The sequence below is a fragment of the Myotis myotis genome, unplaced genomic scaffold (assembly GCF_014108235.1).
Source record: "Myotis myotis isolate mMyoMyo1 unplaced genomic scaffold, mMyoMyo1.p scaffold_m19_p_10, whole genome shotgun sequence".
In the NCBI taxonomy this organism is placed as follows: domain Eukaryota; kingdom Metazoa; phylum Chordata; class Mammalia; order Chiroptera; family Vespertilionidae; genus Myotis; species Myotis myotis.
The window spans coordinates 74626230-74698091 of NW_023416314.1; the positions used below are offsets into that span (position 1 = coordinate 74626230).

The 71862-nt window shown below is 46.4% G+C and overlaps 1 protein-coding gene across 5 annotated transcripts; it reads right to left on the bottom strand.

Annotated features, from left to right (window-relative positions):
* Window positions 1–10333: 10333 nt before the first annotated feature.
* Window positions 10334–52576, bottom strand: EHF (ETS homologous factor). 5 transcript variants are annotated; one of them, XM_036326251.1, is made up of 10 exons: window positions 52424–52571; window positions 50528–50757; window positions 30873–30972; window positions 26604–26849; window positions 24083–24145; window positions 21397–21465; window positions 21211–21279; window positions 16166–16228; window positions 14750–14945; window positions 10334–14647 (listed from the first exon to the last, which is right to left on the bottom strand). In XM_036326251.1, the coding sequence occupies exons 3-10, from the start codon at window positions 30967–30969 to the stop codon at window positions 14548–14550; spliced, it is 903 nt and encodes a 300-aa protein (XP_036182144.1). In that variant the 5' UTR covers window positions 30970–30972; window positions 50528–50757; window positions 52424–52571; the 3' UTR covers window positions 10334–14547. The 5 variants fall into 5 exon arrangements, with proteins under 5 accessions (XP_036182144.1, XP_036182143.1, XP_036182142.1 ...); XM_036326250.1 differs by lacking the exon at window positions 50528–50757 and having other exon boundaries at window positions 52424–52576; XM_036326249.1 differs by lacking the exon at window positions 50528–50757 and having other exon boundaries at window positions 16166–16225; window positions 52303–52437.
* Window positions 52577–71862: the final 19286 nt, after the last annotated feature.

Sequence of the window (71862 nt, forward strand, 5' to 3'; positions counted from 1 at the left end):
AGTTCTTCTGTCTGTAGGTTCTGTGTAGGTTCTGTCTTCTTAGTTCTGTGTTCTAAGCTCTGTATTCTAAGTTCTGTGTTGTTGTTCTCAATGGGGGGGGGGGGGGGGGCTCACCTAGGGGAATCCTGTTCCAGGGGTTCCCAAAGGTGTGGACGAGGTCGGCGAAGACTATCCACCCTCTTCCTATGGTGGAGTCCTATCTGTCCCGAGTGCGGGGGGGCTTACCTAGGTGTCCCTGTTCGGGCGCCATATGCCGGGGTCCAACCCCAGCAGGTCCAGGGGTCCCCAAAGGTGTAGATGGAGTCGGCGAAGAAGGAATGACACAGAGACAGCGTTCAGTTGATCAGCAGCCTAGCCAGGATCTCTAGCCAGGATCTCCAGCCAAGTTCTGGTCTGGATCTCCAGCGAAGTTCTGCTGTTTATTGTCTTGTTACATCTGTATTTATACCAGTTGATTTTAATCCTGTCAATTTCTATTACAAAGGTTAGGGCGTTTCTTATCTCCATTCCAGGGAGTAAAGATTATGTAGCTTAAGCATGATTGTTTGTAGTTAAAGTGATTAACTACCCGCCAGGCACTTAGTTAAGGAGTTTCATCCCCTCCCTGACTTCAGGGAAAAATTCCTACCTGGGGAAACAACCTTTCTAGGAGAGGCATCCCCTCCCTGACTTCAGGGAAAAATTCCTACCTGGGGAAACAACCTTTCTCGGAGAGGTGACCTTGGTTAAAACACACAGCGCTAAGGGGAGCAAACATATTAAGAACAGTATGCTATATACACCAGGTCCCTTGAAACATATGCTGTGCAGATGTTTCTTTCCTGCAGCGACTGTGACAAGCAGCAAGGATGGACCGCGCGACTGTGTCAAGCAGCAAGGATGGACCGGCTTCCGGCAGTGGGCTGGACTGATTGGAAATATCAAATAGAAACTAGCTGGGTAATGTATAGACTACAATAATAGTGACTGTCAGGTGGGAGTGAAAGGTGCCCTGAGGAGCAATAGTGATAAGAAATCAAGTTGGGTACCACCACTGAATGAGTAAACAAATGCACTGCTTGGAGGGTCAACCATTGTGTCTGCAAAGTATCTGTCCTATCACTTCTTATCAAGGACACTGCTAATCAATCACAGCCCCCGTGACTCTTTCCCTGAATCCTACCTGAAACTTAGAATTCTTCTCAATACAGTAGCCTGATTTTTTCCTTCTTATCAATTGAAGTATTACAACGGTGAAGCCTATCTCTGCCTTCATGCATTATTCCTACCTGGGATATTTACATGTTAACTGCTAATATATTTGATCACGAGAACAAAAACTTTAGGCTAAAGACAAAAACTCAAGGTGGAATTCCCAATATATGGGATAGGAGATCTGGAAAGAGGTGCTTTTCAATCCCAACAACTTCAATGTCCTTTACCAAAAGATAGGATTAATGGCAGAGACCCATGTTTTAAACCTATGGCAGAATTCCAGGTTTTTCTAAACAGTCATAATAGCAACTATTTCACCACTTATGCTGGTCAGGCAATGTGTTCCAACCTTGGTTTTGCCTCTAAGGTCCCATGTACTCATCACTTTTTATGTTTCAGGGACCTGGCTCTCAACAGATTTTATGGCAAATCAATTGGTTGCCCAATGATCAATTTTCCTAGCAAAAAGATCTCCTTCTTTCCCAGCAGTCATGAATCCCTCTCTCCCACTTCCTCCAATCTACCCAACCAGAATGACACAGTGTGTGACTGACATGTAGACTAGTCCTCCCACGTATGTCCTAAGAGCCAGTTTCCAGGGAAACAGAATAACAGAACAGGTGGTCAGGGCCATGCCATGCCCATGCTTTGGAAAGCCACTGGAAATGACTGGTGGGTGAGTCATGTGGTTGTGTCACTACGTTTGCTTACAGGGACCAAAGCTGTATTTGTGTCCATTCAAGCTTATAGATTTAGGGAAGAAACAATCTCAGGAAAAAGCCAGAGGCTCACATTACTCCAAATTATCCACAAAAGGTAGGTGCTAAGTTTCCTGAGCATGGAGATAGGATAGACTTTGAAACTTTATTGAAAAGTACCTGTCCCCATTGTAGTGGGCCATTTGCAAAGAGATGTTTACCTATGAAAAAAGGAGATTTTGTCCTTCCATATATCCAGGGGGGCAGGTGGGAGGCGATTCTAGGGCAGCCTTTGAAATTGCTGGTTGATATAATAGAAAGAACATATAACTTGGTTTCAGAAAACCTGCCTTCAAGTTCTTCATGGCCATATAATCTCGGGTGAGTCTCTTAACTCCCCCGACCCTCCATTTTATCAACTGTAAAATGGTGACAATAATTATAGGGTACGAGATGAAACGTCGAGACAGCTTATGTGAATCTCCTGGTGTGATGTAGGTGCTCAATGAACATTTCATTCCTTATTCATTCTCTTTCCAGTTTTTTCAGATATAGGAAGTTAGGCTTGGAGAGATTCGATGATTTGCCAAAGAATTTCACGCATCAATGGTGAAGAACGGACATCCATTCTCTGTCTGGAAAGTGGGAGAACTGGAGCTCAAGTCTAGTTAGTTTTCTGATTTAAAATTTAATGCATTTTTTTAAAATTCTTTTTGCCTTCTCGCCTACCAACATCCGTTGGGACTGAGATTGAAGAGGGGAACACAAGTTCTTTGGATCGAGAGAGAAGAAAACTCCGACAGGGAGAGCTCACTGGGAGAAGCACTTCGCTCTGTGGTGGTGGTATCTTCTCCAGCGAGAGAATGAGGCAGAGGCAGCACCTGGAGGGTCCAGCCCAGCATCACTGCATGTGGGCGCTCACAGCAGTCACCTGGCACAGCCCACCCAACACCATGTCTCTGTAAAAGCAAAACCATGTAATGACAACTCCCACGTACTGACTGCTTCTCGTGTGGCCAGTCACAGACCAAATATCCAACTTCACAAGGTAGTTGTGAAGTTGCAAAAGGGCATCATATATAAAACCCTTAGTAGAGCCCCTGGCATCTAGTAAGTGCTCAACAAACGGTAGCTGCTGGCACTGTATATACATGGTCTCATTTCATCTTTCCTTCCATAGCCAATGACTATCCCACGCCTTTGTGAAGAGTTTCCTGGTTGTCGGAACCAAACATTAACCTTTCTCTCCTCTGTGCATGAATCCCTTACTCTGCACCACTCACACACCACATACATACTCCCTAAGACCAGTGCTATTTGTGGGCATGCATGCATTCCTGCTGCAGGGGCTGGACAGAGTCCAATGTGTGGTTCCACCATTATTATTACTGGGACCAATCAGACTCAAGAAAAGTCAGTACCTCTCATGAGTCTTGAATTTTGTGTTTTGGGCAAAATTCTACTTCCTATTTCTAAGAAAGCTTACTCAAAGAAGGAAGGTTTGAACAGATGAATGAAGTTCCTTCTTTGAGTAAGCTTTCTTAGAAACAGGAAGTAGTATTTTGCTGAAAACAAAAAAATAAACAGGTCCCTGGGGCATTGAGTATAATTTGAAATTCAAAAGTCATCAAATTCATTTAATAGAAAAAAGAATTTAGCCCTGTCCAGGTAGCTCAGTGGGTTAGAGTTGCCCCAGTATACCATAGTTGAGGGTTTGATCCCATTCAGGGCACATACATACTAAATCAACCAATGAATGCATAAATAAGTAGAACAACAAATCTCTCTCTCTCTCTCTCTCTCTCTCTCTCTCTCTCTCTCAATTAAAAAATAAAATAGAAAGAATTTACAAGTCACTTTAATAAATATAATTTAATTTATTCTCAAAATAAATAAATAGTTTGACAAAATTATAAAGATTGAAATAAATGCTGGGCTAGATCCAAACTTATTTTCATAAATTTCTGGAACTTTCTATTTGGAACAACCTCAGAGATGACCTGGTCTAACCTGTTGATTTACAGATGAAGAAACCAAAGCAAGAGAGTTTAAGAAACTTGCCTAAGGGCCCATGGCCACTCAATGGCGGAGCTATGACTGGAACCCAAGTTCCATCTTCCTGCATTTTTCTATTATTGATCACACTGCCATGCATTACCCTGGTTATTTGGCTTCTCCCCCACAAAGCATAAGTTCCAACTTAGAATGCCTGCTTGTTCATGAGGAAGCTAAGGCTTAAAGAAGTTAAGTCAGTTGTCCAAGGCCACCCAGCTTGTAGTGAAGGTGTGAGATTTGGAACTGGGGTTGTTCCAACTAAAATGGTGTGATTTTTTTACTCCATGAGCCTGTTTTTCAGTCCTGGGACTTAAAGATATCTCCTTCCCAAAGAAAGAATGGGCATCAGGGATGGAGGCAGCATGGTGAGGTAGTACTGGAAGTCAAGCGGGCTCTCACACTAACCTGCCATGTGAACTTGGACCTGCCACTTGACTTTGCCTTTACTCTGTCGTGGGCACTGTGGCAGCAGCTGGTGCAGTGCTAGGCGCCTGGGTTGTGATCAACACATAGCTAACAGCTGTTGAATAGGTGAAGCATATTTCCCCCTGTATATGCCAGACAGCCACATCCTTTACTTTTTGCTTTCTCTCTCACGGGGAACTTCAGGACAGAGTCCAACATGGGCCCAGAATCCCGTGTACCCCCATTAAGGTGAGATGTGTCCTCAGGTCAAATTTAAGAGATGTCTTCTGTTTTCACAGCTTCAGCAGGGATCCCAGACTCTATCTTACGTGAATACACTGTTTGTTTTTCTTCTTCTCTGTCTGTTTGCCATTGGAAAAGTCCATTCATGCTGAATGACATGACTAAACAGTCAAGGAGAGAACAGTTGGTGTGTTTATAGCTCTTAGGTAAATACCACTTGTTATTGTCACTATGAGGCTTTCAGAGAGGTGGCACCAGTCCTGGTCCGGGACTGTCCTCTTGTCAGTTCTGTCTTTCAGCAACCTGGAAAGACGGTTTGAAAAAAAAGGGAGTCTGAAAGGGACTGGTGAGTAAGGGGAAGGAAGGGTATGAGAAAGAAACCGGGACACTGAACGAGACACAGAGAGCAGGGGAGAGAGAGGACAGGCATGCACACAACCGCGTGCACACGTGCGTGCGCGCACACACACACACACACACACAGACGTGCTCAATGAAGCAGCACAAAGACGTCAGAGAGCTGATGATTTGATGCTTAATGTGATCTTTTTCCAGATACACACTCTCGTGTACTCCTTCCTTAGCACTGCTAGGGACCTCTGCATGCATCATTTCTCAGCAGCTCTTGCCTTGTTCTTTCTGGCTCCACACCTGCTTCCACTAACATCTAGGATGTGCAATTTTTCCTCCCAGACGTGTCTGGGACCCAGATGGGAGTTGATGTTGGCTGGATTAGAAGAATCAGCCTAAGAAGGTTGCAGGGCATCACCAGGAAGGCCAGGAGGAAAAGGACCCTTTTTGGGGACGTCTCTATGTTGGCGATGGAAGATCCATGTGATTATGAGAAACACAGGACTCAAAAAGCTCACCTGTGGATGAAAGGATGCATGAACAGGAGCTCCCCTCCTAGCTAAGAGCCTGGGTGACCTGGAGTCTGTGCATTAAGCTCTCTGTGCTCTTATGATGGGAGTTTGCACCAAATGAGCATCTCTTAGACTAAACAGTATTTGGATCAGACACCAAATCCTCTTTGAATCTTAGTCCCTGGTTAGAAACGATCAGGTATGACTTTAACTCAGAGGAAAATGGCTTGAAAACAGCCCTGTTGGCTAGGTATCATTGTGCTCCCAGACTAACCACTCTAAATACTTCTCTTTGAGTTGTCGCAAATTTAGTAATAATTCCTTTACTTCATTCAGTGCCTCATTCTTTTCATAACACTGTCCAAAAAAGACAATAGAGTATGATGATAAAGACCCAAACTCTGGACTCAGCCAGAGAGCAGTTCAAATCTCAGCTCAGACACATACCAGGAAGGTGAGTTCAAGCAAGAGCCTCTGCCTCTGTGAACCTCAGTTTCCTCATCTGCAAAATGGAGACAACGTAGTAACTGTCTCATGGGGTTAGAATGAGCATTAAAAGTAAAAAAAAAAAAAAAAAAAAAAAAAAGCGAAGTGCTTAGCACAGTGCCTTTATGTATAAACCATCCATAAATTATAGAATTATTAAATATTAGAATCTCTCCACTCCATTCCCACAATACCAATAGGAAGTTGGTATTTGTCTCCATCTAAAAGGTGAAGAAACTAAAGAATAGAGAATTTGAGTGACATGTTCACAGTCTGAAGCCAGGACCAGAAAGAAAACAACCTGTATCTACCTGTATCCTTATGACATCTCTGAACTGAGCGTTCAAGGGGCTAAGCTTTGGGCAGAGCATGTAAAGAGAGAGGAGAGCTGAGATTTAATCTTGGGAAGCACACACAGTTAGAAGGATGGGGAGAATAAGAACTGAAGAGTGAGTACTCAGGAAAGCAGAAGAAGAAAACTGTTACAGAAAACAAGGGAATAGATCTTTTCCAAAAGTAGAGAGCAGGTCACCTGTGTCAAAAATCATAAAGTCAAATAAAAGGTTTTGGAATCTGAATATATTTAATTCAACAAATATTTATGGAGTCACATACATACGTTAGGCACCTCCTAGCTCTAGGAATATGTTGGTGCACATGGCAGACTAGGTCCCCGCTCTCCTGGAGCTTACTATTTGGCAGGAAAAGTAAAATACTAGAAAAGTAAACTAATAAATTAAAAATATAATTTCAGTAATTTCAGATAGTGTAAGTTCTGAGAAGAAGATAAACGGAAGATAATGCATTAGGAAGTGATGGGAGGCAGGTGAGCCACTGGAGCCAGTGCGATCAGTTAGCAAAGGCGACTTCTTGAACTGAGACCCGCATGACTGGAAGGAGCCAGCCTCATAAAGATCCAAAGTGCATTTTAGAAAGAAGGAACCGCTAAAGCAAAGTCCCTGAGGCCAGGATGAATTTGACTATGTCCTTTAAGGGCATTTTCAGTGAGTTGATGTGAACAGAAGCCAGATTGTGATAGACAACAACTGACTTATAGGGAAATTGGTTGCCTATGGGTGAACTACTTATTCAGGAAGGTGGTCTTAAAAAGAAGGAAGAAAATGGTACTACTGCCTTTTAGAGCAGAGAGTGGGCAGTGCCAGCCATTCCTATTTGGGGATCTTGCCTTTCCCTTACCATTTCATGATCTCCCCCCACTGCCAGTATTCTCAACCTGAAAGCCACCTCCTTGGAAGGAACATTCATATTAATGACTGTAGGGTATTTGTGGGGTTTGGAGATAAGAATAATCAAATCCTCCCACACCAAGACTCCACTGACAGCATCAAACTTGTTTGCACTGGTAAATGCTGTCACCATTCCAGCAAACACAGAGATATTTGCTTTGGGTCTTTATTTTTTTGTTCTCTATGATTCAGGGTCACCTTTGGTTTCTATGGCTAACTGGATCTTATTTCACTGTTGGTTAGTTTTGCTCACTACCTTTCCCACCCTTACCCAATCCTCCCAGGCTAGATTCTAGAGTAGTTATGTCCAATAGAACTTTCGTTGATTATGGAAATGTTCTGTATCTGCACTGTCCAATACAGTAACCACCAGCCGCATGTGGCTATTCAGCATTTGGGATGTGGATAGTGCAATTAAGAAACTACATTTTTTATTAATAAAATTTGAACTAATTTAAGCTTAAATAGCCACATGTGGCTAGTCTCTGTAGTTTTGCACAGATGGTTATAAAGAGTTAACATTCAGGAGAGCCTGGACAGCATGGCTCAGTGGTTGAGCATCGACCTAGCTGTATTTCTAGCTGTACAGCCTTGACCAGGTTCAATTCCTGGTCAGGGCATATGCCCGGGTTGCAAGCTTGATCCTCAGTGTGAGGCATGCAGGCGGCAACCAATCAATGATTCTCGCTCATCATTGATGTTTCTATCTCTCTCTCCCTCTCCTTTCCTTTCTGAAATCAATAAAAATATATTTTTTAAAAAATCAGGAGAGTTTATAGTTCCCAAAGAAGTCACTTTGCAAGTTCATGGTGATTTCTGAGAAATGTGTTAATGAAAATAAGTAATGCCCAAGGCAGTGAGGGGATTTCTTTTCATTGAGAATAAAAGAAAAGGAATATATACAAAGTTGGCCAAGTTTGATGCGCATGAATATTTTCAGCATACTAATTTGGCCCGATATGAAAATATTGCTTCTTCTACATCAGAGAAGTAGTCTTTAAAGAACATCATTTCCATAAGTGTGTTTTATTTTAAAGGGTACTGGTTTCATAAAAATGTCTTTGATGAAAAGAATCTGTTGTTAAATGGGCTTGGGAAATTGGGAGCACTTTTCCTCTCTCATAGATTCACAATGCACATTGTCACAATAAAGGCTCTGAGAAATTCTAACAGTAGGTAACTCTGAAATACATTGTTTAACTCAGTATTAACCATGCAACTGTATGTGTATGTGCATGTGTGTGTGATATTAGTATCACGGCAAACTAGAGAATATTAGGGTTAAGTGTATGGACTTTGGGAAAGTCCCACATATTTCTAGCTGTTCAACCTTGAGAAAGTCATTTAACCTTTTCTGACCTTCATTTTTCCCTCTTTTAAAAATTGGGAGTAATTTCTCTCTATCACAGCCTTCCATGAAGATCAAATGGATGTCAAGAATATATCACAGATTCTGGGACCAAGGGGATCTTCCCAAAATGGTTGGCTATTATTATTTTCATTATTATTTATGAAGTCAAGTGACTGAATGGCTGGGACTTTCTGGGCCCAGGAGAAATATGTTATGAACTGGTAGTGCTCGCTACTGCTTTGAAATATTTTTAAGTATTGTATTGGAAGCTTGAATGCGAGAGCAATCTTTTCTACCTTCCTTTGTATATATCCTTCACTAAGAATGTACACTTGGCGACAGAACTTAGAATACGGAACCAAGAGAGACAGAACCTAGGCACAGGACCTACACAGAACTCTCTAGAGACAGAAGAACTTTGCTGGAGAGAACATGGCAAAAGTTCCTGGACAGAAACTGGCCTCAGAACCTAGAGACAGAACCTAGCGAGAGAACATGGCAAAAGATCCTGCACTGAACCTGACTACAGAAATTGGCAAGAGAACCTGACTAGAACCTGGTAACTGAACCTGGCTGGAGAACCTGGACAGAACCTGGCTGGAGAATCTAGCAAGGGAACATGGCTACAGAACCTGGCTGGAGAACCTAGCAAGAGAACATGGACACAGACCCTGGCAGGAGATCCTAACCAGAACTTCGCTGGAGATCCAGACCAGAACTTGGCTGGAGATCCTGGATGGAGATCCTGGCTAGCCTGCTGATCAACTGAACGCTGTCCCCATGTCATTCCTTCTTCGCCGACTCCATCCACGCCTTTGGGGACCCCTGGACCTGCTGGGGTTGGACCTCGGCATGTCTCTGTTTTGATTTTACCATAGCTGGATTTCATATCTTCATTTGTTCTTTAGCTGCACAAATAAAATCAATTTCATTTCTCAGTCCCAAAAAAAAAAAAAAAAAAAAAAAAAAAGAATGTACACTTGGCATTGAATGCCTTCTTGCATTCATTCTCAACACAAAGCCAGAGGGGGTCTTTTTAAACCAGAAGTTGGAGCATGTCACTCTTCTGTGTCTCTCCCCTCGCCCCCTCCCCATCCCCCATCCCATCTCACTCAAAAGAAAACCTAGAGCCTTCATTAATGGCCTCTAAGTTCTACGTGATCTGGTCGACTGGGGCCTCTTTTATGCTATTTCCTTCTATTGCTTAGTCTATCTACTCTGATAAACAGATTTTCTTGCTGTTCCTTGGATATGTTAGAAACACACTTACCTCAGGACCTTTGCACTTGCTGGTCCCTTTAATAAAGAATCATTTCCCCAGTTATTATCATGGCTCCTTCCCTTATATCCTTCAGATATTTACTGGAATGTTTCATTCTTAATCCTGCCTAAACTTGCAGTATATCCTACATACTCCAGCACTCTCCTCTTCCTTGCTCATTTCTTGACTACACATCGGACATGCTCTGTTTTGTCCATTAGTGCTTCGTTTCTTGTCCATTTCCATTTGATAGAACATAAACTTCACAAGAGCAGTGTGTTTTGTCTCTCATTCTGTGCCATAACTCAGTGCCTAGGACAGTGCCTGGCACAGAGTGGATGTTCAATAAAGGCTTATTGAATAAATAAATGCGAAAACTGCATAGGTTTTGTTGCTATAGACTACGTGCATTTCCTCTAAGCCCAGCTGTGGATGGCTTGTGGAAGCACGGAACACACAGTTACAAGATGGTCTATGTGGTTTTTATTAGTGCTTTCTGGGACCCAGCAAACAAAAAAACCAAAACAAACATATTTTGAAAAATATAATTCTTTCATAGAAGAGGAATACTCAATTTGAATTTAACATAGTTAAAAGGGCAAGATTTCTGATCTTTAAAAAATAGTTGTAATAGGGTCATTTCCTACAAATTGTCTACCCAGAAATCAGATGGGAAGAAAAGCAAGGTTTATGCAGACAGCTATGAAAAGATTAATCCCAATTCAGCTAAATTTGTGACCGTTTACACATTTCAGTGGTTCATAAGGCACAGCTTCAATGTGTTTTTATTAAACGCTGTATCTCTTATTGCAGAAATGAGGTTAATTCAGCTCTGATATTGTGACTGCTAGGTTGTTCTTCCTTTCAGACAGTAAGTGTTCATCCATTAGGTTTATATGGAGCATCTATTACACCCCATATAATTAGATAAACTCTTCACATACTTGGTTTCATGCAGTGCATATAGGCACTTGAAAATTTTTTTTTAAACTACAGAAGAATAATATGATTGCTTTCCCTCTTACTATTTTTCCTATCTTTTATACATTTGGAAAACATCACACTTGCAAAACTAAAATCTAACATGCATGACTCACCTTATCAAAAGATCCCTCCATATTTTTCAAAAAGCAAAAAAAATATATAAACCAATCCCCAAATACTAAAACTTAGAATTGCTTTACACTTAAATAGCAATTTACATCATATAAACACATTCATAATCTTCATTGGTTAAAACAGGTCAAAGGTACATTCCTGGTTTCTTATACCAGACAAATCTCACAGTTCCTAATAAAGCAACAGAATTCTCATCCAACACATGACTTTCGGGAGCAAACGGCCTGTTTTGGTTTCATTTCAGTGAAGGTTGGAAGGCAAAGTAAGGAGTCTCACAATAAAATGTTCTTCTAATAGGGTCACATGTCCTTGAAGTTATGGCCGTTGTGCTCTTATTCCGGTGAAGAAATGATTCACATCCCAATTCTGGGTCTGGCCTCCCAATCCAAGGAGTCTTCCAGAAGACATTCATTTGTTAACTCAACAAATATGTATTGAGCACCTATCTCATGCTAGGTGCAGAGGGGAAATATTGATAAGATGTAGTCCCTGTCCACAAAGAGCTTACAGTCTAGAAAGGCAAACACTTTGAGAAAGGACTAGCTTGTCTAAAGGAAAACTCATAACCTGGGTCTGCCTGGCTCAGAAGGCAAGTTCAAGAAGCTGTCGGTATGGCCCTGGGAGACAGGGCCGTACTCAAGTTTCGTCAAGTCAAATAACTAGGCACCATGGATAACCTGAGTCTGGTAACATCTTAGCAATACATCTCCTGCCTCGGGTTCCCATGAAAACTACATGTAAGAGTCTAAGCCTTTCGCTTAAGGAAGGTGACCATGTGAGCACCCAGCACAGACAAGCTTCTCAAGGGAGAAACTGTGTGTCCCCCGCAAAGAAGGGGTTGCTTCACTTGATGCTGGCTTATCTCTGGGATTTTACTCTCCCTTTCAACACTGTGGTGGGAAGTATTCTGTTCACACCCCAAGTTGGCATGGCTCGATTACCTTGAGTTCTCCAAGTCACGAACAGCACAGAGAAAATGCATCAAACTCAAGCCAAGACAATAGAGAGATAATCTGAGAACTTAATACTCCAGCCTATTTAAGTAGGAACTGGGTGCCAAGAAACCGTCATTCTCAAGAAATAACACAATCTGCTAATTATCTGCAGAACTGTTCCAGTCGGTACTCCCCAGTCTCGCTTACTACCTAGCAAAGATTGCTCTTCAACAGAGAAGGTGCAGAAAGAGCCAATTTGGAGGAATATAAGAAACTTACAGGGGAAGGGCAAATACAGAGAACAATCTAGTCACCTTAAGTGACAAATAAGCAAAGCCAAGGGAGGAATAGCAGAGAGAGGATTAGCAGGTGCCCCTAATATCTTCACACAATTCAGACGCACACTGACACTCAAACAGTCATGTGTTGACACCAGTTCAAATATCTGGATGTTTAATTCATTCTGTGTGAAGTATAGTCAAATGCTGGGAAGGCCTCACAGTTCTTAGCCTGGCTTGGAAAACAAGGTGTGCCTTTTACAGGAATGTGTCGGAGCTGGGTTGCTCACTGTTATTTCTCTTGGTTCCCTCAGTAACTGTTACTTAACAACACGAAGTAACACCTTTGTGGAGATGACCAAGCCAGGCAGAAACAAAAATGAACTTGGTTGTACCTTCAGAAGGTCATTCATCTCACTACCCTGGTGTGCAAAGATCACCATTCCTAATGGTTGTCATTATAAGGAAGACAAATTGTTAATTCTTCTTACTCCTAGCCTTCTAGATACATTACAAACACTTTGCAATCTTTGACTAAGAATTGCTCACCTCTGCTAGCTAAGACACGGTGGCAGGCGGTCCATTAGTTGATGAAGAGCACTCCCTCTTATTGGTACGTGTCTTCCGCCCCATAGTATTGCTCAAGAGAGGCAGGAGGGAGGAGAAAGCCAAGGACATGGGGATCCCAAAAGAAAAGTTGCAAAAGGGTGGATGTTCAAATCCATTTGCAAAGTGTCTACAGGCTCACAGACCTCCCAGATTACAAGACCCAGTGATAAGTCCCCAGGTACCCCCAAAAACCCCACCATTGAAGTCTCTAACTTCTTACTGACTATAGCTCCTAAGCTCTTCTCTGTTTTTCTCTTTCATCCTTTTTTTTCTATGTCTTTTTTTCTTTTTAAACTTTTTTTACTCTCTCTCTCTCTCTCTCTCTCTCTCTCTCTCTCTCTCTCTCTCTCTCTCTCTCTCTCTCTCTCTCTCTCTCTCTCTCTCTCTCTCTCTCACACACACACACACACACACATTTTCTCTCAGCATTTCTTTCTACAATATAATTTTTAGTCTGCTTTGTGATCCCAGAGAAAATGTCTTCTCTTTGTTCTTGCTACATTACTTTGTTCAATTTGTCTGACTTTGTCTCTCATCTGGGGTTCTGAAAAGAAGTCCCTCTAGTTACTTAAGCCCACTTTCCTTAATATTTTAAAAATTAGAAAGAAGCTGGACTTTGAATCTTGCTTCTGCTTCTTCTTAGGGACTAAAAGATCTTACATATCTTATTCTTCTGAGAATAAGTCACCATTGTCATCTTGACTGGCTAAATCGGTGGTTCTCAATCAAGTGCAATTTTGCCCCCCTCCTCCCCCACTCTGCCATGGGGGACACTTGAAAATGTCTGAAGACATATTTGGTTGTCACAACCTCGGAACAGGAGTGCTACTGGCCTCTAGAGGGTAGAGGTCATGGACAGTGCCACACATCCTACAATGCACAGGAGAGTCAAATAATGCACAGCAAAGAATTATTCAGCCAAAACTGTCAACTGTGTTCACTGAGAAACCATGGACTATAGGAATACAAGAGCAAACTCATTGCCACCTCCTTTTTCCCATGTAGTTTCTTAGCAATTGGGATAAAAATAACCAAGACTGGACCCTTTCTTAAGTAACTAGAAGTGAGCAGAGGTGGTGATTGAAGTTTGTTCCACCAATAATCCACGGGGAAGGGAGGAAGACAGCCTTGGCATCAGAATCATTGCTGAGTGAGAAAAAAATGCCCCCACCCTTATTCTTCTGGCTGATTTACAGATTGCAAGTCATGTGATTATGCAGTGAGTACAGTCCTCCTGGATTTTTGGAGGTCCTCCTTCTCCACGCAGTGGCTCCTAAGGGTCAGGTGAAACTTCCCAGCAGCCTCCAGTTCATGCCGTCAATAGGAGACCCCAGATGGAGCTCATCCTTGCGACCACGCCCACCTCTCTTAATGAGGCCATGTAGTTGCTTAGGTGCGAAGGACACACGCCACCTTTTCCTAAATCACTTGCATATAAAAATATTTAATGCCCTCCAATTTTTTCCCCTTCTCTCGGCAAGAAGCATGAAGGCCACAGACCCATTCTTCTTGCAAGTGGAAATGAACTTCACAATAAAGGCAAACACCCATCACAACCACATACAGCATCATAATTCACAGAAAACTGTGTACGTTGGCTCCCCAAACAGGATGTACTTCAAAGTAACAAAATGAGTTTATCAACTGTAGTGTTCCTTCTTCCCGTTAGAAGTCGATTTTTTTTTCCTCCCTCTCTCCCTCATGGTACATAAATAGCAGAGAAAAGTCGTCTTGGACATATTTACATCCAGGAGTTCCCGGCTTGCTGGGATGTGGGGTCTGTTTTGGGTTGTGTTCCAAGGGTCAGTTTTCATTTTCTCTCCATCCACGTGCGTTCTTCCCGAATTTATACACCAGTCTCCGTCCGTCCACCCGCTCCAGGATCTCTCTTTTGTAGTAATATCTGTAACAGAGGACATTGGTAAGGTGGCTGCTCAGATGAGCCTGCCGGGGACTCCCTGGTCGTGCGGCCGTCTCGTGTGCGGAGAGACCAGCACCCCCTCACCTCATGGCCCGGCTGAGTTTCTCGTAGGTCATGCTGCTGTTGTTCTTCTTTTTGCCCCACAGCTGCGCCACCGCCTCTGACTTCAAGAACCTGAAGATGCCTTCCGACCTGTCTTCCCACTTGATTAACCCTGGATTCTTGTCTGGGTTCAGGAGGATGTCCCGGATGAATTCCCATAAGTGAGTCCCTCGAGGGTCTGAGAAGCAGAAAGGGGAGTTTAGTGATGGCCGAAGTCCCAGCGAACCAGGCGCCAAGCAAGCATAGAGTTGGAACATCTTCCATCCGTCGGGAGATCCTCAATTCTCCCCCTGCCCACCCGCAAAGCCAGATCACAGAATTCCCAAATAGTGTACATATGAACAAGATGTTTGACAATGAACTAGCACAGTTTTTTTATTTTGTTTTTAGTTTGCAAAAGAGGAAACTGGGACACAGGATTTAAGTGACTTGACCACGGTTACATAGTTAACTAGTGGCAAAATCAAGAGGAAAGGATAGGTGTTAGGTGGCCTATTTTTAGAGTATCTTCTAAGTATTGTTGACAACTGTTCTGGGATTCGTTTCAACGTGTTCCTTCCCCAGAAGGCAACTTTCAACCACTTTTATTTAGCAAGTACTTCACCCGTTAAATCACTCCCACCCAGCAACTGTGCACACTGACTGGGTTCTAGTATTGTAACTCCTAGAACAGATGGGGGTGAGGTCTCCCTGAGGTTGAGGGGGCCAATTTAAAAATGAAGGGGTAACTGTAATAAGATTAGCAAATTCAACTATATCCCCCAGTAGACTTGTGACACACAAACCCACCCACGCCTACCAGTTTGAGGGGCTCTGTGGGATGACCTGGAGTAGCAGATAAGGAAGATGGCCAGTTCCCTGCAATTTTTGATTACACCATCTTCATTTATTTCTACACAACCCCCCGGCCCTACACACACACACCTTATCTCTGATATTTTGTACACTTTCATAAGGTTTTATTATTGGGGGACATACAACCCCCAAGGAGCACAGTTGAATCTTAAGAATAAAGTTATTTCTTGGAACAACAAGTCTACAAAGGTAGGAAGCCAACATTCAGCAACAGCAAATAATACTGCATCTCAGCTGTTTCTCTCTATCTTTCTCCCCCCCCTCCCCCCGCTTTTTTTTCTGGAGAAAAGGAACCTGCTAACCCCATGCCTATAGGAAATCTCAGTTTTTTAAGAACAAAGAACAGAATGAGGCCATATATTCATTGGGGGTTCCTTCAGGGGGTTACTCTGCCAGTAAGTGTTGCCTCTATTTTCTCACCCTCCCCAGTGGGAAGAATTGGAGGCAGCAGGCAGAGGCAACCTTTGTCTAAAAACTAGTGGCCTCCAATTATACCCAAGTTGCAGGACGGGCTAAGTGCCATCTGAAAGCCAGCCGACTTACTGTGCTTTTTGGTGTGGGACTTGGCAGGGTGGTCTTGCTCCTTCTTCACATCAGGTGACTCTGCTGAAGAGAAAAACAAGAGTGGTTTGATTTCCCTCTTCCCTTCAATTGTCATTTTCAATTCTTCATCTACCCGGGTAACCAACATTTATTGAGCACCTACTGCATGCCTGGCACATTTCCAATAGAGAACAGAGAGGATAACTGCTCTGGAAAAAAATACTGCAGGGTAAGAACTGAGGATAGAAGTATGGAGATTGGACTAATTGGAAATTTCATATAAGGTGGTGGTTATAGAAGAGACCAGAAGGGCGTCAGGGAGGCAGCCATGCAGAGAGCTTGTGCAAGAGTCTTCCAAGAATGAGAATAGTAAGTGCAAAGGCCCTGAGGTCAGTGTGAGTTTCTGTGTCCACAGAGCAGCAGGAAGCCAGTGTGCCAGTGAGCAAGGGGCAGAGGGGAGGAGGTCCATACCATTAAGGCTTTGTGGGATCTTAGCCTGTATTCTGAGAGATCTGTTGAGCCACTGAAGGATTTAGGTCATTGAAAGGGTTTTTGTTTTTCATGATACAAAAATGTAAACATTTATAACAAAGAAAGACGGCTTTTAAGCCAAAGGAGGGCCTTTTTTGGCATGCAAGTTTATATTTTAATCAGCCTGACAAAGAGGCCATTGACTGGCCTGAGCTCAGTACAGAGGGCCACGCGGGCTATGGAAACACAGATTAGTTTAACAAATGACTCATTATGGTAACCCTGTGACTATCACCAGCGAGGAGATGACAGAGGCGGAATAAAACTTCTTGAAAAGAAAAATAAATGATCTAGCTCTGTGTGTGTGTGTGTGTGTGTGTGTGTGTGTGTGTGTGTGTGTCAGTGGGTACTTCCCATGTCCAAGGCAGATCTTAACACACACAAAAAGTCACACAATAAAAAATCCACCAGTTTTAATAGAGTAGTCCCTAAACGCAAGCCAGTTTTGTTAAGAAATTGGGCCAGCAAAATGCATCACTTCTGCCTGTGTTACATTGGGACTTCTTAACCTAGGCTTCAGTATCGTAGGTGTGGCCTTCAGGGGCGTTTCAGACTGGCTGAAAATATATGCAAAGGGAGAGGGTCTGAAACATTCATTCAATTGTCAAGAGTGGGCCATTATTCAAAAAAAAAAAAAAAGTTTGAATAACCATCGCTCCTATTTTAAGCAGTTAAGAAGAACAGCTACTGATGTTGAGCGCTTACTATGTAAAAGGCACGGAGCAAGGCATATTACATGACTCACTTTATTTCATTCACACAATAACCCTGTGAGGTAGGTACTATTAAGACCCAGCGTTTACAGCAACGAAGGAGCTGAGACACAGAGAGGTCAAATGACTTGTCTAAAGTCATACAGCCTGAGAGGGGAGCCAAGATGCTAACACAGTCAGTTTGAACCCAGAGCCTTTACTATAACCACGAGTCTCTGCCATTTCTTAAGCTGGTGGCACATAACAGATGTGACGAAAGTCTCCCCTGCCGAGAATCAGGGCCAGTTCTCTAATCATGCTCTAGTTAGTGGGGAAAAGTAATTCCATATTTCCCAGTGCGCAGGGACACACTCGCCTCTCTGATCACCCAGCCTGCCTGGACGCGGGGCTCCCAGCAGTTTCCCTGAGAGCCGTGGTAAGCTGGGGGAGAGGGATTTAATAAGATCTGGTCAGAAAAGGAACCTCTTGTTCTGGGTAAGAGTTCCTCCGCTGGCTTTGTCAGCCAGAGACCCGCACCTGCCTTGGGTTTCTCTGAAATCCAGAAGGACAAATTCACAGGAAATGCAAGGAGACTTCACTCTCCCTCCCTGTAGGTTTCAGGGTGAGGTTGCAACATCCCATCAGGATGTGACAATATTGCAACAGGTCTGGCGCTCACCCCGGTTTCCAAGTATACATCACTCTGACAGGGCCACGTTGTTCTTCAGACAAAGAGTGGCATTTACCCAGCAGGCCACAAGCAAGGCTCGTCTTCAAATGGCAGGGCCTTTATTTCAAAGCCAAGGTTGAATTCAGAAAAAAAAACACACACACAAAACCAGTGTCTCCCAGTTTATTGGCCCCAATCATTGCGTATGGGTTCCAGGCAGGTGTCGAATCAATTACTTTGGGGTTAAGGTAACTTTGTGAATAAGATGGAAACCTTAGACCCTTCTCCCCAGAAAAAAATGCACATATTGTTCACTTGTGAAAATCTGTGGACAATCCCAGGGGTTCGTGGCTCACTTGGGAGTCCATGGACTCCAGATTAAAAAACCCCAGGCCAGATAGACCGTGAGATGTCAGCCATTTACCTGGGCTAGCTCTCTGTCCAGTTTGGAAAAGACCAAAAAAAATTATTCCCCAATACAAATGTTTCCATCATCATACGGAGGATTATGCAGCCCAAAGCTAAAGGAAACCCTCATTCTTCCAGCCTCCTTGTGCAGTCCCGAGCGTGAGGGCAAGCTCTGGAATCCCTGAGCTGTCTTCACACTAAAATCTTTTGATCTGAAACCTCCCTTTAATATGATGGCCTCTTCCCCTCCTATTCCCCTCACCCCCAATAAAAGTCAGAACCTTTGAAGGCAGCCATGTGGTTAGGTGATTCATGCTTATAAAAGGAGGGCTCGCTCTGGGGCAGTGGTCCAGCTTGGCTTTCTCTCGCTGGGCGCCCAGGCCTCTCAGGCCAAGGTCTGGCCAGGGCAGGGGCAGCACGAAGCCCCAGGTTTATGATGCAAGAGCCAGATGGTGACTTCAGCTAAGCTGCTTCGCAAGAAGAGAAGATTAGAAGCATTTGCATATGATTCAGCTGTGAGCCATTTCTTTACGGGATATACAAATTTCAGTGTTATAATAGACCGTGCCACCCTAGCTTTAGGCTCAGCAAGTCGGTGAATAAACACATCAGGCCCGAGTTGGCGTGATTGGCTCGAGGACTATCGGGCAGATCAGGAACACTGGCGGCAGCCATTTTATGAAATGGGCAGATGGAAGGGAAATCAAAACAAAGGCCGCTGCCCCGCCTGCCTTTATCACCGAGGGCATCAGTTTACCCGGCCTCGCCTTCGCTCCACGGGTAACTTGCATTAAAACATAGAAAGGTACTTAACTGCATAACTGCATTCAGTCTAATGGGAGCATGAAAGGTAAAGACTCAGACAAACGACCACGCTCTCTCCTTTTTTTTTTTCCCTGGGGGAGGGGCTCTGGGCCCATCCAATAGAATAGACACTAAACTATACTGAAAGAAATTAATAATCAAATATCCTACTGGAGGGCTGTTATGCCAAAGAATTTGGCAACCCCTGACACTCAATTGGTTCTTTAAGGGATAATTCTGGTAGAAGACCTGAATTGATGATCTCATTTTCCAGCCTGTGTTACACTCTACACTTGTGGGGTAGGGTTGAGGGGCTAGGGGGTCAAGGATCAGGGGAGATCATGGGGAGCAGATTTGTAAAGCCCATTTAAAGGAAGGCCTTTTCAGAAATAGGAGACTGTGAGTTTTCTGCCGCTGCCAATCTGAAAGCAGGAACTGGCCTCTGGGGCCCCACAGACTCTGAGGTTCAGAAGTCAGGACACGGGAGAGGCCTGGCGGGGAGGGCAGCAGGGCTGTGATTATGGCTTTTAGGTTTCCTAGGCGCCTCAAGACCTACCAACCCCCCCAGGCTCAGGAAGTGGTTGGTTCCACCTTACTTCTGGTTGGAATCTTTTGCCATAAGCCAAAGAGCCAACCGGAAGGACGTGGGCGGCGACACCTTAGGAAGTGTGAGAGGAAGTCAGAGGGGGAGCAGGCGGGTGGTTTCCTCGGCTCTGAAACCTTGCTCAGGACGGGGTGGCAACGATTGCACAGAAATGTTACCTCGATTGGCTCAGTTCCCCCAGAAGGGCAGATCCAGGGTTGGATCTGTTTCTTAATTTCCACAGATATGTAGAGTGACACAAAGTATGGGTCACTCGGGGGAGGGGGAAGTAGAGAAATGAATTGGCCTCAGTTCTTAACCTCAATCCCAGAAGCATTGACACTGGCTCCCATCCCTGTCCCGTTCCAGGGGCTTGACCGTACAAAACCTCAAACCAAAAGCTTTCATTATTTCAGTTCTCAAAAACATACTCAACAAAAGCAAAAAAAAAAAAAGGGAGGAGGGGTTGTTGTTTGATTCTGTGCTTTCTTCCCCAAACACTCATTTAAATCCAAAGTCTGAAGTTGTCCCAAATTCAATTCCAAGAAAGGGCAATTCACTTGCGACAAGTCTAAGCTCCGTTTCACAGACCCAGACAGATCCACAAGTGCGCACCCAGATTGAAGGTCAACGTGAAACCCTCTATTCATCTCCCCAATGCACTCAGTCCTACCTGGTACATGCCAAGGTACCTATTTGTAAATGGAGGGGGGAGCATAATCTGAAAGGCCCTCTCTCAGACTTTGAGCAGACCAACCCTCTCATTCAATGTAACCTTGATTGAGTCATGGATAGCCAACAGGTGCATCTAATCTTAACCAAATACAACTAACGTGAACAGAATTCAAAAAGTGACTGGAGAGTCCTGATGAGCCAGGCTTCAAGAACTGACAAAATAATGTAATTTCTGGGGTTCTGAAAATTTCCAATTGCTCCCCCTCTACCCAAAGACCATTGCCACAGGTTCACGGACCTCCGTTAGACCTTCTTTCTCTAAAGCCAAATAGTTTATCGAAAATCAAATATAGCCTTCTGCCCCCACAAGTATACTCAAGTTTGAATAATTTTATCAGACAGTTTCCCAAGAGCCGGTTTTTGTTGAAAAGAGAGTTTTTGTTATCACAAGAAGAGTGACGTGGTTTCACAGGAGACAAACACTTTTACTAGAGGCACCCGCACTGGTCATATTCCATGTACAAATATTGGCTCAAAAGCAGATCTTTTATGAATAGTAACTCTGTCCCTTTCCTCACTTTTTAATGAGAAAGACTCCAGCAAAATGGAGACATAGGATGTTGGCAATTCTCATTAAGCGACTTACATGAGGCACACAGCCTCTGATGTCAGGACAACTTACCTACAGGAAGGTGATTGGTGGTTGTCATGGAGATCTGGGCTCGGCAGAATGTTTTGCTGTCCAACAAATCTGTAGCCATGAAAAGATAAAGGACATTGAGAGCCCCCTCTGACGACAGAATTTTTTGGCTATTAGGATAGCAAAATCAGAATGTAAAAGGGCGTGCAGTGCTGGGGAGTTAGTTACCTACTGTGCTACCATAGTTGGTGTCATATAAATAGTTTTCTTCTTTCCAGGTGTTCATGATGGAAGGGTCTACAAAGGACAGAAAATGGGAACGGTTAACAATCATCATCCCTGGGAAAGAGCTTCCCTTTTCTAACTCACGGCTCATTAGGGAGGCATAGGAGCTAGGGGGTGGTCTCCAGAGTGTAGGGAGACACTGCTACTCCAGCCACCTGTTACTTTATAATAATGTTACCCTCTGTTTCTTCCAGTGTCCTGGGGAAATGGACTTTGCTATAGCTCTATCCGTGTGTTCTGCACCTGTTGCATTGTGGGGGAAGTTGCAACAGTGGAATTCTGACCTAGACCAATGCTTGGGTTTCCTGGGAATTTTCTCAGAGTGGACACGGCAGGGGGTGGGTTCAGGAGCCTGACCTTGTCTTGCATTCTACTACACAGGGACCAGAATATTTTTACACTAGAAAAAGACATTGTTAGAGACAAATAAATTCATGATTAATGAACAACTTTTTCCAGTAATATGTTCCTGGGAGAATTAATGATGTTTCCGTCAGGAAAAAAAAAAGTCTAGTCATTTTCATCATAGTGTCTTCATTGCTGCAATCCAGAGAGATCTCTCCTCAAGTTGGCAACAGCCCCCTCCCTCTAGGATTTCTCCAATTAGCTTAAGGGACAACATGATATTCTCAAAACACAAATCCAACAACTTTTAAGAGTAGGGCCCCATTGCCTCATCTTGCAAAAGCATCTCTCTCCCTCTCTCTCTCTCTCTCTCTCTCTCTCTCTCTCTCTCTCTCTCTGCAAGCATGTCTGACTCTGATTGACTCTTCAGATTTCAGATTCAAAGAAAACTCCCCTCTACCTACCCCAAATGAAGCCCAACTCCTACGCAACCCCCACATCTGGGCTAGTCTCCAACAGAAGCATTTTCTTTCCTGGCTGGCAGAGAGCTGCAAGATCTGGCAAGGAGTGCTCACCTCGTCCCTACCAGGAACTTCCTGCTTTCTTCTCTTCACAGATCACGGCTGCCCTCGGCTCCCCTCCTGCCCAGCTTCTGAATTTCTGGGCCGGGTGGTAAGTCACTGGCCGAGTTTCATTTTGTTTTTACAACATAAAAGGTATAAAACCTGAGTCATTGGCTAAGTCCTCTTGTTTACGACACAGGGATTTAGCTGGTATTTTAACTAATAGCTACGTGTTTGGGCACTCCAAGCCCAATCTCTTGGGGTTACACCCTCTCTCCTTGTTGGGTCACCTCGTACACCTGTTGTTGTCTCTGAAAACAAACTGAACCAAAAGGTTTGGAGGTGTCGGCCCCTCTGTGAGCCTCTTCTCCCCTCCTCCCTGGGCGGACCTTCTCCTCCACCCTTTGGCTTAGCTTTTCTGAACTGGCAACACAAGAATGTCTGGATGGTCAGGGAGGAATTATCGAGTTACTTGGGACCTCTGCATGCCATCCTGGCTATGGTGGGGCTATCTGCCCGGTCACTGTGGGGGTGGGGCACACCATCTCCCTATTAACCCCCTGTATCTGCCTCTACGACAGCCAGACCCATAAAGCACAGACCATCCAGGTAACCCAACCCCTGGTCTGTGGGAGAAGGCAGAGCTAGGACACGCTAATTAACATGCTTAGCAGCTATTGTTTTTGGCTTCAATAATAGTAGACTAGCCCCCTTATAAAAGAGCAAATAATTGCATGGGGCCAATTTGGGCTCTGGATGGCTCACAAATCACTCCTAGGTGCAATTCTGCCCTTAATGACTGGCACGCAACCCTCGGGCAGGCCTGAGGGCTCTCATGGCTTGCAGCCGCACCGATGAGGACCTGGACCTGGGGAGCAACCCTGGAGCAGTGGCAGCTGCACAGTCTCATCATGGCCAGTGAACTTTCAGGGACTTGCATAGCTCCCCTTAGACCAAGAGGCCATAGGCCAAAGGTCAATGTGCAAGGAAATCCGATTTGTGCAAGGCCACTGGGCAAAACTTCTTGAGGCAGTTATTGCCCCCTGCAAGTCTCCAGAGGTGACCGAAAGTCCCCAGGTGAGAGATTAGGATGGGGGAAGGAGAACAAAAATGAATAGGGATACCGTGGGACTGCAGACCCCTTTGAGAGCCCGGAGTAATCTTTTACCTAAATGCACAGAAAGCAGAAGTTGGGTTCCATAGCTGCCTTTGACATTCCTACGAAACCTCTGAGAGCCCTAGAAACCACAGTAAGTACAACAGCAAGTCTGTATCTTCGTCCTTTTTTGTAACACTCCTACCAAGGGAGGGGGAGAGGGAGAAACATAGATCCTTCCTCTTCTCTCCCTTTGCTTCTCCTAACTTGGTCAAGTCCCCTGACTCTGTGGTGAGAAGGAGGCCCACATAGACTTTGCAATTTTCCCAGCTCCTGGAGCGGAGCCTGGATGATGTCCTGACCAGTAGTGGGAAGCAAAGAAATGTGGGCAGAATTGGTCTCACCATCAGTCTAGAAATCAGAAATAGTTGGGAGTCACTGGTCCCAAGCCCAGGGGACGAGGCCCACAGAGGGTGGCCCCTTGGAGACAGCCAGGGAAGAGGCGTCCCTGGGTTTCCTGCCAAAAATACTGGCTCCTTCCTGCTCCCACACTCCTTCGCACTCACTCCCCATTGTCCCCCCCAGGGATTTGCCTACCAAGTTGGCTCTCTTTGCTACTACTCACCCATTTGTTCAGTCTTGACAATGACATTGTGTGTGGACTGGAACAGGTCACTGCTGCACTGGCCTGTGAAGGGCAGATTGGGAAAGTCAGAGCGGGCCCGCAGGGAGCCAAAACTTAAACAAGGACGGAGCCGACTTCTGGGAAGAGCTTCTGCCAGTCCCACTGCCTGATCGCCTGACCACCTCTGTTTGCTTATGGGAGGGGGCTTCCCTCTCTGGATCTACAAACTCAAGCTTGAACTTCCTGGCACAGAAAAATCAGTAGCTCAGGCACCCACATCGGATGGAATTATGTGGCCTTGTATAGGGAAGGCATCCAGTCTGGTGGCAATAGAACTTCAGAAGTCAGAAGATCAGTGTTCCACTAAGAACTGCAAGACACTTCCTGGGTTTTGGTTTCCTCATCTGTAAATTTAGGGGATTAAACTATATAAAGTCATTACTAGATGGTATCTAAGGTGCTTTCCCAGCTAAGATATGACACGAGATGAAAACGCAAATATAAGGAAAACCAGTTTAATTTAACTGGCTTTATTCTTCTTTGATCTTAAAAGTAATCAAATTTATTCTTATTAGACCCAATCTATGAGCTATGGCTGGGTAAATGCAGTGATTCTTCCCTTCTTTATGCCTTGCAATTCCTCTCTGGATGTGTCATAAGTAAAAAAGCATGTATATACAGATGAATAAAGGTCATAGGATTTTTCTCCCTAGCCAGATTATAAATATCTCAGGAGCAGGGGTCATGCTCTAACCTCTCTGGCCTTCAGTTGTCCCATCTGTAAAATGGGTACAATATTTATTGTCTCAGAAAGTCATTAAATGAATCAACTCACTTAGCATGCCTAGGATACGTAAACACTTAATAAATGTAAGTTAATGGAATGTCTACAAAAAGGCAAACAACAATCAAAGGTGAGAAATCTGGTCATTAGCCACTTCCAGAGGCACCAGCAGCATCCAGTGGGACCAAACAAGTCATGGACGGTCAGAGATGGAAGGTCAAAGACAGCCACATCACCTCCCCGGACTCCCCACCTTGGGCTTCAATCAGGGCAAAGCTTTGAAGGTCTGGATTTAATTGGAGGTGGGAAGGTAAATATTTTTAATTCCTCAAGTGTAAGTCTGCTCTTTCTGAAGATTCCTGGGGATTATTTATAGAGCCTTGTTTGGTTTGGTTCTAGTAAAAGAAAATGTGCAACCATGTCTGTGAGGGGAGGGGGGGCGGGAGGAGAAGGAAGTGCCCAGGAGCTGAATGAGGTCATCCAAAATGGCCAGCACCGAAGCCGGCTCTGTGCCCAGGCGGGGACCTGCTCAGCGTTGATGGCAGCTGTCAGGGACCGAATATGGCACATAGCCCTGGGTCTCATGCTTTCCAAAGCCCCAGCTACCTGCCTACATACAGGTTCTGCTAAGACAGACTTGACCATTCTGATGTGGACAGGCCAGCTCACTCTTGTTGTATATCACTGCTTTCCAAAATAGCTGTCGTTCTCAGAGGAGCCATGTTTTTTTACAGCCATTAGCAGGGCAACGTTATGCCAGTGTCAAATACATTCTGCAAGACAAGTTGTCTGCCCACTATGTCTTACAAGCCAGTGTAGAATGTGTGCGTGTGTGTATAAGCTATCGCGACGCACGGTGTTTAAATGGTGGCTGGCAGGGGGCTAGGTGAGACCTTGAAAGAGAGACATTTGGCCTGGCCTGAATGGCTCAATGGTTGAGCATCAACTTGTGAGCCAGGAGGTCACAGTTTGATTCCCAGTCAGGGTACATGCCCGGGTTGCAGGCTCAAACCCCAGTGTGGGGTGTGTACGAGGCAGCAGATCAATGACTCTCTCATCATTGATGTTTCTATCTCTCTCTCCCTCTCCCTTCCTCTCTGAAATATATATATAATTTTTTTTTTAAGAAAGACATTTGGCTCTAAGGGCAGCACCAACTCCAGAAATCACTGCAGAAACTTCCTACACGTGTCCAGACCATTAGCTCTAACTCCCTTTTTTGTTGTTGTTACTTAACAGAACTTTTAAGAATCTGCTGAAATATTGTAAGTCTGCTCCCCTTCCCTCCCAAAACACAAACATAGACCTAATTTTGCATATCTTCTTACTATCTTAGGTTCCACCTTAAGAACCTCGGTCTGGAAGTTTCGAAAAAAAATAGCCATGATGATCTTAGCAAGCAAGTAATTGGGAATTAAGCTATCAAACCCTGTTTGCAAGTCAAAGAGGAAAGGTTTTCTGAGAGGAGCGAGTATTCTGTGAATACCCTGCTAGCACATCTCCTTGATCATCGGCCACAGGAGAGAGTTAAATTACACTGGGTTTGTATGGGTCTTGACACACTCGCAGCCTAGTTTTTCTGCTTGTTCTCTCCCCTCCCTTCTACTTCCCTGTCTTGGAAACAGTAATTTGGAGGTGAGACCATCCTTTGATGCCCCCTGACTAGGATCCCTGCTGGCTGCAGAGGCTTTGCTCTTCTCAGCTGACTCCTAGCGAGATGGAAAGAAGGACAATCACCGTTCCACTTGAGATGCTGCAAGTTGCTGTAAAGGAGCTGTCCCGCCGTTCCCGCCGCCCGGATGAACTCCTGCAAACTCATGTTGCACAGGTGCTCGCCGTTGATGTCGAACTCCTGGAAAGGGATGCAGCTGGCGTCCAGCTGGTTGGTGTCCAGCAGGTGCTGGAGCCACTCCCACACCTGGTACTTGGTCCAATACTGAGGATGGATTTCATGCCACTGGCCTCCAAAAAATCCACTGGAAACTGCAAAACAGGGGGTGGTTCTGAGTGACCCATGGTTGTTCCTGGGCATAATCCCAGGCAGGGGTGGGGTGGGGTGGGGTGGGGTGGGGATGCGTCACTGGCGGCCAGAAGTCATGAGGATCGGATCACAACCACAGTCCCTGTGCACCAGATGGGGCCGGAGCAGGAGACAAGCTCTGTAGAGGAGGCCCTTGGAAGTGTGGTCCTTTTTCTAGTTGTGATGGGGCCATGCATTTAGCCCCTGTGCATCTTGATGCCCTCTTCAGTATCAAATACTTACCCCTGGGAGCTGGATGAGGACAGGAGACCTGAAATACCCTGAGATCTTGAGTTTATTCCCCACCTTCCCCCAAAGTTCCATGAAAGAGAAAGCATTGCTGGTTTCAGCAACTTATTAGGTATTGTTCACCCCTACATAGTTCTCGTTCTCTCTTCTTCCCCCTGTCTCCCTCCCATCTTCTTCTCTCTCTTACACACACATATACACATCCACATCTCAAATTCAGACCATTTTCAGCCAAAAGTGAGGCCAGAGAGTAAGGTTCTTTTCTCTATGCTGCCTTTGCTTCTCCTCACAGTGGTCTAGGTTCCTCATCCGCTAACTGTGCTGACCCCTCCCTGCCCCACACTGGTTACAATAGCTACTGTGAGGTCATTTCCTTACACAGTTACCTTAACTTAGGCCACTTCCCATCATCCACTGAAATTAGGTACCAAACTGCCAAGCCACGCATTGAGGCTCTTCACTAGCTATTGATTCTTCTATGGCCTTTTTTCTATGTTGTCCTTTCAGGCAAGTTTCTATTCTACCAATCACTCCCTGTTGAATTCCTACGCAGCTTTCAAACTCTGACCACCCCACGAGGGAAGTCATCACAGACTCCCATTTACTGTGAGGGCTGCTGTCCTGTGAATCGCCAGGAGACGTGTTGGGTATTTCTCATAATGACTTTTATCATGTTCTGCTTTCCTTTAGGAGTATCTAAGTACTGTCTTATTCTCCTCTGTAAATTGTAATGCTCAAGGTCATGGGCCCTGTCTCACGCATCTTTGTGCCTCCAATGAAAACTATCTTAGAGGCCTTGCCATCTTAGGCACTCGCTATAGATTTCTTTAGTGGCATTTGTTGCTGGAAAAAAAAAGTAATGTGGGAACCTGAAAGAGTTGTGAGGTGCATTCACAAGATGGTTATTTCAAATACCAGTGAAGAAAATATCATTCAAGCCAATAAGAGTTGTTATGTTTAGTATAGGCTAACCATCTGTGTATGGTTACCATCTCATCCTCTCTTAAGAGAACATCATCAGCCCAAAGTCCTAGGGGATGGAGAAGAGAGCGCCAACCAGCCTTTGGGGGCATGTAACAGGGCTGAGAGGTCTTATGGTTTCCTTGTAAACAGAGATCTAGGGGGAATAGCTCTCTCTGGAAAGGTGGGGGGCAGGGGCTAGGGCAGTGATGGCGAGCCTATGGCACGCGTGTCAGAGGTGACACGCGAACTCATTTTTTCGGTTGATTTTTCTTCGTTAAATGGCATTTAAATATATAAAATAAATATCAAAAATATAAGTCTTTGTTTTACTATGGCTGCAAATATGAAAAAATTTCTCTATGTGACACGGCACCAGAGTTAAGTTAGGGTTTTTCAAAATGCTGACACGCCGAGCTCAGAAGGTTCGCCATCACTGGGCCAGGGGAATACACTGTTGCCACCCACTAAGCTGAAGCAGGGGAAATCTAGCTGAACATGATACACAGATATTCCCACAAACTCAAGGGTGGAATGTGTAGCACAAGCAAACTGTCCCTAACTTTTGCTTCAAGGTCATCGTACACCAGTACTTCTCAAACCCTGATGTAAATATGAATCACCAGGGAATGTAGTTCAAATGCAGATTCTGATTACACAGAATCCTGAGCTTCTGCATTCCTAACAAGCTTCCACTGGATGATGATGATGATGATGGTGGTGGTGGTGGTGATGGTAATGGTGATCGTCTGTAGATACAGTTTGAGTTGCAAGGAGTTAAGGAACCCCTAAAGATTGGATTCCCATAATGCCCACGGCCTAGCTCTCAGGAGAGACTGAAGGGGGAATGTTCCCAACCCAATCCCACTTTTGCTCACACCTTCAGAATCCATCCCCCGCTTCTAGATTTCAGGAGCACTAAGACCAGGAGGTCCAGATGATTTAGGCATGAAGGTGGCTGCTTGGGTAACAGCTGCCACTCACAGTGGGTACTTTATCCCCCATACCTCACGTCCAGACAAACGCAGCCCTACACCCTCAGCGTGGACCCTGAAGCAGAAGCCAGTGGTAGAGAGGAATGGGGACAAGGATTGGGAAAATCTAGTCCAAAAATTAAATTACATAGAAATATTTCCAGATATATAAACACACAGAGCTTAGACTGGATGTTTCCAATTCCTCTTCATTTTGGAGGTCTCACAATACACCTGTTTAGGGAGGGGATATTTTTGTGTGGTTCCACGAGTCTTTGTTCTCTTTTTTCTAAAATAATTGTGTTGTTATGATAGTGCAGCTCTGGGAGTGCAAAGAAGAGGCAGTCGCTCTCCATAACCCAACAACCGGCCTGCAGGAATTTCTTCTCTCAACTGCACATGACCCAGATGAAAGGATCGTTCCTGACAGTCCATCCTGTCGGAACTTGAAAGCACCAGAGAATTTTATATGAACTTGACTGGAAAATTCTCCCCATCGGCCAGTGGACTGGTCAGATTCCTGAAATTTTAGATTCCTAAGAGTTCAGGTCTTCTCGGTCTTTCAAAGGACTTCCCCCACCCCATCAATCATGACCAGGAGCTGGGCCTTCTGGGAGGCCTCTGGAAATTAAGAAATAAAAGTGGCACCTACATTCTACTCCCTGCTGAACAAATGGCCCCAGCTTTCAACTAAGCAAACAGGAAAAATGCTGTTTAATGGAGGGTCCAGTCTGAAGACCCTTCCTGCTCTGTTTAGAGTCCTCCTTGGAGGTCCCACAGCAACAGAAAATGTCACTGCCCCGAAAAGGCAGCAGTTTGGTGGGCCAGGTGACCAAGCAAGGGAAGGTCACCTGTGCACGCTTTCAACTATGTTTGGCTAGAGTTCCGCGTTAAGAGGCGGAGCTGCACATGGACCAGCTGCAATTGGAGAGCATAATCCTTCCATTATCCTCCCACTCCTCCTCGGACTCTGCTCACAACAGGCCTTTTCCATTTTTTAGGGGAGTTGGAGCAGCCGTCTCTGGAGTGGAGATCAGAAGCAGGTGCGGGGGTAGGAGAAGACTTAGAGCTCCGTAAAGCCCCGCTGTTCACCGCCCAGCATTCTGCCCAAACTGAAAGCCTTCACACGGGGTGTGGGGCCCTGATTCAGCAACCACTTTATTCAGTTTCGCTTCTACAGTAAGCCACGGGCTTGGTCACCAAACCCTCTCTAAGCCCCACCACCAACCCCTCCCTCTTCTAATCAATAGGTTCTAGATTAAAGCACCAAAGAGGGGCCTCGGTCTCCTGGCAAGTCTCTTCTCCCCTGACAAAGGTAGGTCACTGGAGCATGAAATAAAAAGTTGAAGCCGCTAAGCCCTCTCCTCCTCGAATTCCATGCTTCCGTGCAACACACACACACACACACACACACACACAGACGCACACGCACACGCACACGCACACGCACACGCACAGACACCTTCCTCTCCTATCCTATCTGGATATCCTAAGCCAAATACTGTTAAAAGTTTCAACAGGTGGCCTTCCCTTTGGGCATCTCCTCTACAACCCTATCTGCCAGGCTGCCCACCCAGAACCTTGAATCTTGGGAGGAAACCATGAAATCTATCAAGTGGGCTTCAGCCTGCAGCACCGGGGGCCTAGAGAGAACTCCAGCACGAAGACTTTCCCCCATCCCCGCGGTTCCTCACATCTCCTGCTGCATCTCATACCTTAAGTTGGAAAACGAAACCTAATGAAAGTAAAGCAAAACCCCCCTGAGACTCAACACCCACAGGAGGGGGGCAGGGAGGGGCTTACCATTGCACATGGGGTAGCTGTCTGTCCAGGCGGGCTGCTGGTGGAGGAGGTTGTTGCTGGGGTTGAGATTCATTACACCACTTCCTTCCAGAATCATGATCTGTAAGGCGATCAAACAACCTGTTCAGTCAGTGCCTCTTGGACAATCGTCACCGGAGAGTACAGGTCAGAGAGTTAATTTAGGAAGAAAGGAAAAAGCATTTGCCCTTCCCACCATTGCCTCCAAAGCCTATTGCTACGGCCCCTTCCGTAAAAGCAAAACTCGCTGGCGATTAAAAATTTCCAGGTTCAGTTTTCATATGCACAAGGCAAGTTTTTACAGCCACCCATTCATAAATGAATAATCTCCGATCGGGAATGAAGCGAAGGGAAAATGCAATACCTGCTCACAGGGCGCGTCTGGCCAGAAGCCAAGCCTTTTTTTTTTTTTTTTTTTTTTTAACAATAGTGAAAATGCCAAAGAGATTTTGTTTAAAGTGGAACTGCAAACAGTGAAAATCCAAGCTGGTAGAGGCACAGACCTGGCACCTGCGTGGGAGTCCTAGCCCACCAGGCAGGCCCTCACCCGGGCACCCAGCAAGTGTATCTGCCATGGGTGGGCAGGGGTCAGAGGGCCTCGGTCATATTTCATCCAGAGCTCCTCCAGCATCTGGCTGCATGGTAATATCAGGAATCCATTGGTTTCCCTGACAAGATACTGCCCCTCCCCTTCCTTCCCGATACGAATTCTGACCAGCTTTCTCTCTCCTCTTAGACTATCATAAGCTCCGAAAGTGACCGAGCAGTGACTTTTTCAGTCCGAGGGCTCATTTTCTCAGTAAAGGGCCTAGGAGAAGAGCCCGTCTTCCATGGGCTTGCTTGAATTTGTTAAACAATGTACCAATTTTACACTTTGAAAATACTTCTTCACTTCTCCAGCATCTATCATGTTCTCACCCAAGCCAGGCACCCTCCACCTTCAGACCTCAGCCCCATGTGAATGAACGAATGCTCAGTCATTCAAAAGGAGATCAGCCAGGTGCCAGAGGTGCTTGACCCTTACTGGGATCCGGAATGTAACCTGCACTCCCTAAACGTTGGGGTAGGGACAGGGAGCCAGCTTCATAGCAGCCGATCACGGAAAGTTTTCTGCCTGTTTGGGGGGGGGGGGGGGGCGGAATCTTGCATCCTTAAGTGTCCCCCAGGATCAAAGTGCCCACCCAGAGTGGTTCCAGCCCTCAAAACCCTTTGCTCTGATTTAGCCACTGCTCCTTTGGTTCTGTGGAGGGCCTGAGAGGGGAGGGGAGGGACCGGGAAAAGGAATACAAAATCATTCGTGTATTCATTTATTCAACAAAAATGTGTCAGCCCTCTAAGAGTCTGGGCATTGTCTTAGGTACTGGGGACAGAGCAGTGATGAGGAGTTAATTAGGTTAGACAGAAAATTTTATGGTGATTATAACTAACTAGATCTGAGCCTGCTCTTATCGTCATCACAGTTGTTTGGCAAAAATTGGGCCTGAATCCAGTCTATATAGAAGGTGAGAAAGGGCCTTGACTGGAGATTAAATTAGTTCCTACACTTGGCACACAATAGGGCACGGCTCCATGAAGGTGTCACTATGAGGAGAGACGCAATCTTTTTGGATAACCTGAACCAGAAAGAGCCATGGGTTTCAGTTCTCTGACACAAACACCTAAAGAAAGTGACTAAATTGATTTTTTAAGAATATGTTATTGCTTTTTAGAGAGAGAGGAAGGGAGAGGGAAAAACTCAGAGAGAAACATCAATCCATTGTCTCCCGAATGCACCCTGACCAGGGATTGAACCCACAATCTGGGCATGTGCCCTGACTGGGAATCGAAACAGAGCCCTTTCCATACACAGGATGACGCTCAACCAACTGAGCCACCCTGGCCAGGGCGACCAAATTGATTTTTAAGTTCCCTTACAGAAACCTCTTTGATTCTTACCCTCAGAGAAGGAAAAAACAAAACAAACAAAAAAACCCCAAAAAAACAACTGAAAGCTTTCCCTTTTTCACAATAACTGGGCCTTTTCCCATCCAACTTTTTAGAACAATCGCCGTAAAGCTAAGAAATCAGGTGAGGGACTTCAAGGCAAAAGAAAACCTCTCCGTCCCCAGAAGGGTGCCTGGGGAAGGGAAGGGGCATGGCCGGTCTCCTGTTTGCTCAAGGCCGGGCTTGAGCCAAAATGTGCTCAACCACAAGCAGTAAAAAGGTTACTGTTTAACCCTGAAAGGGCTGAAGCTCAGAGCCCAGCCCATCTGCAGGGAGGAATAGGCCCTCCAGGCTGGGGGGATGGGCAGGGAAGACTTCCCTGAAACTATTATTTCACAAGGATCTGCCTGCAGGGCTGTTTCTAAATGGCCATTTCAGTGGAAGCAAGACCTGCCCTGGCCAATTCTGAGTTACCTCCTCGGTTGGCTCAGATCTGTCACCACTTCTCCCTAAAGAAAACCCCGGGAGGCAGGGTGATGTAAGGGCTACGCTCCCTGGTTTGGGAGCTGGGGAGACGCAGGCTCACATCCTAGTTCCCCCGTTACTGTGCCTGACCTTGAGCCGCTTCCAAGTCTCTTTAGCCAAACACTTCCTGATGTTCACTTTCTCCACCTGCAAAATGGGAACAACCCCACACTCAAAGTACTAGGAGGCCATTGAGGCCCTGCCCGGAGAGAACTTAGCGGGCAGCAAAAAAGAATTCAGTGAATGTCACAGGACAACGTGGACCAGTTCTCCCCTGGAGATCTGGTGCCACAAGCCCCTTTCCTCGGGGCAGACATCATTTCTTGCCATGACCTTCGGGCGGCATCCAGAACTCCTCAACCCACAGAAGAACCTTGAGGGCTACAAGGTCGCAGCTACCCATCACCACCTGCCCCCCCCCCCCCCCAAGAGGCTGGCATGCATGAGCACTGCTCCCTGCTGGCACCCCCTTTCGTAGGGAAAGCAGCCAGCACAGCGAGGGCCCCTTTTTTACAGGGCGCAGTAAATGGTTACTACTCATAAAAGAGTTTATGTGACTTAATCCTTAGTGAGTCAGAGTTCACTTGAGCTCACCCAGGCTTGTGAGAAAAGGAGGTCAGTGTCTCTAGTCCAGCATGTCACTGCAGGGACAGTGGCCCTGGAGTGGGCACAGAAGGCCCCGGGCTCACACAGCTGAAGGCCTTTCACCAAGCCCTACCCCCTCCCTCCATCCCCCACCCCAGGGCCTAGTCCTTCAGGTGTAAAACGAGGGCATTTGCACCCCAACAGCCCCAAGGACTGTTGTGGAGATCAAATGAGATCATGGATAATAAATGTGCCTTGAAATTTGTTTTTTTAAGGCATTATTATAACCAACACACCCACACTCCCATTTACTAATACAGAATTTCTGTGGTACCTTGTGATTCCTTTATGGGGTACAAAAAGCAATGTTTTTCATTTAAAAGTAGGGGGATCATTTAATGCCCTTCTTTAAGCTTCCTGCTTTACCTTCATCATCGCTTTTATTGTTTTCTACCAAAAGACAAATTAAAAACAAAACAATACACAGCAAAGCATCTAGGATGCGAGGTGGAGACTTGGGATCTTTGAAGCCTGGGGTAGAATTCAGGCTCCATTCTGAGCCAGGTGACTTTGAGTATGTTAACTTATTTCTTCCCTGGTTTAAAAGGGGGAGTCTGGGAAAACGTTGATGTCCCTTAAGCCTAGGACTGCTTTGAAGGATAAGTAGTCTAATGGGTTTAAAGGGGTCTAACCCAGCACCAGCACACGTGCCCCCAATAAAAATCAGTTTCCTTTCCTTTCTTTAAACATCCATTCTCAAGACACTTCTCTAACACACTTTACTTTTTCCAGGACTGAAGAAGTAAATTCAGAGCCTAAAGTAAGGCTGACTCCACCCTTCGAGTCAAAAGCAAGCTGGAGGAAGGACTCACCCCTCCCCATCTCTAGCTCAAGGGGGAATTCTGGGAGGTGGTCCTCAGTCACGTGCAGTAGGTGAAAAGCAGCATTTTCCAACCTCTGCATGACTGATGTCTGGGCTGGGGTGGTTCTTTGCTGCAGGATCATGCTGTGCATTGCAGGATGTCTAGCTGCATCCCTGGCCTCTAGAATCTAGTAGCATCCCCAACCCCCCAAAATGTCCCCTCAAGCTAAACCATCCCCAGTTGAGAACACCGGATTAAAAGTAGAGCCTATGGCAGTGACAGCTCTGACTTTGATCTTCCTAGTGTGATGACCTTGGGCTGTCCTCTACCCTTTGTGAGTGTCTCTATTCTCTCCTGGGAAACAGAAATGGCATTACTACCTACCACGTAGGCCCATGGGAGGATGAAATGAGATAGGGGACAGTAAGGCCCCAGTACAGTGCCTGGCCCAAACCAAGTAATCCAAGTCACGGTGTCCTAAGTGGAAGCTTAAGAAAATGCACTGGGTATCAGGGCCAACTTTGTCTATTCCCAGGTGGCATTCTGGAAATATAGCATAAATTGTTGCTTGGGCTACTAAAAATTACACACACACACACACACACACACACACACACACACACACACACGCAAACTGTAAATTGCATTTCAAACCCAAGGACTGAAATGCAAGGTAGGTTATCCAGGGGGGGTTTCATCTCCATTCTCTTATCCCCCTTCACATATAAGAAAAATGGGAGGAACAGTATTTGGCTCCAGACTCCCATTCATCATCTACACTTTCACACTGACCAAGACGTTACCTCCATGCAAAAGCTTCTAAGACAGACACTTTTGGAGACAGACATGTACAATTTCTTGGAAGAGGAGGAGCCATGCTCCTGCCCAGTAGACTAGAGCAGGGGTCCTCAAACTACGGCCCGCGGGCCACATGCAAATACAAATATTGTATTTGTTCCCGTTTTGTTTTTTTATTTCAAAATAAGATATGTGCAGTGTGCATAGGAATTTGTTCATAGTTTTTTTTTTTTAAACTATAGTCCGGCCCTCCAATGGTCTGAGGGACAGTGAACTGGCCCCCTGTTTAAAAAGTTTGAGGACCCCTGGACTAGAGTATGTATGGATGAGAACCTCACACCAGGCTTCCAGCCAGGACCTCTTAGGCAGCAGCCACCCTGCAAATGACGATGGGCCAGGAGGGCTTGACCAACCTGAAACTCATTTTTGCAGAAGCAGCGCTGTGCTGTGCTGGGGTGCCCCTGCCTGAGTGGTGGTGGGAGAGCGAGGCCACTCTCTGCTCCCCACTTTATTAATGGGAAGTTTCAGGTTAAACACAAATTCCTACACAGCCCCAAGTTGCTTCTGTGCCACCCACACATAGAGACGACCCACCACCCTGTGCCCACACCTCTTCTAGGTCTTCATCAAAGTTAGAGTCCCTTCCGGCCCCAGCTCTACCACCCCAGCGCCTGAGGGGCAGGGACCGCAACACTTGGCATGATCCTAACGTTTAAGAGTCTCACATTTTGCCCGCGGCTCAGTGGCACACATGGGAGAGGGTGAGCCTGGCCACAGAGACGGGAGCTCACTGGCATCTGAGGTGAAAGGACAAATTCAAGGTGAGAGGAGCTTCACACCAGCCTAGTGTCGCTGTGTTTCTCAGGGCAGAGCCAGAGCTCATACCTCAGATCGGAAGAGAGGCTGGAGAGCGAGGGTGGAAATCTCAATTCCGCCAGCCAGCTGGCTGTGTTGACCTTAGGGAAGTACTACCCTCTCTAAAGCCTCAGTTTCCCCAGATGATAAAAAGCATGGAGGGGATGGAGTTGATGTGCAGATTCAATGAGAATGTCTGTAAAATCCTCAGCATGTCATCTCGTACATGGCAAGTGCCAGGAAATGTTAGTGATTGTCACAGGGCCTGCCCCCGAGTTTCCTTAAACTCTGGTGGTTAGAGTTGGAGACATCCTTGGAGCCAGGGCAGACTCATCAGAGGCAGGATGGTATAATGGTTAGCCCCCCCCCCTCCCCCCCCCCCCCCCCCACCCCGCATCCCTCCAACTCAGGAGTCAGAGAGCCACAGTTCAAATCCTGCCTGGCTTTGCCAATTTGCTGAAGGGGCAAGTTTGGACAAGGAATTCAACTTCTCTCGGCCTTAGCTTCCTCATTTACGATATGAAAAGGGTTGTTGAAAGATAAAATGAGAGGATACCATAAAATGCATAGAGAAGTGTTTGATGCATGGTAAGCACTTGTCAATGTTAGCTGGTTCTTATCAAAATACTTGTTATTTGTTGTGTTGTTTCTATTTTGTTGAATATCCAAGGAGGAAATGGAGGGCCAAGTTAATTTCAAGCAAGGCCTGTAGCCTCTTCCATCTACACAGTCTACTAGCTGGCACCATGGAGCCTAGAGCTGGATTTTCCGCCTCCCCACCCCCCATTCGGGCTGCTGTGTGGACGCACCATTAGGCCGAGCTATGAGCAGCATCTCTCAGCCATTGCTCACAGAAGCCGTGCTATGCCCCCGTGGGCATGGTGCCTGCCTAGGGGACTGCAAGCCATTCCTCCTGCCCCCATTCCTCCCACAAGACACACTGTGCCCGAGGCTGCCAGCAGCAGTGGGAGGGCACACCTCCACAGACCCCGGGTATCGCTCTGCGTTGCACTCCCACACCACAGCTGGTGTACAGGTGCAAAGGAGAGCATCATGTCTAAATGGGAGCTCCTGCCAGAGAGTGGCCACAGGGCCCCTTCCACCCACAGGGCCCCTTCGCATGAGGAATGCTCAGTCACCACAAAGCATAGGGTCTGGGATTAGAGCGAATAGAGACAAGAAAGCAAGAGGAAGGAGGCACCACTGGGACTCTGGCAGGGAGCTGGGGCCATGTACCCCCGAACCCAGGAGGCTATGTCCAGTCTCAGGACTCCTATCAAGGCCAAGCATTGCTCAGCAGGCTTTTCCTCTTACATGCCGAGAGAGAACCTCCCAGCAAAGACAAATACAGCCCAGCTGGGCTTGCTCAGCTGGAGGGAATGTCTTTTGCTCCATGGTGGGGTTACTGAGACCTGGGACTGAATGCTATACAAATAATGATAATTATCATTATTACTAGAGGCCCAGTGCATGAAATTCATGCATGGTGGGGTCCCTCAGCGGCCTGCACCCTCTCACAATCCAGGACATTCCTCTCGTAATCTGGGACCGCTGGCTCCTAATGGCTCACCTGCCTGCCTGTCTGATCACCCCTAACTGCCTCTGCCTGCCTGCCTGATTGCCCCTAACCACTCTGCCTGCCTGCCTGTCTGATCACCCCTAACTGCTACTGCCTTGGTTCCCACCATGGTGGCTTCGTCTGAAAGGACGTCCGGAATGACATCCGGAAGGTCGTTCAGCTATCCAGTCTAATTAGCATATTATGCTTTTATTATATAGATTACCTTAAAGTATCTAGGGCTTACTGGACACTTAAAATGTGCCAGCTCTTTGTTAATAGTTTTAAATGCATTACCTCAGTCAAGACAATAACTCCATAAGGCTAATATTCAGATATTTCACAGATGGCCAATCTGAGGCTCAGAGAAGTTAGGTAACTTGTCCAAGGTTGCACAGCTTAGCAAGAATTGGAGCTAGAAGAGAATTCAATTTTGGACTGTCTAGCAACAAACCCTGGGAATTTAGCCACTTTCTGCTGAGAAGAAGGTATTTCCCAGAGAAGAATGTTGCCCTCAGCTCATCCTCACCCCCACACCCTTCCATACATAGTCATGCATTCGCCCTGTGCCATTTGGGGCCTCACGCCTTTACCACACTTCTCCAAGGTGATAAAATTCCCTGGCCCATCAATCATGCAGGACCCTTATTGAGACCCTCTTTCCCTTTTGCCAGAGCAATCTCAGACCATCTCACATTCTAATATATCCAAGAGCTCCTTTCAGGATGAAAAGAATAGAAAGCTGCCTTCATTTTGCCTCTCCTACAATATGCTTAGGCAGGAATATGCTAATGGTTCCAAAGCTGGGACAGTTTCATCCATGATACTCTTTTAGCCATTAAAGCAGAACTATGCACATATACATAGGTACACACTTGCAGGCATACATATACACATACGTGTATACATACATACACACAGGATAGGGCAAATGTAGGTTTAGTTGTTCGTAGGGAAAACAATACAATAATTAATAAATAATAATAATACAAGAATAAACTCTGTGCTTTAGGTACTCACAACTGTAAACCTACTTTTGCCATATCCTGGCAAAATACTTTCTCTATGACTCTATAAAGTCATTTTCTTTTATATTTTGGATTTAAACTGGTCCATAATTATTTGTGCTTTACCTGGATGAGACCTCAGGCCCAAAAGCACAGACTGGGGGCGCTAAGGGCCACAGAGCAGACTTGAAGCAGGGCTTGTGCCTATACAGTGGGGCCTTGACTTACGAGTGTCCCGACTAACGAGTTTTTTGAGATACCAGCTGTCTCTCGGATGATTTTTTGCATTGAGTTGATAGAGTAATTTGAGTTAACGAGCTCCTTAACGAGCTCAGTCTCCGAACGAATTACACTCGTAAGTCAAGGCCCCACTGTATTCTCTGTCCCCAACCCCAGAGGACTGTAATCAAAGCCATGGTCTGCTGCTGTCCCAGCTCCTGTACTCATTCAACCACACCATCCCCAAATTGCCACGAAATTGGGTAATTTTACTCCTCCAGCCAGAAGAGCAAGTTGGCATTTTGAACAATTGCTGTGGCAATGACAACAATATCCAGACCATTCTCGGTCCTTAACCAGTTGCCAGCAGGTGAAGTCCAAGTCTTTGCCTTACGGATGTTGCAACAGTGTCCTGACTTCCCGTTTCAGTATGACTGTCATTTCAAAGGAACTACACTCCCAACCAGGAGGGAAGAAAGTTCACATACGTGCAAAGTCTCGCTGAATGTAATACAGGCAAAATTCATGTTTTTCAAGTGAATCAAAATGTGAATCAAGCTTGGGGAATGTATTTGATCCTCTCGGGATGACATCACAGGTCATTTCATAACCCTGTAATGTGTTTTGAAGCAGACATTTCATGCTCCCAGGGGCAACATCTGAAGTACTAGTCCTGGGCTTTCAAGCGTTTTCGTGAGCAATGATGCAGATTTGGGAGGCCAAGTGTCGATCCATTATAGATACACTTTACTGACTGTAAGCCATTTGGAAATAAATATACATATTATGCTGATCTTTATCATTCTTGGTGCCAGACTCAGACAAGACGAAGATACTGACAGCAGACAAGCACTGAAGTTGATTGAAAGACAAGATGACCGTACATGGCCTCCGGAGCCTTTATCAGTCCCATTCAGATGTAACAAATTGAGAAGAATACGGCAAGCTTTGAATCTAAAGGTCACAGCGCCTTTCAAGATCTCAGCAGAAGCCAGGCTCTCCCCTTTTACCAAAACTGCACGTCCAAGCCTGGTTTTGCATGTATTCTGTGGGGCCTGGGCTTTCCAAAGACCTTCCATTGACCCCTACAGGTCTATGGACACCAAAGATCTTTAAGAATTCTCTTTTGCACTCAGGCTGGATTGAAATTTAAAGAAGACTTTTTAGTGGAGTCAGGGTTGGGAGACACCTTTATTCCAACCGACAAGGGAAGGCCTGAGAGATTCTCTTCTTTCTTACTCGGCCTTGTTGCCTTGTTCCCCTACAGGGACACCAGAAGGGCCCCGCTGGCCCTCTCCTTCAGCAACTGATGTGGGAGCCACGCATTCAGCAAGGTCACCCTGGACCTCTGTTTGGCAATGAAGTGAAGAATTCAGCAAACTTTCTACAATCCTGAACTTCCATCTGTCTTCCCACTAACCCTCTTTCTCTATTCCAAAAACAAATGATCCCAAAGTAAAGAAAGTATAGCAAAACAAAACAAAACAAAAACGGCCTCACCTCTTATTATAACCAAAGGCCTTTGCAGGTCTTTGGAGAGGCAGAGGGACTGTTGCATCTAGGTCCTGGATGAGCCTTCTGACCTTACTTTCCTGCTTAGCTAAGAGGCCACACAGGTATTTCAATAGACCACCCGCATCCTCATCACCTGAGGAGGAGTTAAACTTGAAGTTTCCTGGGATCTTACCCATGATCTCAGAATCAGGACCTGCATTTTTACCAACCTCCCTTCACCAATGCTTAAGCCCTCTCATGGGTAAGAACTTCTGGAAATAGGTTCACTTCCTTGCCTTCCCTCATTTCCCACAATAAGGAGATCTCAGTCTTGAAGGAAACATCCATAAATGCCAGGAAATCCTTGAAAAAGTCAGAGACTACACATGCACTCCGGAGAACTTAACCTCCAATCTGTCTGTGTGATTCTATCACCACGTTGTCTGTCAACTTGACCCAAAGCAGGTCCCAATGCCCGGTACCACCTAGCCGGGAAATTCAGCAGGGCTCAGCTGCGTATGAGGATGAGTCTCTGAAGCCTGAACAAACAAACCCGGCCCCAGAGCACAGCATTTGCAGAGGATTTTTATGATGGTTCCTCCTACGAAGAGAATCTTGTGGCGGGCTGAGTCACCCTTTACCTGATCCCACCCTCACCTTAGCCTTTCAAAAGGTTACTTAACCACCCTGGGTTTGAGGCCTCATATCCAGGAAAAGTGGGGTCTCAGCCTTTTAACCTTCAGGGGAGAGAAATGATCATCCAGAAATTCTTGTCATGCTACTATAAATATTTATCCATTTGCATACATATATGACATCTGTATACATATAGTGTCTACTAGATGCTGGGCACTATGCTGGGTGCTGGAAACAAAACACAGACACTATCCTCCCCCGGTAGACTATTCAGCAAGCACAGCACTTCCAAAACAATGGTAGCTCTCTCCAAAGTCATCTGAGCTCAGTCCCCACCTCTGGCTGGGGACAGAGGGGAGCAAGAGCAGAGAGAGACAGACAACCTTCTCTGGCATTTGGAAATGGCCAACCTTGAAAAGAACTTGAACTACGTTTAAAAGCAGGACCGGTCCTCTTCTCTCTGGCAACCCCATGCCCTTGCCTTCACAAGGAAACCCTTACGCAGTCATCAAGTTGGCAGGCAGGGTAAGGCCCCTGAGTTTCACAGAGCAGCCTCAGCCAAAACCAATCACCACTGGGGCAGAATAAAGCCGTCGGTTGTCTGGATGGCTGAATGTCTCTCCCCGAGACAATGGCGTGTTTATGTGTAGGAGGGTTAGGAGCAGGTTGTTAACATGAAACCCACCGTCAACAGGGCAGTGAATTCGGGTGCTGGCAGGGGCTTCTGTTATCTTCGGAATACCCCCCAGAGGGTATAAGCCCTACCTTTTCATTTGAGTTGGCAGCAGAGTTATTTTTTTGCACCTGTTGCTCTGCTCCGATAACAACCAGTTAAGCATTGATTTGTTGGAAAATAAACAGGAAAAAAAAAGCAAAGAAAGGCATCTGCCCAAACAGCCTGAGCTGGTTTGACTGAGCATTCATGCCAATTTGTTTTTCCTATAAAAACCAAAATAAAAAAAAACACACACAAAAAAACCAACACACACACAAAACCCTGCATTTTCAGTTCAGATGCTACCCTCCCACTCCCTTGGAAGTAAGAAGGAATCAGGTAGGCCAGCCAGAGCTGGTCGGGCCTAGAGGCCAGAAGACACTGTACTTTTCCATTGGCTGGCTCCGTGGTGGCACTGAGGGGTGTCCAAGATCTGCAGAATGACATGGCCAGCCTCCAGCCAGCCCAGGGTAAGATCATGAATCAGATTAACATGGGCAGAGAAGGGGCTGCTGAGATAGGATCAAAACCAAACCACCCTCCTCCAAATTGTCGACTTCCGAAAGTCAATATGGTCCCGGGAGTAGGTGTGGTCTGCAGGCTACCTCCTGAAACAGGGCCTGGGAGTGCCTGAACGCAGTCTGGCCTCTCCCACAGACTTCCTAAGTCCAGCCCTGGGCAAACAGTATAATTTGAAAACCCCAGTCCCCAGACCATAGCTTTCCCACTGGGGAAATGAAGTTACCCATACCTACCTCAAAGGCGGGCTGTGCAGACTCCCCCACGTCCTGCCAAGTGACTTGAGGTCCCACGTCCCAGGTAGAAAGGACCTAAGCTCAAGGTGTGATTCCTGCATTAATCCGAGCATCATCACACTCTCATTTCTCATCACTTTGTCAATATCACATGATGAGCTCAAGCCAAAAAGGGCCACAGAGAGCTAAACAAATCACTCAAATGGAGATCATGACAACACCAATTAAGCAATGGCATCATCACCCAGAGAGCAGAAGCCTCTTAATATCTCTTTTTAAGCTTCGAGAAGAAAGCACGGGGCGTGGGCAACGCACGATGTTTCCCTAGGTGACCACCTTCCCCAGCTGTCTCTGTGCCCTTGACCTTCATTACCACCAGACCACTGGCTCAGTGGGGGGTCAGGGCAGTGGGAAAGGCCTCAGAAACACCGCTTCTCAAGGAGCGTTAAGAACAGGGTGTTCCAACAGGGGAGGGATGTGGCTGGCTGAGCATTCCCAAGCATTCTTGTCATGAGCAGGGTAGGGAGTGGAGTGCCTCAGAACCAAATCGGGCAGCCCGAAAAAGAAAAGGTTTAACAACAGCCTCAGTCGACTGAAAAATAAATAAGATCAACCGCGGAAGAATGCAGAAAGGGTGGAGGGAGGTGAGAGTGGGGGATTGGAGTCAGGGAGGGGCTGGGATGGACTGGGATAATGGATTTGACCATTTTAAGATTCATGTTTCGTCCCAAGAAAAGATCAAGACACTCTATCTAAGGAAAGGTCAACAGCCACTAATTTGGAATCTCAAAGACTATATAATTACAAAACAACAACTCAAACTATGACAGTGATGACAGTTCATATTTACTGAGCATTCTCAGTGTGGTAGGAATTGAGCTAGGCTTGACAGGAATGACCTCATTGACGCCTTGCAATAACCTTGGACATCAGTACTAATATTATTCATTTTATAGATGAGGAGGCACAGAGAGGCTAAGCAACTTGCCCAAAGACACAGAGCTAGTAAATGAACTGGATTTATTATCATAAATATATCGGAGGGGGGTGTGCCACATAATTCTTCGTAGCTTTGAAAACGAATTCTTATATTTCTAAAGAGGGGGGATGTCTCTTAGCATTTCATACTTTTATTTTGGAAGTGGAGATTCCTTTAAGTACGGCTCCTATAATTTTCCCCCCTACATGTGAGGAGGAGGTATACTAATCATCCTTGTGCCCTAGTATAAAAGTTCCCTCCAGCATACATCAGTGCGGGCGCTACAGAAGCACTGTTTCATGGCCACTCACTCACACCCGTCCATCAAAACTTCAGCCTGGCTTCCTGCTGAAGGCCTCTGATTGACACAGGGGTTGGGCTTGGCTGCCTGCAGCCGCCTGTGACTTCTTAGCCATGACCAAAGAGCGGGTATTGTTACTGAAAAATTAAGGGGGAACTAGGGCTTCTTTGGAAAAGCATCTGATGACTGAACTGCCACGGGTCCTGATGACAGACCTGCCGTGTTGTGGACATCACAGCGACGAGAGAAAGAGCGTGGCTGTGTCATTCTAGGGGCCTGAATAAATAAATCCATCACGCCAACCCTCCTCCACCGAGTCCGCCACCCTGTTTGAAACCTTGGAACAGTTTGTAAAAACTTAGAACCTCCCCAGGCGTATTCCATGATCATCTTTGCAGTTTAGGAAGCAAATAATATTTGAGTTTTCTTTTCTTTCTTTTTTTTTTTTAATCCTTACCCGAGGATATTTTTTCTATTGATTTTTAGGGAGAGTGGAAGAGAGAGGGAAAGACAGAGAGAAACATCAATGTGAGAGAAACACATCAATTTTTTGCCTCCTGCACAAGCCCTGACCGGGGCTCAAGTCGGGGAGGAATCTGCAACCAAGGTACGTGCCCTTGACTGGAATCAAACCCAGGACCCTTTGGTTCACAGGCTGACGCTCTATCCACTGAGCCAAACCGGCCAGGGCAATATCTGAATTTTTCTCAGAGATTAGAGGATATCCTATTTAGAGGAATTGGGGTTTTCTTTTTGTACCGATAATCACTAAATGACAGCAAGAAAGCTCAAGTTTCCTTTTAGTGCTTTCACACAAGAAGGATAGACTTGGCTCACTGTGTCCCATTTTCCCTTCCGGAACACACTTTACTCTGCCTCTCCTAGCTCACTGGTCTACGCAGTAAACCCTCTGGGAAATAAAAAATGCAAAAGGAAGAGAGTCAATAATATTGTCATAACCGTGCATGGTGTCAGGTGAGGGCTAGGCTTATTGAGGGGGGTCACTTTGTAAGGTATATAAATGTCTAACCATTATGTTGTACGCCTGAAACTAATATAATATTGTATGTCAACTGTAATTGGAATTTTTAAAATTATTTTAAAAACTGGGGGTGGGCTGGGGGTGGGGGTGGGGAAGAATCACCTGCAAGGCAAGCAACTCCTCACCAGAAAGGTTTTCCAAGGAATCAAATTCCTTCCAGCTATTCTCCCCTTCCTCCAGGAAGTCTCTGGTGCTCAAGCAACATTGGAAGACGCACCAACTCAAAAAACCCACAGCATCCTGCTGGCCAGGCCTCAGCTTTCCCCCGGCACTCAGCCAGACGGGCCAGAGGAGGAGCAGGGGGCTGGCTCTCCACAGGAGCATCCCGGCCTCGGGAGTCGTCACCTGTTGGAACAGTTTCACCGCATCCAGAGGCAGGCTCAGCTCCATAATTTGCAAAAGGGAAACGCAGGGCCCCTGTTCACAGTGTATTGAGAATTGCAAGGCAACAACAACCGGCAGGAAACCGAGCACAGGGTCTTTCCAAGGGAGGGGCCCTGCGTGACAGCACAGGTTGCAGATCTGGACACTGACTGGTCTGGAGGCCGGTCCCCACTTTGGCCTTCACCTGCACCCATGCTCTATCCCCATGGGGGGCAGGAGGGAGATCTATTCTACCTTTGCCCCATCAATGACCACCTGACGTTGTTGGGGAAGTTAAACTAAATATGACACCAAAAAATAAAATAAAAAGATAAACTAAAGATGACATTGAGCATGCCTATGAAGGCACCTGGCTTACAGCAGGCCCTCCGCAAAAGTTAGCTGTTATCACCATGATTATTATTATTGCTGTTGCCATGATTCTCATTATGCCGATGTCCCACCGCAACCCTAAAGCTCCCCATAGGCAGGAACAATGCGTGGGAAACACATACTCGTGTTTTGACAGAGACCATCCATTAGCTGACGCTGCTCAGAAGTCTTTTCATTAGCCCTGTGCGAGGGAATGCTCTCAATTAGTGGTTCCTCACCCTTGATTTATAACATAGACCCCATTTTTTAAGTCTGATGAGACCTATGGCCCCCTCCTCAAAATTGTTTTAAATGGCAAAATCAATTACATAAGACTAGAATCTAATAGAAGTGTATTAGATTTAATAGAAGTTTCTATTAAAATGCAATGATCAAAACACTTTTTAAAATAAGTGTGCGATATAACAAGATATGTACATCTTTATTAAGACATAAACTAAGATAATGTAGTGCAGGTCTAATAACCTCCATGAAATATAGGAGTGCTGAATGTCACTATTTGGAGACAATTTGTGACAAGTGTAATATGACAGGAACATGCCTGTAACGTCTCCGGGTCACAGTCACAGTTACAGCTCATGCTACCGTGAAGTTTTGCCTACATTCATGTCACAGGAAAACGTTAAATTCTAGTTAGCTTGCTGAACATAAAAACAATTTCTTCACATCCAAGCTCACAAATTCCCTGGATTCTCTCCATGGACACGAAGAGACCCTCGGATCCCAGATTAGGAACGCTTCCTGTTTCATTAACAGCAAAGACTGCTTGTTCAACTCAGACAGCTTCTAGAAACCACTTCCACATGGCCAGAAGCCGCATTTGAACAAATTACAGGAGGCAGGCCCCATAATAAGTAAGTAAAGGCATTTTTTCTGAAGCCTCTGGAACACCCAAGGCAATGCCTTCACTGCGGCGGGCAGTAGGTATGTGGAAGCACGCTCCGGAATTGTAGGGGTGGGCAATGGTAGGTGAAGTTGCAGTTAGTCATGTGCACTGCCTGGGGGGGGGGGGGGGGGGTGTCCGTTTCTTCCGGAGGCTCTTGCCTGCCAGGCATCCGGAGACAGGGATCAGAACGAGCTGTGCTCTCCCCCCCCCCCCCCCCCCCAGCCCCTTAAGGTCTTCTGCACCCCCATGGGGTCTGGTTTGCAGCCAGCTCGAGACAGGGCTCAGTTACGATGATTTAGCCCATCTCCCTGCCACCCCCCTTCCCCAGTGAAAACCTATCGCATTTCTTTCCCAAGGTCACAGTGCAGAACCAACATCGATCATTTCAAAAAACAAAACCCCAGAATTATTCATACACTTCAACCCAACAGAGATTCGCTGAGCACACTCATGTTGAGGCTCCATCCTCGATTTCCACTCCATATATTACCAAATATTTACTCACAAGCATTTGTCTCGGTGCTTTCAGATTCTGTGTCTAACTTAATCCTGACGGCAGTCCTGTGCAGATGTCATTAACCCCATTTCCCAGGAAAGGAAACTTAGATCCTAGGGTTTATATAACTCACACAGAGCCACTCAACTACCCACAGCGCAGTCAGATTTGAACCCAGGTATTTTGACTAAACCTAATGTTCTTTGTATCCTTCCAGCTGTTTCCAGGCAACCAAAACTCATAGCCTCCTGCCCCTTTAATATACAAGCAAAGTCTGCCCTTCATCTGCGTTCCTCAAGCCATCACCTTCTGACCAGGGGAATTACAATGGAACCGAGGTGCTTCTAACTTCACAAGTGGACATAATTGAGACCGAGGCTGGATTTGGGCCAAATCTAACACCACTGCAAAGACTAAATAAGTCTTGTTGGTAGTCGGCATGCAGACACGGCTGAAAACAGCCTCACCTTTTCGACCACACTTACCTTGAGCCACCAGATCACATCACTATCTCCACTAAGGGAACTATTGAAAAGGGTCCTGAGAGGGATCCCAAAGTAATCTCTACAAGACAGCCACATTCTCCAAGATCCTTTGTCATATGCAAAAAATAGAAGACCTTCTTCATGTTCCAGGAAAGACTATTCGGACAGTTAGAAGAAGTTTACATCCAGCTGAGAAAGAGCCAGCGGGGTGGTGGAAATTTCTCAAATCCATAATTGGGTAAATGACGGCTAACCCCCAAGATTGTTTGTGTCTGTAATATAGAGTGAGGGGGGAGTGGCAGGATATGAAAGTTTAAGTTCACCGCAATTACGACAGTATCACAGGACGTGTGCATCTAGATAAGGTCGTACAAAAGTAAGTCCGTGTGTTAAAACAGTGGGGTTAATGAGGTGGTCTGTTAGTCTAATAATCAAAATACTATCATAGGCATTGGGGCTCCTTTTTGTCTTCGGCTTTGTTTTCATCAGAAAGCATGTTTTGAATGAACCTATGCTGGCCAGATTTTAAATAAGTAGGCAGACAACTTTAATAATAATGAAGATGCTTCTGAGAAAGGAAGGAGAGGGGGCTCTGAGGGTCAGGGTGTGGAAGAAGGTTGTAGAGAAAAAAAGATAATGTGGATCTAATGAACTACAAGAGGGGCCCAGCCCTGTAAAACAAACTGGAGACAGAGTGTGGTTAGGTGCTAGTGAAATCAATTTTTAAAAGAGTATTTTTACAACAGGTCTCTTTTAAAACAGGGCCAATTAAAACCCTGGGAGCCTCTTTACATGGGCCACCCTGCTTCACCCTGGTGCAGGCCTGGTTGCTGCAGACATAGGCTGAGGCCCTCTGGGAACACCCATATCCCCAGGTTGGCTGCCCAGTGGCTCAGCCAATCATGCGCCCCTTCTGCTACCCCTAGGGTCTTCCTCTAGAAGTGAGTCCCTGTCCATCCAATCTACCCAATAATCCATGGACTGTCAGTCAAGTGAGCTGATCAGCACCACGCAAGCTGAGTGGCTCCATGAGTGTCTGTATGTTCACTTTCCAACAGACGGCTTTGGTGTTTTATAGAAGACGTCAGTAGAGTGCCTTCTTGTGTACACCCACTGCTCCCTGTGGTCACAAAACAGTCAGCTTCATCCACCTCGACACTCCCACCAACCTTGGACACAGGAGGCAGATTGATCAAGATGGGATGCTGTTGTGGGAACAGACTCTAACACCCCAATAGAGGCTCCAGGAATCCGGTCTTGGAACCTCCACCTGTATCCCTTAGCCAGCATTCTGAAGACCCCAAGGAAGCCATGTAAGGCTCCTACTGGTTTTCTTTCCTGTCTCATCCTGAGGAGAGAGGGCGTCTCTACCCCATTCTCAGCTTTCACAGACTCCAGGAAAACCTACTGGCCTCCAGGCATAGGAAGGTCGTCAGAATCTAGGGGTTGGAATGGATTCCGCTGACCTTCCATTCTTTCCTGGTCATCAGACTCCAGGGGTTGAAATGGATCTTAGAGACAATCAGAGTCAAGCTCCTTTGTCCTGATGAGAGACTAAATTCCAGAGAGGTGGAGTGTGTGGCTCTGAGCACGTAGCTTTGCTGGAGCTAGAAAAGCAGGCCTTCTGACTGCCAGTCCTGGGCGCTGTCCTGCGCACCCCCTGTCCACGCTGTGCTCCAATCACTCACAAGGTGAATCTGAAATTCTTCAGGGACAATTCTTAAAGAAATGTGTGCGTGTTTTTCCCTTCTGAAGTCCAATAAATGTTTTATCAAATAACTCTGAGGGATCCATGGAAATTTCTCCTCCAGCACATCCCAGCTTCCTGACATCAGTGCTATTCAGCTTGAACACATGCCCCATTCAATATTATCACCATTCTCCCTACCACATTGTTTATTTCCTGCACAGCTTAATGGTCTGGCCCTTTAACACCCTGTCCAATTTAAATAAAAACATAGCAGTCACATATTTCTAATAAGAGCACAATTGCCTATTCCTTAGGACAAATCATATTATTTAAAATCTTTTTAAAACTGTAATCAGAACACACTAAATAAAGTTTATCTTTCCCACCTCTGCAGTCATCCAACGGATTTAAGGGAGTCCTGGCAAGATATGGCTGCCACCCTGACTCTGTCTTCAGATGACGATCGGCTGACCCACTCGGCCGGTTACTCCCAGGAACCACGCCAGGGTGAGAACACATGGTCTCTAAACATCAAGCCTGCAGTGCAGTCAATACCTCCCGACCAGGGCCCCACCCACAACAGAAGTGATTGTCACTTTAATTCTACCAGAAAGCCATCTTTACAAGAGAAATGAGCTGAAACGCAGCAAAAGGGTGTCACCAAAAAATCAGGTTCCAACTTTATAGTATCTGGTTCCTTAAAACTGTGGCATTGCTTCTCCAGTGTGTTAGCAGGTTCTGCCATGGCTGTCACCCCACCCAGAGGCCTTTGAAAATCACCTCTCTTTGAAAGGACTTAGAAATGACTGCATCTGAAGTCGGGGGAGACTGAATAAACTTTTAATGACTTGTATAAATCTCTGTGTCTGTGTTTGATGCTTTAACATTGAACAAGATTCTTAGCGCTGGGCTTTCAGAAAAGCAAGATGGTCTCAAGAACACAACCCAGAGCTAAAATCCCCTATTTTGGAGGAGGGGGTGAGGGGTATGAGGAGGAAATAAAACAGTACAAGATTCACAAAATCTAAATTCCACTTCCTAGCAGGGAACAGTGGCCCAAAGCACTCACATTCTGACCTGAGACCTGCTATGAATTCCTTCCAGTTTCCAATTCACGAATTGAATGCAGTTGAGCAAATAGTTTTCATTGTCTCAGCCTCTCAGGGAGTCGAAAGGCATTGAAAGAGGATCTGGGTAAAGTTGGTGAATGAATGGGTGCATTAACACGGGATGGGAAGTGTGAAGGAACCAGGCTTCTCAGAGGTTCAGGAAGGAACAAGGCATTTCCATGCTGGGGAGCTGACAATGTATTTTTTAAAAGAAATAAGAATGTCACAAAAAGGATCGTTTGAATTTAACAAATAGAGGCTTATTAGCACAAAAAGAAAATATATCATTGAATTTGAGCTCTTTTGTACCTATGGCACCTGGATCAAAGGCATCACCCTATCCATAGCCACCCTAAGACGGCCCAGTCTGGGCCGCCATCTCACATAGTAACACAAGAGAACTTACAGCACAGTGGTTCACTCAAGGTTCCTTTTTTTTTTTAACATGCCTTTATAAAATCCTTTGGAAACATGGAAAAGGATCGTCTCCATTGTATTCATTTTTTTCAAATGTGATTACAAACTCCCAAATGACCCTCATTTCTCGTTTCCAGGTTCCAACGTTTTTAATATCTAGCCACATAAGCCATCAGCCACTGGTGTGGAAGTGGCGTGATCCTACAGGACTTCAGATTAAAAAATGGCTTTCGAGTTATTTGACAGTCTGAGGATTCTGGGCCTCCAAAAGAGGACCAGGGGGCCTTGTCTAAACTCCAAATGCAGCGATTAATGTCACTCTTCCAATCTCCGAAGAGCCTTTTCGGATAGTGTTGCTTCTCTGTGCAGTTCTTCCTAACAACAGAACTTCATTGCTCCTGTTGGAAACTGGCTCTTCCTTTGACCTCGGAAATTAGCACATGTCCACTCATGATCCCCAGCTGCCCTTTTATACAGGGAAAGGCTCTCTCTGACCACATCCTCACACCCATGTCTACAGAATCAATGCCTGAATTAGACCTTCCGTCTGAAAGTTCTCCGAATCCACACACTTACACTCTACCTGCCCCTAAGGTACGTGACCGGCACACACACCTGTGTACACAGGCTCACAGAATTGTGCACTTCATCTAAAAAAGACACATGCTCCCTCAATACCAGGAGTATACTGAACCTTGCCAAAGGCAGATGGCGAACACGTCACCTTCCCAACTCGATGTTGTTATTTACCAACAAGGGGATTAATTCCTCACTGTTCCTAGCTGCATCCACCCTGGGGCCAATATTCGGTTATTTTGTCACCTTGTGATACGGCGAAACTCTTTGCCAATTTTTTTTTTTTCTGGACAAAGTCATTTTTAGGCAAGCAGCTCTCCCCAATGCCCTTGCCTACCTGGGCTGCCTGGCCACTTTTCCCGGTGTGGCCAGGAACGCCCTTGCTTATTTCTGGCCATCTTCCACCACCAAATATACTGAAAAGGACTCTGCCTTTCCCTACAACTGAGTCAGAAAAATTACCAACAGCAGACATCTCTAGGACGTGAGAACCTGAGCCCCAACAGCTATTGAGCCAACCAGTTCTGCACCAAGCTAGCTGCCTATTGGGTTCAGAATGCAACCCAGGGAAATGGCTTTGTCACACAGATAGAAGGAAACCAGGGGCTTCTAAATCCACAGTGACTAGACGTCCAGGCTGAATACAAGGAATTCACAGCGCACATCCAATGTAGCCCACCTGCCCCCCAACATACACTTCTGTTAAGACCCAGTGAGGCAAGCACAGGTGAGTGGAGCTTACTTCCTGCCGGCTGCCTCCGGGAGTCTGCTTTAGTTTCATCTGTCTGATTCCAGCAGGCTTCTCTTTCCACTCAGGTGGTTGAATTCCAGATTCCAAAGAAGGTTTAAAAATAAGGACTTACCTCATTTGCTAAAGATTCTGGGTGGGAAATCCAATAGCTGTGGCTAATGGAGGGGAGGCGGCCGGCAGCCGTCACGCCAGCTCCTGCGGGGATGGGGAACCTGGGCTGTTATCACGTCTGAGCCCTCATCAGAGTGAAGATAAATGCATATGACAATAATTTTAAATCATTTTGTAGGATGTTAAGCAATAAGCCACCAACCGGGAATTCCCTAAGTCACTTCCTCCTCTTCTGATTGGCTGCCGGGCCCTTTAAAAAAATAAAATAAAGGATTACAAACATTGGCTCATTTGCATTTGGCCAACTCACACGTTAGTGTTCAAACAAAACAGGTCTAACCAGGTTATGCCTGTGTCTCAGGAGCAGAGAGACAACCTATTAATGGGTGAGGAATTGATTTGGTGGTGACTGTTCTTTTCGGCTGTTTCAGGTGAAAAGTACCTGTGCTCTCCCTTCCCATCAGGAAGGGAGAATGTAAAAGCAAAGTGAGCAGAAATTCAAGTCTGGAGGAGACGATGGGATAGGGGAGTGACATCTGTCTCGTGTACTAACTTATATTTAGTCTCCTCTGCTTTGGCATCAAGATCTTTGCCCTGGCTATGCAGGTAGCAGGTTCTGAAGGGACTCCCAGCTAGGTACTCCGCCCCCCCACACACACACACATGGGTTCTCTTCTTAGGCACCACAATCACCTGTTGGGCAGTGGCAATTTCAATGGACTTTGAAAATCCCGTCTCCCCCACCCCCAGGTAACAGCCTAGAGAGAAAGGTTAAAGGGGGGATCCCAGGAGAGAGGACCCCTGCGTCCTTTCATGTGGAACAGCTGACTGACTATCTGGCTGGTGGGTTATCCAGAATCTTCCCTTCCTCCTGACACTTACATGGTCTTTTTAACTATTTATTGACAGAGGAAAATGCCAAGATGCTGAAACCAGAAATAAAACACCTTTTGGGCAAGAGCCCCCTGGGGAGACTCTTTGGATTTTAAATACCCATGCAATCCCCGTGGGACAAGGGCCTGCTTCACTGGGCCCCGAGGGCACACAGGTGAGGGACTGTTCTTGGCACGAAAAACGTTCCCCTAACCATTAACTTTCTCCCAGGTCTTTCTGGCCACTGGCCTGGCATGAGCTAAGCGTCCAAGGAGATTTCTTTAACTCACCAGGCTGCCCCTCTCTGGGAGAGGAAAGGGAAATTGAGTTTTGGCAAAGACACAAAGATTCTGTGATTGAAACCAAGAAGTTCCTTGTGTGAAAAAGAAAAGTCTGTGTATGAGCAAAGGCTGAATCGAACAAAAACTAAGTGGTTGTCCTGTTCAGGTGAGTGAGCAGTAGTAACATTCCTTTTCTTGGTTGTTTGCCTAGTTTAATGCAACATGAATGCCAAGGTTTGTGACGGTGGAGAAGACTTGGTGGGAGGGTTCGGGTGGGTTTAGTGGGGTCTTGGAGCTCAGGCAGGTGGGGAAGGTTTTTGAGGTTAGGGATACCACTTAGGGAGGCTCCGAAAAGCCCCTCTGCTTCCTTTCCTTCACTAAACATTCCCCACCATTCCCTCTCTTCAATCATGTCTTTCCCAAGGGCCTTGTTAAAACATAAATGTCTGATAAAAAACAGTAACTGTCATTATTGCCCATTATCACATTAGCCCCAATTAGTCTATCAGCTCCAGATCTGAGAGCAGGGCCTGAAGGAACAGCCTGGTGATGTGTGGGGTTTTTTGTTTGTTTGTTTGGTGTTTTGTTTGTTTTTTTTTCTTGAGTGATGAATCAGGAGTAGCAACTGAAGTAGCACTCCACCCACTATAGGGCATGTGTGTGTGCATGTACATGTGTGTGTGTGTTGGAGAAGCAGGGAATTATTAGTGCCAGTGGGACTCCTTTTACAGTTTTGTCTGAGATCAGCCTGAAGACAACAGAGGGCACAGAGGGAGGTGGATAGGGGTTGTGTGGTCAAGAGGTGGTGAACTTCAAAAGCAACTCCAAAAGTGACGTCACTCTCTGGGTCAGTGCCAACCACCTTTAATTGTAAGCCCTTTATTTTCTAGCTGAAAAGTTCCAGTAACATCTCTATTTCTTTATCCTGCCCATTTTAGATCAGAGGACGGCTCCCTTAAGACACTCTTGAGAAGAATCATTTTGGGATGGTGGAGACAAAAGGGGATAGAAAGATGTCACCTCATACTCATGAGCCACCGTATTTGTGGAGTTTTTATGTCTATAAAGTACTTAACAATGGGTCTGGCATTTAGTGGGTACTTACTATTGGTTCTCTTCTTTACTTGGGACTTAGTTGAACTACCCAGAAGAAAAACAAAAATAATACACCCCATCTCCTCCTCACTCCCCCCAAAAACTAGATTATTAGACATGTTGCATGCATAGAGAAATTCCTTCAGAGTATGTATGTACTAGAGGCCCGATGCACAAAATTCATGCAAGGGGCTCACCCCTCGCAGCTGTGGTGGTTGCCTCAGCCCTTACAGCCCTGGCTTTGTCCAGAAGGTTATCCAGAAGGTCATTTGGCTATCAGGTCTAATTAGCATGTTATGCTTTTATTATTATAGACTAGTAGCCCATTGTGCAATATCGCATGCAGTAGGCCGCCTGCCACTTCTGCGGAAGCCAGCAGAAACCGCAGCGCGCCACCAGGAGCCGGTGGGAATCGTGGCACACTGCCGGGAGCCGCACTGCTTCCACAGGAGCCATGTAGCTACCGCAGGAGGCGGAAGCAAGCTGCCGGTGCCCATGGGAGCCAGGAGTGAGCCGAGCCGCTTCCGCAGGAGCCAGGAGGGACCCAGACCCACGCCGATTCTGCGGGAGGTGGGAGGGAGCCACTCTGCTACGTGGGAGGTGGGCTTGCTGTCTCCTCTCTGGGCATGCGCTCAGCTGCAGAGGCTGCAGGCCGGCCCCCCTGTCCCTGTCCGTGTCCGCTCCAGCTCCGGGGGGGGCCAGCCCAAGCCAGGCGTGGTGGCTCACCAGCCCCCCTGTCTTTGCCTTCGTCTCCACTCCAGGCCTCACCTGTGTGCACACCCTCCTCTTGTCCAGTAGTGACCCATTACAGTGTCCCAGCCTAATTTGCATATTTCCTCTTTATATGTATAGATGAGGTTTTTTACCCTATGATCAACTTCAAGAAGATAGTACTTGCATCAAAGATAGATGACAGAGATAGATAGACCAATGATAGATAGATAGATAGATAGATAGAATGGATAAAGTTCTGATATTTAACTGAGAATGCTAAAAATTGGATTTGAGGCTGAGGACTTCTATCCCGTGAGTCTCAAATAGTCAACCATGTCTCTCATGGATCAGAAGTTTAAAGGTTTAATCACAAAAATATCAAACACACCAGAGCTTTTATATCCTCAAGCCAAGATCAAGATAACTCTGGGAACTGAACCAACTTTACAGACCCAATTGCTCTGCAGAGAGATCTTCCTGGTCTTCCCTATTACTGCCTCAGACCCACACAAAAACATGGAGGATTTGAATGGAGTCCTGACGCTGGTTCCCATGGAGGAAAAGGGGGCGGAGCAAACCAGAGGAGGTTGTGAGCAGCAGCCTGGGGATCCTGCTTTTGGTTGGATTGTCTGCTAGAAGATATACATTACAGAACCAAAGAAGCCCGAAGACCTTAATTCCGAAATCAAGGCCAAGACAAAGAATCACTCTAAGCCAAGTATCAAGCCCTAAGGGGTCTGAGTCTTAATACCAACACAGGCTGTGGTTACAAGGTCGATGAGAGTGTGTGCCTGCTTTGCAAGGAAGAGAATGCTTGCTTACTTTACGCAGCGCCTTTTAGAAGCCCTATATTTATTTTTGAAAGCAAGTGTGTGTTTATATATGTTTCTGTCTATCATCCCCTTCTGATGGCATGGAGTTACCTCCAGGGCAGAACATGACTATTTAGTGAGCGACACCTACGAATATAACTGCAGGACTGACAGGAAAAGGACCTCTATCTAGTGTTGGGGAGGGATTACATAGAGCAGAAGACAGTCAAACCTCAGTTCTCCAACGTCTCCCATCTCAAACAATTCAGTTCTTGACCAAGTTGTTCACCAAAAAATTCTTCGGTTGTCAAACCAAAGTTCTGTTTTCTACCTGACCACCCTCTCATGCTGATACCATGACAAAAAAACGTCTCTCTGGCAACAAACAAGGAGATTAGCACAATTTTAAAACATAAAGAGGCCACAAGAGTGCTAATGTTGCTGAGGGCGTGAAAGAAGCAATGATCACAAGCAATTGAAGAGGTAGAAAAGCTGTTCAGAGGCAATGATATGTGAAAAAGTGACGATGCCAAGCCCTGGCCGGTTTTGCTCATTGGTTGGAGCATTGGCCCATGGATTGAAGGGTCGAGGTTTGATTCTGGGTCAAAGGCTTGGTCAGTTAGGGTATGAACTGGAGGCAACCCATTGGTGTGTCTCTTTCACATCAATGTTTCTCTCTCTTCCCCCTTCTTTCTCCCCTCTATTCTCTCTAAAAAAAAAATATATATATATCAATGGAAAAACGAGCCACTTCCTGATGCCAAAAACTGACTTCTTGAAAGACACCCATGGAATGAGTCCTGAAAGTGATTCTTTTAAGGCTAGTAGGGGGCGGTTCAATAAATTTAAGAAAAAGGAGGGTTTTTTTTTTTTTAAATAAATTAAACAGTACATTTGACATGTATTGTATCCAAAAATGGTTAAGACAGAATCATTTGGGGGGTCTGGAATGAATTAATTGAATTTACATTATTTCTAAAGGGGGAAAAATTCTTCAGTTTTTGGACAAATCACTTCTTGAACAGTCTTCAGAACCGAGGTCCCACTATATTATCATCCATTACTTTGGATAGAGTCAAGTAAGGAATTAAGGTTAACAAATATAATCTTGCTTCTTACGCTCCTACTCAACCACTAAAAGCCACATTTTCAAAATCTTTATATTTGGGCTTAGATTAGGTGCCTGGCCCTTTTAAAATCCTCTTAGGAGAAGCATGGCACATAAAGGTGCCCCGAGTTCTGTTTGGGAGGTCTGACATCGACAGCTGTCCTAACAGATTTGCGGGGCATCCTCTGATTGTGTCTTTGCCATCACATCCAGGCCTATATGCTGAGCAAATCCTCTGCCAAAGCCACATACCACCGAACTGCTGAGGTGGGAGGCAACCTCAGTGCTGGAGTGGGGCAGGTGGCTCACCATGTTTGGAAAGAATGACCCACTGCGCATGCGCACACACACAGACACGCAATCTTAATATGTCACCAGTCTTACCTATGTACCAAAGATGGATTTTCTGAACTCCCTTTCATATTTTAATTCTTCTCAAGATACTTCCATTCATGCCTAACTTAGCTCACCTCTGTGATACTCCATCTGCCTCACCTATATCTTATTGTTCTCTTTGTGGCCTTATCTTTCCTCACAAATCACTGTACAGAGTGCCCTGACTTAACGCCAACTTCACTGCCGACCTCATTTTCCATGAAACCATTTGGGATTCTAAACAGTGTTTCCATCGGGTCTTTAGGAAGGCTCAGTTCTCATTCCCTAAGCGGGAGGGAAGGCCAGACAAAAGTTGGCCACTTCCAAGCAAACTTCCTATAGCCAGTATTTTCTTTTTTGTGTGGGAAAGAGTTTCTTGTCATTACAGCAGTTGTTTTTTCACACATTATTTTAGCAGAATTCCTTTTCCATGATCATGGAACCCCCAACTATAAAGCAGATTAGAGAGCTGTGGCTGCCTAGGGAATGGAGGTGAGTCAGCTGCAGTCTCCTTTAATCAGTCACCCTTCCCCTCACCCATCAGCACTCAGCCTTTTCTACTATATCCTCCTTTGGACTCTGTGTCCTCGCTCCACGCTAATGGAGCATCAGAATCCCTTTTACAGGTTCTGATTCTTGAGTTTCTCACCACATAATGGGCACCTCCAGGGTTGGAGTGATCGCAGAGATAATAATCAATGTTGCGCCCATCACCAACCATTTAGATGGTGTGGACTCCCATAGCATTCCACGACTGATAAACCAGAAGACGTGGTTGCTACCATCTCAGGAGACATTTTAACTGAGCTGACCTTGGGTGTGGGTCTCAGTGCTTGGTCTCTCACCCAGAGACCATGAGAGATAGCAAACTCTCAACCCATCTAGAAAATGTTTAAAATCACCATCTAAATGTCAAATGACTTGGGAGAACCTTGGTATTGGAAGACTAGGGGTGCTCAGAACCTATTTCTTTACCCTAAAAAAAAACAAGCTGGCTCCGCTTTCTCAGAAATAGCCTGTGCGGTAGAAAGAACATTGGTTCTGAAGCCAAACAGACCAGGAAACACTTGTCACATTTACTTAAAATGGAAGTCTCAGTTTCTCCATCTGTTTGTTGGGAATATGAATGTTCTCCTTTTGGAAAGTTAAGTGGGAAATTGCATAAAGCGCTTGCAGAGTGCCTGGCACTTGGTGGGGTCTTGGGAAATGTTGATCTCATCCTCCAAGTATAGAACTTAAATCCCAAGAGACCCCCCCCCCCCCCCTGACAGTATATGAAGTCACCTACAGGTGGTTAGGCAACTCCACATTTCAAAATACAAAACAGGAGAAGGGGGCAAAAGTGGAAAAGTTCTAGGAAAAAGGAAGAGTAAGCTTGACCATTCACACATATATTAAGCTTTAACCACATCCCAGTCCCTAGACTAGGAATTTAACCCACATCACCTCCTTTAATCCTTACCCGACTCCATCAGGAAGGTACCATTACTATTCTCACATTAGAGATGAGGAAACTGAGCCTCACAGGCTTGATAAGTAACTTGGCCAAGGTCACACAGTGGAGCAAGTAGCCAGGGTTACTGTCATTCCAAAAGAAGATTTCTTAACCACAACCCTCTTCAAAAAAGAGAAGCTTACCAGCCTGTTGAAATTTGGACTATAATATCTTACACTGACATGGAGAACCAAGCTGAGTTCTGGAAGGCAATTAGAAATGTAAATCTTTCTTAGAAGACAGATTGTAAAGTTGAAAAAAATGTCTGAAATGGGGAAATCGACGTGTGGTGGATCTCCTAGGACAGTCTTCGGCCCTTGTCCTTCAACACCAAATATTTTAAACATTAAATGATTAGAATAAGAATTGAGGGGAAACCCATTGGAAGAAGCTGTGACTTGGCCTTGCCTGGGAAGTCATGAGACTCTTTTAACACAAAGGTCACCCTGTCCTCCTCTTCCCCCCCAGACCTCATGGCGCTGAAGCAGGTTAAATACCGCAGTGAGAAATCCTTCGGCACCTGGATCCAGAAACAGCAGAGGAATAGAGCAAAGAGATGGAGTGATGATGAAGGCATGAAGTATGAAGGTTGAGAGCAGCAGGGGAACCTTGTTGGGAGTGGGGCTGGCCCCCACTAACTCAGTTTCTCAATCCCCATTTTTCATAAACAATTGAGAGTGCCTCAAGAAAATGTAAAATGATCATCAACCAGATTCTGCTCCTAAATGCCCTCCAGATAGAAATCAGGAATTCTGGACCTGATCATTCCTCTGGAAAGAATGCATCTAGAAACCTCTTAGAAATGATATCAGAGAATTGACAAGTGCTGGGACTATGCAAACAAACAAACAAACTCATTTGCATAAATAAATGATCCATTGGGTCCATTCAAAACATACGCACCTGTAGGCTGGTGGCATGTCAAGAAAGAAGCCCTTGGAGTTATTTCAGAATAATTCCATATTGGGGGGGAAGTCCAGATGAATCTCCCCACGTGTATCATGATATGTATATGATTGTTTCCCCTTTCTCTCCCCCACCCCCATTCTTGGTGACCACATGTGAGTTCAGGGTTTGGAATTAGTCATCCTGTTTTCCTGAACAAGGACTGCATATAGAACAGTCCCATTTTGAGACCTAGTTTCTTTTATGACAGGGCCCCAGGAAAGTTTTATGAGAATCCTGATTTAAGGTTGGAGGTTAATAGCTCTGAAATTCTGGGAACCAAAAAATATTGTGTAGGTGGGTGTACAGTAAAAGTGAAATAAGGAACTCCTCTGCAAACCCAGCCCCAAATCTACAGTCGGTTAATCTGAAAACTTCTGGGAGGACAGCCCAGCTGTGAAAGGGACCAGCCACAGTCTACCCCTTCCTTACAGTGGAAAACAAGGAGGCCCTTGAACTCTGTTATGCTGGAAAGAACGGGATGCAGAGGGCAAGGGTCAGGAGCCACCCCTGACAAGGTGAGTGTGCATGAAGGGCACGGTCAGCTTGCTGTGGACACTCTCCACCAACACCAAAGTCCGACTCTGATGGACTTTTCCCATCAACACTTGAAGACTTCAAAGTCTACCCAGGGTTAACTGTTCTCAGATTCACCAGTTTGTGGTTCTCCACGAGTTGCCAGACCACTAGAGCAGAAAACTTCAGGGAGTCCCACCTTAGATCTCACAATTGTGTGTGGTTGTGGCGGAGGAGGTTACCCTTGGCAAATGTCTGAGATTTGCTAATCCCTTTTCTTTCTAGCTTGGCAGGTCACCTTAACTTGGAAACTGAATGGGCAGCTGGGAAAATGGGTTTATTAGGGGTTGGGTCAATGCGCTGAGAACTTGAGCCTTGGCTGGGGGTAACTTTTGTGGAAAGGTAAGATGCCTAGGAAGCCACAGTACTGTGCCAAAATAAACATGATTACCGGGTATCCAGATCCACCATAGGTCACTGCATGGCCCACAACCTCACTTGGAGTGGACTGTTCATTCCTCTGTCTGCAGATCCTCTCCATCCCGCAGAGCAGCTGGCATCGAGCACAGCAGTAGAGAAAGTTGCTGGGAAGGAGGGTAAAGTGAGACCAAGAAGGAAACAGGCAGAAGAGGGGGGTGGGGGGTGGGGAGTTTCTGTATGTTTTATCCCAGTGCCCCCAAAACTCACCTTGGTAATATTTCTTATCCTTGTAGTCACAACTGTACCAGAATTTTATACACACACGCCCATCCCTTGGCTGCCTTCTCAAAAAGCAACTAGATCATTCCCTTGTTCACAAATCTTTGCCAACTCTCCCTTCCTTAGGGCTGTACTCCTCAGAGGGAAGTACACCTACCAAGGCTGTGGCGCAAGATGATTTTAAATGCAATTAATAATTTTTATTTTAACAGTTATATCATTCTGACATGAAAACAAACTTAGTAAAGTAAAAGAGAGAATCAATGTAAAAATCATTAAGTAAATAATAGATGTGGGTACACAGAGATTGCAAAAGTAGTGGCAATGAAATGTGAAGTTTTAGAAACAGTGGCTCAAAAACAGACAGGGCAGACTCCCTGGGGATGTGCCATTTACCCATCCTCCACCAACTGCTCTTCACCCACGTCCTAAGTCCCCTGGTCTCCAATGGACCCATAAGCTACATCCCAGACATAGTGGACCAGGTCGTTTCTGCACAGGTATCACCTGCTTCCCGGCTTCCTGCTCCTCCCACCATGTGGACTGTCCTTTCCTATCTTTGCTCAGTGGAACCCAACCTATTTCCTCATCAGTCAATCCCAATTGCTTCATCAGAATTTAAATCTCCCAGAACGGTGTGTTGGGACTTGGAGCCATTCAATTGTCAACATTCTACAAATATTCATTGAGCTTCTGCCGTGCCAGGGGACGAGAATTCAGCCTTAGGAGGAAAGAAAGGATGAAAATTCTGTTGTCATGAAACAAAGATTCTAATGAAGTGAGACATCAGCACGTGTCCTATTCTGCTGTGTGGGGCCACTTTGGGGTGTGGCTTTGCCCAGTGAACCTGGGTGCCCGGGCAGACAGGGTCTTCATTGTCCTATCCCCAGAAAAACCTGGCATGACTCCTGAGAATTGACATTGCTCAGAGGTTGAAGTCCAGAGTCGGGGCTCTGGTGTCTGGACTCATAACCCACATATCCTGTGTGTCTATGACTCTTGAGAAATTGTTTCCTCTGTGCATCTCCTGAGATCCTCCCCACGTCCCTGCAACGTGTGATGCACACAAAATGGTTTCAAGGATGCCCCCACTGATCTTCCTGTCTTTCCAGAGGCCACACATTAGTGGTCAAGTCCATGGTTCCCAGTGGCTCCTCTGCCTCCGTGGTGAGCCGCAGGGAGACACCTTCAGCACAGACAACTCTGATTCCCAACAGGAATCAGACCCACAGAATATATTGAGCACCTACAGGTGCAAGGCTCTGTAGCTACTGCTGAAGAGAGGAGGACCCCCAAAAACTCTGGCAGGGATGGGAAAAGCCTGGACCTCTTTTCAGAAAGAAACAGTGCAGAGTTGTCCTGCTGTCCTCTCCTTGCAGCTCCCTCTCACCGTCTCTCTTCCAGAAGCACAGCCGAAACTGGCTGCAATGAGTAACCAACTCACCTAAACTTTCCCAGCTTTAGTACTGAACGTCCCATCTCCCAGGGAACTCCGTGATCCCAAGCAAACCAGAAAGGGCTGTCGATCCGGCTGTAGGTCACGTAGGCTGTGCGCCCATCTGATCTTTTCTAACCGCTGTGTGTCCTTGGGCAGTTACCTACCATCTCTGAGTTCCTATTTTCTCCTCTGCAAATGGAGATAACACCCCCCCCACCCCCCCAGGGCTGTGGTGAGGATAAAAGAGGGAATGTATGTTTAGGGAGTTGGCCAGGGCATCCTAAGTAGTTCTGTTCGTAATACCTTTGGAGGCTAGACTGAGAACAGTGTAGAAAGATTGCCACAGTGGCAAAGGACCTATGAGCTGGTGAATGCCTGCTGAATATCTCTTTTTGGAGCCGACACGCCAAGGATCATGTAGCCACAACAGAGGTGGTCTCCACCAGGGTCTCTGAATGGCAGCAAACAAGAGACTTGCCAGCAAAGCAAAAGAAACCCACCATCCGCTCAGCTCTGTGTTCCTGCTTTTATCAAGCACTTACTATGTGCCAGATACTGTGTGTGCAGTTAGTCCTCACAACAGCCCCTCCACGTAGCAATCTAATCCCCAATTTCAAGGATGAGGAAACTGAAGCCGAGAGAGATTTAATAACTTGCCCAAGGTCACACTGCTGGGAAGGACAGACCTCAGGGCCTCTAGCCCCAACCACCACCTAACCATATGCAGAAGCCACTCTCTCCCCGTGCCTCGGTAGAAGCCGACCACTTTCCCCCCGCCCCCTCCCCTTCGAATAGAAGGAAACTGGCATTTGATGGGGCACAGGGCAATCTGATCAGCCTTGGAGAGAAGAGGAATTAGCAGGCGAGTCCTTGCTTGCTGGGAGATGGCTTACCCTAAAACCCTGCTGGGTTTCCCAGAACCCTGCATAAGTATTTACATAATCATATTACACTGCTCTCAGCTGCAGACTGAGGAGAAAGCATAGAACCCACCCAGGCCTGTGAACCACTGAAGTTTGAACATATATTTTTTCAACAGTCTATTATGCAGACCCCTTCCTGCAAACTGTCCAGGACAGAGGAAAGGGCTCCTCACTTGGAAACAGACAGGCTTTCATCCCAGCTCTACCGCTGACAAGCAACGCCACTTCGGACAACTCGGGGCTCAGTTCTCCCATCTGCAAAATGGGCAGAATGTCCATCCAGTATCATCATCATCATCATCATCATCATCATCATCATCACCCCTTGTGAAGTACAGTGTGCTCAGCACTCCCATCTTCGCATCAAATCCTCTCAAAAGCCCATCGCTGCAGTTACTGTTTTCATCTGTATTTTACAATTGAGAAAATTGAGGCTCAGAGGAGGCCGAAAATTTGGCCAAAGTCCTACATCTAAAGTGGCAGAGCGGGGTCTGAAACCCAGGCGGTCCAACAGAAGAACCTTGCTCTCTACCCTCTCTCCTTCGTTACCCTGTGTACTATCTCTTGTAACATGTTCTGTAAAGCTTTCAATGAGATCACACATGTGAACATGCCCAACTCACAGGAACGTACCCATCCACAGTTCTCAGAGTCCTGCTTCTTAGTAGTGGCTGAAAAGGACAGTGAGGGACTCTGGGTGGGCACAGTCCCTCCATGGGAGCACCCCCTCCTTCCCTAACAGTATTGCCCTTTGAGGTGATAGCAGATTATTCAGCAGTCCCGATAAGCATCTGTGAACCTAAGAATGACTCAGCAACCCCCAGGGACCAAGGCAAGAGCATCTCACCACAGAACAAAGCCAGGCAGTAACCTGTGGCAAAGGTAATTACAGGCAGAGAGGCAGCAGGAGGCAAAGGGCTGGCGGATTTATAGAACTTTGAAGATGAGTAACAACCTCAAAGTCTTTGAGGAGGTCTACAGGCTCCACCAGGCCACTGGGGACCCAACTAGAACTTTTTAAACAGAAGTACAAGAAACTCCCCATTCGCCATCCAGCTACCACCTCACATGATCTCCTTGCCTTTCCTCTCTCCGTAACTCCATGCCTAAGTCCCCCAAGACTGCCCCCACTAGCCCAATTCTCTCAAAAAGGATGGGAGGAGGGTGTGATAGAATTATCAAATATACAGGAAACAGCAATGTGGCTGAAAAATGGAATTCATGGCTCCTCGTGGTGTCCTACAACCGGTTATAAATAGGTCCTTTTTCATCGAGATAGAAAATAAAAACCTACCACTGTCAAACCCAGCAATTTATGGCAGCGTTTTGGGTTAGGGTCAGATAGACCTAAGTTTGTGTTCCACATCTGGCTGTGTGACTTGGCCAAGTGACTTACCTCTCTGAGTTTCCACTTCCTCGTTTATTAAATGTAGGCTATAACAATACTAACCCTGTAGGGTCATTTAAGGGGACTAATTAGATAACACATGCAAAGGGAAACTTTTGTCAGTTATTTGATTTATTACTTCCATAATCTGAATTCTGCCTCCTCCTTCCCCGGTGCTCAGCCTTCTGTCTTTCACGATTTTCATTGATCACCATCTCTTCACTGTTCGTTGGGGTTGACTCCCTGCCCCTACTTACGGGAGCTTTAAAATATGGCCAGATGCCGTAACCGGTTTGGCTCAGTGGATAGAGCATCAGCCTGCGGACTGAAGGGTCCCAGGTTTGATTCTGGTCAAGGGCATGTACCTTGGTTGCGGGCACATCTCCAGTAGGGAGTGTACAGGAGGCAGCTGATCGATGTTTCTAACTATCTCTCTCCCTTCCTCTCTGTAAAAAAATCAATAAAATATATTTTTTAAAAATAAATAAATAAATAAAATGGGGCCAGTTGAGTTGGCGACCAACTGCAAACTCAGGTTCTTAAGTCTTTGGTTACCTCAGACTTGCCAGCAGTGGGGCCTGTGTTGTCCGTAATCAGGTTCTGGAACTTTCCAATGGCCCCTTGTTTTAGGTTGCAGAGGCTAGAGAGGCTCCTTCCCCTCCCTCTCAACTACCCCACCCGCACCCCCCCACTTTCTGAGAGTCTCACCTGCACACGGCACCAAAGGTCACGGGCTCTTTCCACGGAAATGCTATTTGATTACCTGGTGTTTTGCATGTTGTAACACCCAAGGCCTGATGTGACCAGGACATGTGACCAGCCACAGCTTGACAATAACAAAGTCACACTTTTTAAATATATATATATATTTTTTATTGATTTCAGAGAGGAAGGGAGAGGGAGAAAGATAGAAACATCAGTGATGAAAGGGAATCATTGATCAGCTGCCTCCTGCACACCCCACTCTGGGGGTCAAGCCCGCAACCCGAGCATGTGCCCTGATCAGGAATTGAACCATGACCTCCTGCTTCATAGGTTGATGCTCAACCACTGAGCCACATCCGTCAGGCCAAAGTCATACTTTTTCAAACTAACAACTTCCATCTTGTCCACACCCTTCTCCCATCTCAAACTACCGTCCCTCCAAACACAACAAAAATCTGTGCTATGCCATTTAAACATCAAAGCAATTTTTCCATATAGCCTCAGGCCGGATTCCTACCATCTTGTTGGGTAACCATCTCTCAGATGGCTCCTGCCTCCTGTGTCACAGAGCACTCTGCCTGTTCGGCACAGGAGCAGTGAGACAAAGCTGCTCGGTGGCCGCATGGCCAGTGGAGGGAGGAGGAGAATTTCACCATTAAAGCCCCACCAGAACTGATGACACCAAGGTTGGTTGGGGACTGGGGAGGCAGGCACACCACTTGAGGGAGGGTATGTGTGCACAATCTTTACGGAGAGTAATTTGGTGGTATCTTATCAAAATGTGAATGTTCATATCCTTGAAAAACCCACTTCTCAGAATTTCCCCCTAGATATATGTACATAAGACCACAGAAATATTTGCTGAAAATAACACTAGAGTCCATCAATAGGAGAATACTTACATAAAACTGTGGACTACATACCATCTATATATATAAAAGCTTAAGTGACCAAACGCCCGGGACAACCGGTTGCTATGATGCACACTGACCACCAGGGGGCAGATGCTCAATGCAGAAGCCGCCCCCTGGTGGTCAGTGTGCTCACACAGCAGGAGCACTGCTCAGCTGAGACCTGTCCCAGGCGGCCCACCAGCCTGCCTGCAGCTACTCACTCCCTCAGTAGTCCTGCAGGTCCAATCTCCAGAGAACCAACCATGGAACCCATGGACCAGCGCCACTAGCACAATCCTAACAGCGCTGCCTGCCTCCTGGAAGTCAGCGGCCTCCCCTCCCTAGAAGCTCCGCAAGGACGAAACACTATAAAAGCAGCCACCAGGTGCCTCCCGACAACCAGCGCGAATGTCAGCAGGATGGATCCAGAACCCTGGCCGGCAAGGGCTCCCACAGCCGGCGATCACATCCCCGCCTCTCCCCAGGCCCCTCGAGAGCCCACCCGTGCACGAATTTATGCACCAGACCTCTAGTGACGTAATATAGGAAGATAGAGTTACATCTATGTGTTATGATATTAAAAAATGTCCATATTCAGTAAAAAAAAAAAGTTAGAAACAAGGCTTATCATGTGATAGTATTTTTGTTTAAACATATATATTTTGTGTGTATCTGAGAGAATATACAGCAAAAAAAATGAATATTGTTGCTGGGAACAGGGTTGGGAGGAAAGCTCACATTCTTTGTACAAATTTTGTCACAGGCATATATTTACCTATATTTATATCTACAGGACTAAAATATCCTAACACAACAGATCTCTCCATTTCTCTGCCTGCCATCCCTCCAGTAGAATCCTCTAATAAAGTGTAATAGTCCCAAATAAACATGTATTCAGAGCTTTGCTGTGTATAAAGCATTTTCACAAGTAAAACCCTCTTTAAATCCCACACCATCCCATAAGACTATCCTAGTTTACAGAAGAGAAACTCAGAAAGGAAACATGTTCTCCCCCACATCAATGGCTGGTGGTTGATAGAGCCAGGACGAGGAGCCCAGGTTGTCCGCCTCCAGCACCACTAGGCACCTTTCTAGCCCTCCCAGTGGATACCTGCAACATTTCTTCCATGGCCCAAATCACATGACGCCTGCCTCACAAGTCCTCTGGCAGAGGTGAAACCCAGAATACCTGGGCATGGCTGAGAACATTGAGGGTGGAGGAGAGACAGGGGGAGGTGAAAGGCATGGTGAAGCGCAAGGCCCCATGGGATCTGGCACCTATTTTTTCAGCCTCATTTTCAGTTATTTCTCGCCTGTCATTCTACATATTGACTCCATTCAGGACCCCAAACAGGCCAGCCAACCTCCCCCCCTTTCTCTTTCTGCCTATGCCAGGGGTGGGGAACCTTTTTTCTGCCAAGGGTCATTTGGATATTTATAACATCATTTGAGGGCCCCACAAAATTATCAATTTAAAAATTAGCCTGCTATATATGGTCAAATGTTAATTAACTCACCCCTAATGCCTTGGTAGGGCCAGACCAAATGATATCATGGGTCTTATGAGGCCCACAGGCCGGATGTTCCCCACCCCTGTGCTAATCCATTACGTGTGCTAAACCATTCATCCAGAGCACACTTGTTCCACCTGCTCTTCCTTTCTTCCCTGGCTCACTGCTACACATCCTTCAGATCTCAGCCCAAACATGGCTTGGCTTCTTGGGGGCAAGTGGGGGGGGGGGGGAAGAGGGAAGTGGGAGGGGGCTTTCTTGATCGATTAGCTCACCCTGCCACCATTTCCCCCACTCCTGAGTTGTTGCCTCCCCTCTCCCTTGGTCTTCCTCTCTCTGGCACTTACTGCACTGCATTGTAACGGCTTCGTTGCTTCTCTCTCTCTGGCTGGACCAGCACAGTGGACCCCCTAAATGTGTAATCAATGAAATGAGAATGATGTAGTATGTCTGTCACCCTACGGTAGAAGACAGGTACCAGACTTCAGCAATAGAACATAGCCTCACAGCCCTGCCAGGTGTCACATAAAGGCTGCTGCCTTCATCTACGGGGCCAGTTCCTCTCTGCCCCTGGCTGGGAACTCTTAAGCCTTAAATGACAAGACATGTGACAAAAGGCAGTGACTCTTGGGAGAAAGGTTGTGAGAAATTTCTGGCAGGTTCTAACCACAATGTCTTAGTGAAAAAGCAGAACATCCTCAGGTTTACAAGGTGGTAATAGAACCGGAGGGCTGTGACCAGGCTCAGGAGGCCAGGAGGCCATTCCCTGCCTTCAGGCAAGGTTGGCTTGATCACAGACAAGTGGGTGTCTCCTTGCACGATTAGTAGGATTATATTGTTATTAATATTATTAGCAGTATAATAATGGTTCCACTAAAAATAAGCACTCAACATCCTTCCTGGGTCACCCTTCCCAGGAGTCAGTAGAACACAGAAACCGGTCTCGATCTCAGCAGTGTAAGGTCTGACTGTGACCCCCATGTCAGCATGATTGTCCAATGCTAAGAGAAGGAAAGCAAGTGGGTTCTCCCTAAGACGAGGGCAGAGAAAATGTTCTAGGGGCAGGTTTGGGGTGCAGAGTCATTGGAATCACACTCAGGCATCTCCCCCGCCATTTACTCAACCCTTCCCCTGTGCACAGAGCTTTACAGCACACAAAGACCTCCCCACCCAGGATCTCATTGGGTCCTCACCACACCACCAGGTGACACGGGCAGCCAGGTTGTGGGAAGCTGAGGCTGGGACAGAAACGGATTCTGGGTCAGTTTCCTAGAGTTCTGAGTCCTACGTGAGTGTCTGGACTAGGATCAAGGAACCGAGATATCTGGTTACCAGTCGGATGCCCTCCACATTTTGACATCCTGCTTCTCAGTCTGGAAAGAAGAGAGGGAGGGAAAGGAACAACCCAGTCCATGTGCCCCACAGTTCATGCTTTCAATAAGTACATGAGCACCTATTATGTCCCAGGCACTGCTGCAGGCTCTAGGAATAGAGCAGGAACTACAACAGATTTAAACAAACAAAAGCCTGTCCTCATGGATGTTACATTCTGGTGCTGTATTTATTTATTTACTTGTTTGTTTTTTAAATATATATTTTACTGATTTCAGAGAGGAAGGGAGAGGGAGAGAGAGAAACATCAATGATGACGGAAAACCATTGATTGGCTGTCTCCTACACGCCCCGCACTGGGGATCGAGCCCGGAACCCAGGCATGTGCCCTTGACAGGAATCGAACCCGGGACCCTTCAGTCTGCAAGCCAACGCTCTATCCACTGAGCCAAACCAGCTAGGGCTGGTGCTATATTTATAAAGGGGCTGTCAGATGATACATGGGCCTGGATTTCACCATATTGACTCACATAGTGACAAATACGCACCCTTTCCAGGTCTTTCAATCCTTCACAGACTTTACAGAAGACCTCAGTCCACTGCTACCCCGTTTCCCCAGGATGGGCGTAGTTGCAGGATCCAGTGTGACGTTAATCTCATTGTTGGGTTTTCATCCTGTTTATTAACAGTTTACGTCTATGCACACAAGTGATGCTAATAGTCCATTAAAGATAGTGATATAATCACTTTTAAAAGTCTTTTCATCAGTGAGTCATTTTAAACAAGGATCTAAGAGACTAACAGGACAGGTGGTCAATGGATGTGGCAAAGCACCTGGTGTCTGGGAGACTTGACCTGGGCTGTGCCAAGAGTGTGGCCAAGGGCAGCGTTGCATCTCAACACCCGAAAAGCTCGGGGCACCTTGTTCCTGGGCTTTTAAGCACCAGAATGGGGATATAGCCCAAAGGTTCACTGCTTAATGCTTTCCTTCATCCCACACCTGCCACCTTCATTCCCCCACCCACCCTCCAGCACCCCTGGGCCCGCCCCACACTCTCGGGGAGAGAGGCCACAGGAGCTCAGACGGTAAACCTCCTGCCCTTCCGCCAGTGGCTATCTCCCTTATCTCAGTCTCCACACTTTCTCTGAGGGCAAAGGTCACTGGCTGGAAGCTCCCTCCGTGTTAATTACCCTTCACTCTCAGAAGCCAACAAGCTCTCCTGCACTGAGTGAGGAAGGACTGCGTCCAGCCCCCACTGCTCCCGTCTGTCCCCAGCTCCATGGGGCCCTCACAGGCTCAGCATCGGGAGCACCTGAGGGGCAGTGCCAAAGTGCAAGGCACCTGGGCCCCACGCAGACGCGGCAGCCAGAGTCACTGAGAGATGGGGCCCGGAACGCTGAATCCTGTGCTCCTTCCGAGAGTCTGAGGGTCAGCTGGCTCTGGGAGCCGACCGTCTTGCTTGGAAACGCCTGCTCAGTCCCCTTCCCGCGTGGCTGAGTAACTGCCCACAGTTATCTTATCAGGGCAGTGGGTGCACTGCTCTAGTGCTTGGGCTTTGGCATCCCTCAACCCTGGCTTCAAATCTGGGCTGCCCAGGAGGAGGAAGCGGCTGAGGGCCAGGCAAGTGGCTTACCCGCTCAGCCCCAGCCCTCTCGGCTCTCAGGTGGGAGTAACGATGATTCATATGTGTCCTCGGGTCGTTTGAAAGACTCCGTCACATTATGTATGTCAAGTGCCTTGTGCTGGGACTAGGAGCTAGAGAAATGCTGGCTAGGGTTGGTTTTTATCTTGGTAACTGAAAGGGTCTCAAAGGGTTTTGCAGGGAGACAAGAGGACAGGGGAAAAGAGGGAGCCCCAACACAATCCACACTGTCCAGGTCGTATCTGCCCCTTTCCCTTCGAAACACCGGATCCCTAACGTCAGAGGCCGGGATCCTCGGCCTCTCCTCACCACTCGCCCTATCCGATTTCTACCCGCACTGGACGTGTGGCCGAAGTTACCCACTCACAGCTGTGAGCGGGATTTCACCAAGAGAAATAAATGAGGATGGACCCCCCCCCCCCCCCCCCGCGAGCTATCTAGGATGAGGGGTTTGAGAAAGCCCTGTCTCTTGGCTGCAGAGGGGGAGGTACTCCTGTCTCCCTTACACTGGAGTCCTTTTAACCTGGGACCAAGGAAGGTGAAATGACTCAGCCACGGTCTCACTGCCAGCATCCCGGCTCGCACCACCTGACCCCACTCCACACGGAGGGCATGGCCAACAGTTCGGTGATGATGTTTGTCTCTTGGCCTCCATCACTTGCCTGGGACAGTGTCCAGAGCTGGGGAATTATTCA

What these genes read in the sequence shown, in the direction of transcription:
- EHF (XM_036326248.1), bottom strand. Translation starts at nt 52,341, where the DNA reads ATGAAACTAAAGCAGACTCCCGGAGGCAGCCGGCAGGAA. An exon ending in CCGGAGGCAGCCGGCAGGAA is followed by an intron (nt 30,973 to 52,302) that starts GTAAGCTCCACT and finishes ATCGCCTTACAG; the next exon opens with ATCATGATTCTGGAAGGAAG. An exon ending in GTCCCACACCAAAAAGCACA is followed by an intron (nt 14,946 to 16,165) that starts GTAAGTCGGCTG and finishes TCTGCTTCTCAG; the next exon opens with ACCCTCGAGGGACTCACTTA.